This window comes from Nicotiana sylvestris, chromosome 2 (genome assembly GCF_000393655.2).
Source record: "Nicotiana sylvestris chromosome 2, ASM39365v2, whole genome shotgun sequence".
In the NCBI taxonomy this organism is placed as follows: domain Eukaryota; kingdom Viridiplantae; phylum Streptophyta; class Magnoliopsida; order Solanales; family Solanaceae; genus Nicotiana; species Nicotiana sylvestris.
This window is the reverse complement of record NC_091058.1, coordinates 46,355,665-46,427,753: the sequence shown is the minus strand read 5'-3', so window position 1 is coordinate 46,427,753 and position 72,089 is coordinate 46,355,665. Positions and strand designations below refer to the sequence as shown.

At 39.1% G+C, this 72,089-nt stretch overlaps 2 protein-coding genes across 5 annotated transcripts; one reads left to right on the top strand and one right to left on the bottom strand.

The window, feature by feature from the left end:
- Nucleotides 1–20,385: 20,385 nt before the first annotated feature.
- Nucleotides 20,386–25,730, top strand: LOC104246318 (uncharacterized). 3 transcript variants are annotated; one of them, XM_070167870.1, is made up of 5 exons: nucleotides 20,386–20,740; nucleotides 22,063–23,494; nucleotides 23,773–23,973; nucleotides 24,675–24,870; nucleotides 25,326–25,730. In XM_070167870.1, the coding sequence occupies exons 2-5, from the start codon at nucleotides 22,094–22,096 to the stop codon at nucleotides 25,502–25,504; spliced, it is 1,977 nt and encodes a 658-aa protein (XP_070023971.1). In that variant the 5' UTR covers nucleotides 20,386–20,740; nucleotides 22,063–22,093; the 3' UTR covers nucleotides 25,505–25,730. The 3 variants fall into 3 exon arrangements, with proteins under 3 accessions (XP_070023971.1, XP_009800421.1, XP_009800422.1); XM_009802119.2 differs by having other exon boundaries at nucleotides 22,055–23,494; XM_009802120.2 differs by lacking the exon at nucleotides 25,326–25,730 and having other exon boundaries at nucleotides 22,055–23,494; nucleotides 24,660–24,734.
- Nucleotides 25,731–26,773: 1,043 nt separating this feature from the next.
- On the bottom strand, nucleotides 26,774–31,454 carry LOC104246319 (BES1/BZR1 homolog protein 4-like). 2 transcript variants are annotated; one of them, XM_009802121.2, is made up of 3 exons: nucleotides 31,125–31,454; nucleotides 27,391–28,151; nucleotides 26,774–27,230 (listed from the first exon to the last, which is right to left on the bottom strand). In XM_009802121.2, exons 1-3 carry the CDS (start codon nucleotides 31,338–31,340, stop codon nucleotides 27,227–27,229), a joined length of 981 nt encoding a protein of 326 aa, XP_009800423.1. In that variant the 5' UTR covers nucleotides 31,341–31,454; the 3' UTR covers nucleotides 26,774–27,226. The 2 variants fall into 2 exon arrangements, with proteins under 2 accessions (XP_009800423.1, XP_009800424.1); XM_009802122.2 differs by lacking the exon at nucleotides 26,774–27,230 and having other exon boundaries at nucleotides 27,387–28,151; nucleotides 31,125–31,438.
- Nucleotides 31,455–72,089: the final 40,635 nt, after the last annotated feature.

Here is a 72,089-nt window from a genome sequence, read left to right as displayed (position 1 = left end):
CCTTTCATAATCCATTCCTTGGCAGTTTAAGTAACTTTGAGAGGTGTAGACCGCCAGGTCGTGGATTTGTGCCCTGAAATCTTGGAGACGTTGGTCTCGGTCCTGCAATTGCTGCTGGCGAGTGGTGGCTATATATCTGACACGGTTTTCACGATCTAGAGCTGATTCTAATAGAGCTCGGAGTCTGGCCTGCTCTAATCTTGCATGCGCTCTTTCCCTGTCGATGTCTGCTTGTTGATGTTCTCTGTTGCATCTTCTTGTCTCTTCTAGTTGTGCACGAAGCTGGTCTTCTGATCGTATCCAATGGTCTTTTTCCTTCTTGAATTGTGCCCTGTCTTTTTCGGATTGCCTATCTTGGCGTTCCTTATTAGATCTGGCTTCTTCGTTTAATTGTTGGATCCTTTCTTTTGCTTTGCTCAACGCCCTTTCGTTTTCCACAAGAATGAAATCATAATCTTGCATTCTTTCAAAAAGATTGGCGATGGTTTTTTTATCCTTCCAGCTCCTCTTTGGTGTTTCAGAAACTCTTTTCATTTTTTGGAATCGAGCATGAAGATTTTCATTCTCATAAGCTAGACTCTTCTTCTCGCCTTCGGCTTCTTGTGCTTGCAAATCTTTCTCCAAACTGAGGCTTCTCAGATTTTCTTTTAGGGCATGGATAGTTGTTTTGTACCCTTTTTCCTTTTCTCCCCAGATCAACCGCTCTTGGATTTTATCATCGAAGTTTTGAACATGGGGTCTTTTTGTTGGCCTTCTTAGCTCAGGCTCTGGTACATCATCCACGCGAGACCGTTTCTCAAACCACCTTGCATATCCAGGATTTATCTCACCCTTTGTAGTGTCTGGGACTTGAGTATCACTTTTCAAGTATCGACATCCATTCCACATCTGCTGAAGTAGAGCCTCAGGAATAGTGGCTTCTGGGTGTAATTCAATTACTTGCATACTCAAATCTTCATCATCAGGAACTACTTGATATCTCCCTAGTTGTCTTAGGACTCTTAGTGGCGCATACGGCTGGATGCTTCTCAATCCCAATAGTAGCAGATAACTATTTGAGGTTGACATGTGTATCACTTCCCTTATCGGGAGCCATCCCAAAGTCCATTCAATTTGATTTGCCGTTAAAGCCCTTAGATGAGATACCCATGCTTCTATCCCTTCTGGAGCCTGATAATTTTTTATTCTTTCCTCATAACTCTCGATGTAATTATCATTGTTTGGCCCATACTGTATGATCTTGGGTTGTTGTTGGAGATGTTCAATCACCCACATTTGCAACAAAATTTTGCATCCTTCGAAGACTTTTGCTCCTGATTTACATAAAGTCAAAGCCCGATAAATGTCTGATAGAATAATGGGGACAAGGGTGTGATTTTCTTTGGTGGTGAGGATTTGCACAACTTTCGCGGTGCGAATATCAATTGTTCGCTCTTTGTTTGGGAAGACCATGACTCCTAGAAAAGCCACCATGAAGGCAAAGCGACGGTGAATCTGCCAAGTGTCTTTGTTTTGCTTGTTAGTAAGGCCTTTCTCATGAATTTCGAACCCATCTGACTTTCCGAACCTTGAATACAAAAAGTTGAAGGAACAACATCCATTGATGACATTGCTTTTCCTGATTTGACTGCTGATGTTCAGAAGACCGAAGAATCGATGTACCGAGGGAGCCTTTGTGAATATCAGGCTTTGATTTCTTAGACTTCCGTCAAAACCAGCATATCCAGCTATCTCCTCTAATGTAGGAGTAAGCTCGAAGTCAGAGAAACGAAAGACATTGTGAACAGGGTCCCAAAAAGTTACTAACGCTGCAATCAGATCATCACGGGGTTTAACTTTCATAATATCCGTGAGATTTCCCAAATGTTTGACGACCCCTTTTTGACCATCTTCGCCTAAATCATACCACCACATTTGAAGCTGAAATAGAAACTCTTCTGTATTCGTGGATGGGGGGTTTTGCGTGGCGCTCATTTTGTATCTGAAATTTAATTTTAATAAAGTCAAAACTCATTTTGAAAATATACACTAAAAAAAATTCCAATTTGTTATTTATTAAATACCCTTATTTCAAGATTTAAAACTATTTTTTGGGAATTTTTTAAAATAACCCATTTTATTCCTCGGTTCTCACCTTGATTTCATTTAAGCTGGTCAACAAGCATGTTCGAGGCAAATGAATGCACAGGTAGCAAGTAGGATGCATCAGGATGGTCTTTTTGTTTCGGGTTCACCCGTCCTAGACAGACCCAACCCCTGTGTTGAGTCTCCAAGGCCAAATGTACATGATGCAAATAGACGTTCCTACTAGGGATCCGGTTCATGGCTGAGTTATTCTAGGTAAAAACCTGAGGTTGATTGTTCTAAACCTGGCTTACCCAAACGGACAGTTTGAGCCGAAGCGGGGGCAACGTACCGGGAGCACGAAAGTCTACCCGGCCTAGTTACTTGTCTCAACTTCGTCTTATTTGGTATGACTTTAACAGAAAGGTGGGCCACGCGCACGTGTGCACCATAAATTTAGAAGACTCAGAAAGAAGGAGGTTTCGTAGCAGCTGTATATATTCACAATTCAAATAATATTAAAGCGGTAAAAAGCAACATTTAGCATATAAACAGATGAAAATCATATAGTAAATAAAGCCAATTAACACATATATTTTAAGCTCGAATTCTTTAAACCCTGAACCAATGGTTCTGGGTTACAGTTTACACTGTACTTTTGTCCCCAGCAGAGTCGCCAGAGCTGTCGCACCTCCTTTTTAATACCCGAGAGGGTACAAGGGAGTTTTCTCCAATTAAAGGACAGTCGAAACGGGATTTGTTTGTTTGTTTCAGAGTCGCCACTTGGGAATTTTAAGGCGTTCCAAGTCACCAATTTTAATCCCTTAATCGAGGAGAATATGACTCTGTTTATTATTCTGCGAACCAGAAATCCTGGGTAAGGGAATTCTGTTAATCCAGAAGAAGGTGTTAGGCATTTCCGAATTCCGTGGTTCTAGCACGGTCGCTTAATTGTTTTTATTCTTGGCTTAATTATCTCGATTTTACATTTTTATTGCATGATTTTGTTACCGCTTCTGTTTAGATTGTTTATAATTAATGACCCTTCTTCGAATCGAATCACGCGTACGTGTATTCGTTTTATATATTATATATTTTTAACGTGAGAAATCGTGTCACGCGTACGTGTACACAATGATATTGATAATATATTTATTATAAAAATAATTATTTTTTCGAAATTGTGTTTAAAAATAAAATTAAGAACATTCGCCTTTCTTAAATAATGAACCGCACATCTCGGGTTTTATAAATTAATTTAATATCCCCCGACGAATCTCTTTTTAATAAAAATTTGCTCGAAATTGCGCGAACGCATAATCCGAATTGCCTTAGAAGTATAATCAAGCCACGCGAACGCATCCTTAATTATGCAAATATTCTTGACAGTAATATAAATTCTCTACAAATGTTTATTGCATCCATCTATTTTTAAATGTAAGAGTCATGGAAAATCACCGATTGGGATGACACCAAATTTCTTGACAAAGAATTCAAAATTTATTAGGCGTTGCTACAAGTCTTATTTTGCGCGTATGAATTATATACCTCAAAACTATTCAAATTTTAAAGAATTAATGATATGAAAAAGAAACAAACAACATGTAACTAAAAATACTACCATTTTTATCGTGGATATAACATTAATATATCCAAAATCGAATCGCATATAAAACTGGAAAAAGAATTAATTTGATAGACAAATTAATAATTTCTGAAGAATTTTCATTGTTATATTTGATACGAACTCTATTTCTACATATCCTTGACATAAAATGTTGCACTTCGTGCTTATAAATCCCATATCCTTCTCATATACTTGTTTTTAATCCAAAGTTATAATTATTTAGTTAATTTTTGATTACGAAGATTGAGTTTGAGATAAATAAACCAATTCTTATTCTCTGCCTACGCGAATATTTGCAAACACTAACTCTATATTTTGTAAAAAATCATCGACATTATTTCATACATTAAAAGAAATGAGTTGATCGCGTTCCTAAAATAACTATGCCATTTGTTATTAAGAAAGAGAACTAATCTACCAATTGATTTAATAAGACGACATCATCTAGCCTTAAACAAAATTGGATATTTGACAAAATAAGCTAGTAATGTAATTTTTGGGTATTTCCGTACTATTCTTTACTTAGCTAACAATATCACAAGATTTAATTAATGGCCAATTTTCTGCAATATTTCCTATCTCAATAATCCAAACAGTAAATGTCATCACTAGTCCTCAAAACATATAAGATTATCGTGGAATTTACTACTCCAGAATGTTAATTAGTTAACAGTTTATCATGTCAAGTATAATACTATATTAACCAATTAAAACAAAACTGAAACTTAAACTAATAAAATTTAAATGAGTAGAAGACATCCTTATAATTCCAAACTTCATTTACTTGCCATGTTGAAGCTTTTCATGACATGAATTTACAGATATGTACCTGATATTGGAAGCAAAAGAAAATGATGATGAGAATCAGCGACAGTAATAACAATACAGCAACAACAGTCCAGCAACAGTAACGATCCAGTAACAGACCGGTGGAGTAGTAATCCCAAAAACAAAAGCTTTAAGCTTTGAATGAAACAACAACCATTAATACTAATTTCAAACAAAGAAAGAAAGCAGAAGATTTTTTAGTTTTTATTTTTATTTTGAAAGCTTAAATATTTTTCGGAATTTTTCTTTCTCTTAAATGTTCAGCCCTTTTTTTTCTCTCTTCTATATGTGTATTTTTTCTCTCTGTCTCCCCTAAATCTGATTTCAAGACTTCATATATATAACCCATCCCATAAACCTTTCAATTAATTAAAATCAATACTTTTTCTCTACCCAACCCATTATCTTCCCACTCATCCCCATTACATTAAATAAACATATCACACCACCCCATTATATTTTGTCCTCCATGCTTCACTTAGAATAATACAAGATTCCCCCCACTAAATTTTGTCTTGTCCCCCCTTTATATTAAATAACTATATCACAACCCACCCCATTTCATTTTGTCCCCCATGCTTCATATAAACAATTACAAAATGTACAATTCCTAAACTACCCCTCCGACCCTATTACAAATTACTATTTTACCCCCGAAAGTACTATAAATTACCAAACTACCCATCAGCTATAACACATCAATTAATCAAACTTAACCAAAATATAGACAATATGATTAATTTCTAACAATGTTCAAACAACAAATTTCATGAACATGATTTCTTCAACATTTCAACAACAAATCACATGAACACAAATTGAACAACAAAGAACAACTAAAATTTGATTGAACAATATTTTAGCAACAAACAATCCTATTTTCGGATTCAACAACAACAACAAACAAGTATATTTAGATTTCTAACTTCAATCATATTGAACTTAAAATCAATTCTAACAACATTACAACCAACAATTCCTATATTAAACTTTATGAGACAAATTCAAGAAATAATCACAAATGGTAAACAAGAAATCAAGCTATACAAATTTCGGATTCAAGAACAATCAAACAAAGTATGAACATGAATTAAATCTATTTTAAACAACAAACATGATGGATTAAATGATTAAATCAACATACTTCCCTTATTACAACTAAATTCTTTTAGGCAAATGACAAAACAAAACCTAAGAAGAAACAATTATGAATTTAAACTTGAACTTAACAATATTAACAATTTCCGGAAAATACATAAAATACATTAAACAAATTGAAGAAACAATTAATTAAACTTCAATTTGTATCTAACTAATATTAAACTAACAAATATTCACTTAAACAATAATACAAACATGAAATGAATATGAAAACAACTAATTAAACTTCTATTTTGAAATCTGAAAATTAATTTAACAAACAACACATGAACATGAACTAAAAATTAATTCAAACGATAAACAAAACAAACATTTGTTGATTTTAGATTCGAAAATATCAAAACAAAATACGGACAAAATAAAACTCAAAAATTACTAACCGGAGATGAACAACGACGAATTCGATTGTATGGACTGTTTCGACAAACCTCGAATGGGAATAAATCTGTCCGGACTCAACGACGAACTCAACGACGAACTCAACGACGAACTCACCTTCCTTGTAAACTTGACGAACTCAAAACTACGCTCGACGACCTCGACTAAAACTCGACCAAATGAAATGGTTGAATCTTGTTTTGGGACTAAAGGCGACGAGAAGAAGATGAAGAAGGCGTTGGACGTAGCAACTGCTACAGTGACGACGGACTAGTGACAGCAGCCATGGCGGACTGCTTGTCGTCGTTCATGGTGAAGCAACTCGAGCTTGAAGTGGTAGGGGGGTCGACGTACAGTAGCAGCTGGGGACAGAGGTCGAAGCTAAGGTAGTAGCAACTGGCTAAAGAAACCATGGTTGTCGAGCTTGAAATCGAAGCAGCAGCAGCTGGAAGTTGACGACGCGATGGCAGCCATGGCCGCCCATGTAGACGAGGCAGAAGAAGCTGGACGAGGGAGCTGGAGCAACTACTCGTCAGTAGCGTCGAAGGAAAATGGCAGAAGGTTGACGGGCTGGACGCAGTTGGGTTTTCACAGTGGATCCTGACGACGCAAGCAACCATAGTGTGAAGCATCTTGGAGGCGCGCTTGGACGCGGGGGAGGCAGCCATAGTCGAGCAAGCTTTGAGCTTGACGAAAGAGATGAAACTATGGTAGCGACGGTGTTTGGGTGGTGTTCGACGAAGGGGGGGAGCTGGTGGTTCACGGGGCTGGGAATGGCAGCCATGGATGGAGCTTGTCTTTCTTGAGGAAGAAGAAGAAGAAAGATAGAAAAAAGGGGGGGGGGCGGTAGTTTAGTGTTTAGGTTAGGGTTTTCTTGATTTTGTTTTTTATTTTGTTTTTGTAAAATGTAAGACAAAGGGGTTTGGGTCTTTTGGGTTATGGACTGGGTCGACCCAGTTCGAAATGGACTGGGTCGTAGGGAAGACTGGGCCATTTTTTGGGCCTGTGGCTTGAAATTGAAGAAGAGGCCCAATTCCGACTTTCTTTATATTTTCGCTCTCTTTTCTTCTTTTATTTTTCTAAAACTAAATTATAAAAATACTTAAACTATTATTAAGAACTAAATTAAGTTATAAAAGCGCAAATTAACTCCCAATAACAATTAACGCACAATTAAGTATTAATTAAGCATAAAATTGTATATTTGGACATTAAATGCTAAAAATGCAAACGATGCCTATTTTTGTAATTTTTAATTTTTGTAAAACAAATTTAATTACTAACAATTGTAGAATTAAATCCTACATGCAAAATGCGACATATTTTTGTATTTTTTATTAATTTAGCAAATAAACATGCACAAACAAATACAAATAATTATTCAAAATATCACAAAATTGCACACTAAAGAAAAATCATTTTATTTTTGAATTTTTTGGGAGTAATTCTCATATAGGGCAAAAATCACGTGCTTACACTACCTTCTAACTTGATCTTGAAATGTATTCCTCTGTTGTATGGGCGGGCTCCCAACTTCAACACTTGAAAAGTAAAGACTGAAATGTATTCCTCTGTTCTTATGGGCGGGCTCCCAACTTTAACACTTGAAATGAAAAGACTGAAATGTATTCTTCTGTTATATGGGCGGGCTCCCAACTTCAACACTCGAAATGAAAATACTGAATGTATTCCTCTGTTATATGGGCGGACTCCCAACTTCAACATTTGAAATGAAAAGACTGAAATGTATTCCTCTGTTTTATGGGCGGGCTCCTGACTTCAACAAACAACTTTTAAAATAAACGTCATTCCTCTCTTCAGGCGGGCTCCTGACTTCAATAACAACTTTAAAATAAAAATGCCATTCCTTTCTTTAGGTTGGCGAAATTTCAACAACTTTTTTTTTTTAGAAAATAAAACGCCATTCCTCTCTTCAGGCGGGCTCCTGACCTCAACAATAATTTTGAAAAATAAAATGTCATTCCTCTCTTTAGGTTGACGAGATTTAAACAACTTTAAAAATAAAACGCCTTTACTCTCTTCAGGCGGGCTCCTGACTTCAACAACAACTTTGAAAATAAACGCCATTCCTCTCTTCAGGCGTGCTCCTGACTTCAACAACTTTGAAAATAAAGTGTCATTCCTTTCTTTAGGTTGGCGAGATTTGAATAACTTTAAAAATAAAACGTCTTTCCTCTATTCAGGAGGGCTCCTGACTTCAACAACAACTTTGAAAATAAACGCCACTCCTCTCTTCAGGCGGGCTCCTGACTTCAAACAAACAACTTTGAAAATAAAACACCATTCCTCTCTTCAGGCGGGCTCCTGACTTCAACAACAACTTTAAAAATAAAACGTCATTCCTTTCTTTAGGTTGGCGAGATTTCAACAACTTTTAAAAATAAAACGCCTTTCCTCTCTTCAGGCGGGCTCCTGACTTCAAACAAACAACTTTTAAAATAAACGCCATTCCTCTCTTCAGGCGGGCTCCTGACTTCAACAACAACTTTAAAAATAAAATGCCATTCCTTTCTTTAGGTTGGCGAGATTTCAACAACTTTTAAAAATAAAACGTCTTTCCTCTCTTCAGGCGGGCTCCTGACTTCAAACAAACAACTTTTAAAATAAACGCCATTCCTCTCTTCAGGCGGGCTCCAGATTTCAACAACAACTTAGGAGGAAATGCATCTCCTATGGGTAAAAAAAACTTAGGAGGAAATGCCTCTCCTATGGGTGAAACTAAACTTAGGAGGAAATGCCTCTCCTATGGGTAAAAACAAACTTAGGAGGAAATGTCTCTCCTATGGGTAAAAACAAACTTAGGAGGAAATGCATCTCCTATGGGTAAAAAAACAAACTTAGGAGGAAATGTCTCTCCTATGGGTAAAACTAAACTTTAGGAGGAAATGCCTCTCCTATGGGTGAAATTAAACTTAGGAGGAAATGCCTCTCCTATGGGTAAAAACAAACTTAGGAGGAAATGCCTCTCCTATGGGTAAAAACAAACTTAGGAGGAAATGCATCTCCTATGGGTAAAAAAACAAACTTAGGAGGAAATGCCTCTCCTATGGGTAAAATTAAACTTAGGAGGAAATGCCTCTCCTATGGGTAAAAACAAACTTAGGAGGAAATGCGTCTCCTATGGGTAAAACAAACTTAGGAGGTGTCTCTCTTATGGGTAAACCGTTTCCTTATTCCTGAATTATTTACTTACTTGTATTGTCTTCCCTCGAAACTGCTGGGGATTATTTTGCTGGGGATGAATTTTCCTTTTCTCCCTTACCCACTCTGGGTTGTCCGACCCTCTTGAAACTTGGTCGAAACTCTGTCGAGGATGCTTCTACATCTCGATGGTCCGCTGGGGATAACACTGCGAACTGCTGAGTAACCCTGCTGGGGATAACACTGCCGAGGATAACTCTACTGAGTAAATATGTTATCTTACTCCTTCCAAAATTACTTCCTTTTAAGTAGGATGTTTCATTCCTCTGCAAACTACTCCCTTTTTTTTTTTTTGCTTCTTTTTTCTCTTTTTTTTTCTCTTTTTTTTCTTTTTTTTTCTTTTTTTTTTTAGCATTTTTCTCCTTTTTTTTTGCATAGCTTCTTCCTTCGAAGACTACCTCCCTTAAGACTCATTTTGCCTTTCCCCGAAAGGAACCGCCGAGGATACCGATTTTCACCAAACTTGTGTTGGACTCCTCGAAACTGCTGGGGATAACCCTGTTGGGGAATTATTTACTTACCTGTTAGGGGATAAAATGTTATCAGCTGGGGATAACGCTGTCGAGGATAACACTGCTGGGGGATTCTGATTCCTTCAGAACTAGTGCTTCACTCTTTGGAAGGCTGTTGGGAATGATACTGGCCTTTTGCTTTTCTGAGCACAAGTGCCATCCCTTTGTTATGTCTGCTGGGGAACAACTTCCTCCATTGAAACTTATTATGTTGGGGCAACACTGGTTCAAAGACCATTTCCCTTGAGACTGGTGTTATCTTTATTCTTCCCCGAATGGGTACCTGACTTCCAGAAAATTTTCTAAATGAAAGGAAAATTTTCTGCCCCAGTTTGATAATCTTTTTTGTGGCATGCATTTTTGTCATCAATGCCATTTCCTTTACCTGCTCTACGTTCCAAAACTTGTTGGAGATGATATTATTTGTTGGGGATAATCCCTTTCTGCTGGGGATATCCCTCTTCTTTCGTGGCATAGCTCGGAAACTTGCATTTCACTGACCTTTTAGTCTAGTATGAATTTCCCAAATCAATGCTCACTGCTCTCCTTGCTTTGTCCACGGGCCTCAGCCTTGCGGTTTAATAACCTTTGATTTCGGCTGGATATCCCTCTTGACACTCGTTGATCCTTTTGTCAATCTTCTTTTGCTGGAGATATCTTTTTTGACACTGGCATCGCGCTTGTTCCTTGCTGAATATACCACTTGGATGTATTAGTCAGATCTCATCTTGTATAATTGGAAAGCTGATGGCAGATTTTGAAGTCATTTCTCACTTGTTCTGACCAAACAGACTCTACTGGGGAATTTTTCTATGAAAGGAGAAAGATAAACAAAAGGGGAACTGAATAAAAGACAAAGGAAAAAGATGATACTTTAACAAAAGAAACTATAAATAAAAACCTATCAAACGCAGATACCGACTCTAATGGTCATGACATGCACATGTGGCCTATCCTCCGCCGTCAATCGTCTTTCAAGACCTTCAATTGGAAATTCCCCATCCGATTCTCAATTTTATTCGACTTGTAGTGGCCGAAGGGTTTTCACTATCAAGCCTCTCTCATTTTGGTTTTTCTCTCAGCTTTCATCTCCTTACGGTGTCCGTAAAGATTTTCACCGATAAGACTTTCTCATTTATATCACTTTCCAGCTGGGGATTTGGAGTGTTGTCGGTATGACTCTCTCTGCTGGAGATTAGAGTCCTTTCTGCTGTGGAACAGAAGGTTATGTTCACCCGTAAGACTCTCATTTGTCTGACTTGGCATCTTTTGAAGACTGATCAGAAGGTCTTTCTTTGGACCGTAATGTGGGTTTTGGATAGGCTAGAAAGAAAGGGTATTAAAGGCTCAAAAAACAAAATAAATTTGGGGTTCAAAATTACAACCTTCGAAATCACATTTGTTTACAACAAGCGCAACCCTTGCCCCAGTTTCTTGCTTGGGGATTATTTATTTATTATTATTATTATTATTTTACTTTTTATTACACCATGCACACCATGCACACTATGCACCCTATGACCGAGCCGTGAAGCACCTACGTATCCTCTTTGAGGAATCAGGTCAAACGTAGTTCCCAATTCCTCTGTTTTCTTCTGACTTTCTTTTGTTTTTTTGTTATCATTTTTCTTTTCTCTTTTTCTTTTTCTTTACCTGCCATGCTTGTGTTTTCTAGTCGTTGCTAATGATTCCGAACGAGGGGTATGAAAGAAGAAAATACACAAGGCTCAAAAGGGGTAACGAAGGATAAAGTGTTTAGGTAGCAGAACGAAACGCCTTCGTCATTCCGGTCTTTAAAACATGCCAAGTGAAAACAACACAATTGAACATAGTTTTATAGTCTCTTCTGATGGTGCTGGACTTGACAATTATATTCAACATTTGCTTTTCATTTGTCATTTCTAAAGCACCGTTGGGCGACACTCTCACTCTTATTATCATGAACGGCCCTCATGCCAATTTGGCGAATCTTGCTTTTAAACAGTTTTCTTTGTGTTTAACTTGCCCTAGTTCCACATGACTCGAGCTCTGAATATTCTCAAACCGTCCTTATTTTTCAGGGTTTTATGATTAACTTTAAAGACTAGGCCCAAACTGTGTGCGCATGTCATGTCACTTGAATTGGCGCTGAAAAAATGATAAAAGGACTAAACAAAAAGATGACTAGAAATAATAAAAGACCGAATTTTGCATTAGACTACCGGTGAAATGGTTTGAATAACAAAACAAACAAAAACAAATCAGAATAAAATCCTAAAATAACCTGGACAAACTTAAACAAACCGCTATGACAAAATGGAAAGATAAGACAGTTTGACACAAGACAATATCCGAATTACAATCCTAATAACTTGACCAATAGAAATGACAACAAAATAAGCCACCATAAGCTTCTCTCTTGCTAACCAAGGAACGGAGCATCCTCCCACTTTATCAAAACTGGCATCTTAGCCACTGAGCTTCGCATCAATACTGCCAAGACCATTACCAACTTCAATATCATCAACCTTAGTCAACAAGTTCCCAATAGGACTCGAATGCTTCTGTCATCAGGCCTGATCCCCGCAAAGTGTGCTTTTGGATCTTGTATTTTCGGCTTACCTCAAACCAACCACCTAACTTTCTTTGTGATTCAAAGCAAAACAGGTTAGAATGGACTCAGTCGGTCCTCATTATTAACAACATCTTTTTTTTCTTTTTTCTTTTTTTTTTCTTTTTTGATTTTTTTTTTTGATTTTTTTTTCATTTTCTTTTGTTTTTCATTTTTTTCCATTTTTTTCCATTTTTTTTGTTGTGGTCGAATCTTATGGAGATTGCCTACGTATCATGACCCCACATGAATCAGACCTTGCGTAGTTCGGACCAATAAAAGATACACAATAGTAAATAATTTTTTTTTCAATTTTCATAATAAAACAAACTGAGTTTCAAAGGTTGAAATGTGACCTACAAACTTGAAAATCAAACAACCCACATATTCTAATCAAAAGATTTATAAACTTAAAAACAAAAGGCCAGCTCCCTTTCTCCGTTTGACAAATGCAATCAAACAGTTATTTTTGCAAATGTGGTCCCTTCCAAATTTCACATGAAATTTGAGGCCGGGGAGGATTATTTTATGACACTTTACAAACTTGTCCGTTCTTTTACGAAAATAGCCTTTCGACAACTGAAAGATACTCTAAGGCTATTTCGGCAAGAACGGTTTAAGACGCGGCCGAAGCTGGCTCGACTTATTTTTGACTAAAAATTCAAACGGTATTCACCTGACCGCTGACTCTTTGTTTTTTTTTCAAATCACAATGAAAACGTGGTGTTGCAAACACGGCCCTTCAGCGCCTCGGGGACGAAGATTTTTAAGGCTGTGTGGGTCAACTGGACCAAAATCCTAAACATGACCCAAAAGGTGGCTGTTTATGCAAAGTCAGCCTTCCGGCGTCCCTTTCGGGAACATTCGGCTATTTTTGACAAAAACAACATCACCCTGACTTATTTATGACTCTTTTTATCATTTTTCAAAAAAAGAAAACTCAACATTGCAAACACGGCCTTTCAACGCCTCGGGGACGAAGATTTTTAAGGTTGTGGGGGTCAACTGGACCAAATCTTAAACATGACCCAAAAAGCGGCTGTTTATGCAAAGTCAGCCTTCCGGCGTCCCTTTCGGGAACATTCGGCTATTTTTGACAAAACAGCATCACTCGACTTATTTATGACCCTTTTTAAAATTTTGACATGTTTTTTATTTATTATTTATTTGTTTTTGGTTATTTTAGCAAAAGGTGGGGTTGGACCCGATGAGGGTTTCCTACGTATCTCACATCCGGTGAGAATCAAACCCGCGTAGTTCGGGCAATTAAACAAACTATTTTAAAACACGACATTTTTTTTAATTTTAAGCAAAATAAATGAATAAAATAAAATAAAAACTATTTTAAATAATAACATATTTTCGCTTCCATTGGAAAATAAACTATTTTGAAACAAAAATCAAGATTTTTTTCTTTTCCCATAACAGAACAAACTATTTTCTTTCTTTTTTTCTATTTTTTGAAAACGAGACAGAACAACATTTTGTTTTCTATTTTTCCTTTGCTTTTAGTAAAACAAATTAATACAACATTTTTTATGATTATTTTCACAAAATTTCGGCAGAGTTCGATGCTATTTGGGCATTGGTTTTTCCAAAAATAAATAATTAACTCCCTAACCGCTATTTCCTTTTTTTTTCAATTTCACAATATTCTTGATATTCAAACACCGGTCAGCATGCGGGCGCGAGACAAATAAATGCACGGAAAACAAATAGGATGCATCAGGATGGTCTTTTCATATCAGGTTGCTAGTCCTAGACGGACCCAACCCCTGTGTTGAGTCCCCTAAGTCAAATGCAACGTGATGCAAATAAGCGTTCCTACTAGGGATCCGGCATGAAGTCACGTTATTCTATGTTCAAAACCTGGGTCGGTGTTCTAGACAGTGTACCCGAGCGGACAACTCGAGTTGAGGAAGGAGCTCCTTTCCGGGAACCAAAAGGCCAGCCGGCTTAGAAACTTTCCGAGCCTCTTTTATTTAGGGTATGACACTAACAGAATAGGGAGTCTCAACCAGTAAGCACATCCCCGGAGGTAAGAAGAGAAAGGTTTCGGCACAATTTATATACAGTTCAGATAATATCAAAGCGGTAAAAGCAGCATTTAGCACATTAGGCTCAAAACATGTAAAAATCAGATAAAGCCAAATATAACAATTTATCTAAGCTCGAATTTCTAACCCTGAACCAGTGGTTCTGGGTTACCAATTCCCCAGCAGAGTTGCCAGAGCTGTCACACCTCCTTTTTCCGCCCCCGCGAGAGTACAAGGGAGTTTTTTCCAATTAACGGAAAATCGAAACGGGATTTATTTATTTATTTCAGAGTCGCCACTTGGGAGATTTAGGGTGTCCCAAGTCACCAATTTTAATCCCGAATCGAGGAAAAGAATGACTCCATATTACAGTCTGCGTACCAGAAATCCGGATAAGGAATTCTGTTAACCCGGGAGAAGGTGTTAGGCATTCCCGAGTTCCGTGGTTCTAGCACGGTCGCTCAACTGTCATATTCGGCTTGATTATCTGATTTTATACAAATATGAACTTATGTGCAAATTTTAACTTTTTACCGCTTTCATAATTATTATTATTATTATTTTACAGGGAATTGCAACGTTGTGAAAATGTATCTCGAACCGCATCACAATCAATGTACCCGCGGTTCTCGACACACTTTGACTCCGTTGAGATTTGGATTTGGGTCACATAAATGTGCACCCGAGTTTAAGAAAATTAATTTAATTGAATCGCGTCTAAAGAGTCTAACGTGTTATTATCTTTGGGGAAGGCAGTGAAATTCACTAAACAGTCCATCCCAAATTCTAAATATTTAATTAAACATTTATTGAGGGGCCCACAATTAGTGCGTTTTATTGGGCGAGGCTCATCTCATTTATTTTTAAAAGACAATCCTAAATGCCTACATTTTTCTCTATTAAATTTGTCTCTACAAAATAAAAGAGAAAATGTCTTAATTTATTTACATGCTGAAATTAACCAATAATATTTAACTAAACAATATTCCTACCAAGTTCCTAAATGGCCTATTCGTTTGATTTTTTAACTAGACGGAGTTACTACACCATTTATTTATTTTTTAGGCAATATATATAGATAGTTCATCCGTTAAGCTATTGTCAGATGTTCTACTACATATATTAAATAGCTACATGATTCTGATTTTTGTAAGCTAAATAATTTATATATACAAATAAAATTCAGAATATAATTAAAATAAATTTAGAACTTCAACTCTTCATTTTCGTATTCATGCTTCCTGTTTCAGTTTACAGTAATCAGCGTGTCAGTTGTGTACCTGATATTGGAAGCAAAAGAAAAGGGAGATCAGCAGAAATTCAGTAGCATACAACAACAGCAACCCCAGACAACCAGTAACAACCAGCAACGAGAAACTTAGTGACAGATTTTAAAATCAAGACAAAAATCCAGAAACACCAACAACAATCAACGGACAGAAGCAAAGGGAATCTTTTCAGATTTTGAAAGACTAGTTAGTGTTTAACCCTTAATTTCTGAATCCGTATATCAGAATATTTGGATTGTATATCAGGTGTATACTATTCTTCTTTTGAATTTCCAGAATGTTTTTCTTTTTATTTTCTGAAGTCTTAGTATTTTTCGGAATTTTCTCTCTCTTAAAATTTTCTTCTGTATTCTGTCCTCTCTTTTTATTCTGTCTCTCTGTTTTCTGTATTCTCTCCTTTTCTTGTGTATTCTCCTCTTTTATTATTTGTGCTCTTTTTTTTTCTATCTGTGTCCCCCAAAAATCTGATCAAGTTCTTTTATTTATATCACATCCCAAAACCCTTTAATCAATTAATAAATCAACCACTTTCTACTATCAAACCCATTATCTTCCCACTCATCCCCTTTTAAATCCACTACCTAATGTTTTGTCCCACACTACATTAAATAAATATATCAAACCCCAACCCATTACCTCTTGTCCCCCATGCCTAACATAAACAATTATATCACCCACACCCCATTACATTTTGTCCCCCATGCTTAACATAAAGAATTACAAAATGTACAATTCCTAAACTACCCCTCCGACCTTATTGCAATTACCATTTTACCCCTGAACGTACTGCAATTTACCAAACTACCCCCATCAGCTATAACCAATCAATTAATCAAACTCAACCAAAATATAGCCAATATGACCAATTTCTACACAAATTCGAACAACAAATCACATGAACACCAATTTCTACACAAATTCAAACAACAAATCACATGAACACGATTTCTGAACCAATTCAACAACAAATCACATGAACACAAATTGAACAACATCAAATTAATGTGCATAAATTAACCATATTGGGAACCAATCCTGGTTAACTTAGACCAAAAATTGATGAGCAAGGAAACAACAATATTAACAAACTAAATCAACAAATCAAAAACCAAAACATAAACTCACATTAAATTACTGGATGAACTTCAAACAAAGAATAAACATGCATTAGATCCATATTAAATAACAAACATGACGGATTCAAATGATTTAAACTAAATCTAACAATATTAAAATTAAACTAACAATTTCTTCTACAAAAATACAAAATAAAGCACATGAAATAAACTGAAAAACTAATTAATCAAAGTTCCATTTGAATCTGAAAATTAAATCAACAAAACATATGAACAAACTAGAAAATTATTTCAACGATGAACAAACAAAACAAGAATTAAATCATTTATCGATTTTGGATCTGAAAAATATCAAACAAAAATATGGACAAAATTGAAACTTAAACCAACTAACCGGTCTAGAACAATGACGAAGAACGAAGAAGATGAAGCAGCATAAACTTTGGTGAGGCAGTAGCAGCTGGTCGTTTGGTCGACGCAGAGGCAGCAGGAAGCAGAAGCGTGAAGGCGACGAGGGAACTGAAGCATGGCGAGGCATTGAGCGACGACGAGGGTGGAAGAAACAGCAGCAACCATGGTAGAAAGAAGAGAAGCAGCAACACTGCTTGGAGCAGCCATGGCTGCTCGTCGTAGCTGGACGCGGGCAGCAGCAGCGACGAGGAAGCAACAGCGACGAGGAAATGAAGCTGAGTGGTGAAGCAGTTGGGTCTGTTTGGAGAAGGTCAAGGTCAACGAGCTGTTCGTCGTCGACGACTGGACGTAGCAACAACCATGGATGTCAAGCAAGCTTCGAGCTTGACGAAAGAGATGAAGCAATGGCAGCGGGGTCGCTTGGCGTGGCTATGGAAGTTCAACGACTTCCGGCGAGTTTTGGGTGTGTGTGTGTTTGTGTTGTGGTCGGATTTGTTGTTGTTTAACAATGGTGAAGGGAGTTCAAGATGAAGAATAAGAAGTGAGGTCGTTTGGACGTGAGAATGGAGGGTAAAGGGCAGCCATGGGAGGTGGGGTTTGGAGCTTTTTTTTGGAGAAGAAGATAGAGAGGGGGGCGGGTAGGTAGTGTTTTTAGGGTTTTCTTGGTTTTTTTTGTTTTGTTTTGTTTTATGAAAAATGAAAGAAAAAGGGGGTTTGGGTCTCTTTGGGCTATGGACTGGGTCGACCCAGTTCGAGATGGACTGGGTCATTTGGGAAGATTGGGTATTTTTTGGGCCTGTGGCTTGAATTTGAAGAAGAGGTCCAATTCCGATTTTCTTTATTTTTTGCTCTCTTTTCTTCTTTTATTTTTCTAAAACTAAATTCTAAAAATCCATAAACTATCATATAGAACTAAATTAATTTATAAAAGCGCAAATTAACTCTCAATAACAATTAACACATAATTAAGTAATAATTAAGCATAAAATTGTACAATTGGACATTAAATGCTAAAAATGTGAAAGATGTCTATTTTTGTAATTTTCATTTTTGTAAAACAAACTTAATTACTAACAACTGTAGAATTAAATCCTACATGAAAAATGCGATATATTTTTGTATTTTTTATTAATTTAACAAATAAATATGCGCAGACAAATATACAAATAATTACACAAAAATACCACAAAAATTCAAAAATTGCACACCAAGGAAAAAATCGTTTTATTTTGATTTTTTTGGGAGTAATTCTCATATAGGGCAAAAATCACATGCTTACAGTAGTTTTTGCTGAAACTAAACCCTAAGCAATGTAGAGAAGCCAAACCTAAGCAAAAGTTGCTTAAATAAAGATTTCTAAGGAAAGACTATCGTAGGTATCTGAAATCCTAGTTTTTAAAAAGGTATGTATAAATCAATGTGTAAGAGCGAGTGAGCTCAAGAAATGATACAAATCTTCTTTTTTAGCTTTGGGCTTTTTTGAATTTTCAACCTTCGTTTTTTTGTGTTAATTAAAATTTGTTAACCACCAAGCTTTAATTTTTCTTGTCTTTTTCCTTTGTTTTCTTGTTCATTTTTAATAATATTCCCTTCAATATAATATAGATGTAAGATACAAAATGTTTATTTAATTAATTCTTTCTTAAAAAAGAATACATATCATAACTGAATTATACACAAAATTTAATTAAAGATACTTATAGTAATGTATATTATTCACAAATAAGGTCAGATATAAAGTTTGCACTAAATAAAGAATTATTATTTCAACTTAAAATTAATGTGTAAGATACAAAACGAAATTTTAGTCAATTTCTTTCTCAAAAAAGGATATCTACCATAACTGAATTATACACAAAATTTAATTAAATATACTTGTAGTAATGTATATGATACTTATAATAATGTATATTGTTCACAAATAAGGTCAGATACAAAGTTTGTACTAAATAAAGAATTATTATTTCAACTTAAAATTAATGTGTAAGATACAAAACGAAATTTTAGTTGGTTCTTTCTCAAAAAAGAATACCTACCATAACTGAGTTATACACAAAATTTAATTAAAGATACCAATAGTTATAATATACTGGTTTGCTTAATGAAAATTGCATCTCTTTATTTGTACCTCCAAAAGATTCTATTTTGATCATTAAAAAGAGAACATTTTTTGTTTAAATCAATAACTAATTGCCTTCGATTAGTTAAAGAATGAAATCCAACTTACAGAAAATATTCTTCGATGATTTGCCTGCAGGAGGATCATCGAAGGTTGGAGAAAGAGATAGAAAGCTGACTAGAGTAGGGGGTAGAGGGGTTGTGTATATCTATTCCAATCGGGGTGATAGCTCGACTCGGCAAATGGGAGAAAACCTTTCAAACCAAGCTCTTGGTGTCTGTTTTAGCTTGCTGGAGGCCGTAACATAAATTGCTTTCTTGAGCTTGCATACCAAGTTAGGATTCCTAGGAGAAGAGAAGCCTTGAGTTGGAGGAGGATGAATAGAAACTTAGGAAATGACTTAAAGATAGATGTCGCCGCTGCGAGCCGAGGGAGCAACTTGTTTGGTCTTGCGGTGCACTCATTCCCGTTACGAGAATGAAATGACGCCCCAACTTGACTCGAGACCTAGACTCCTTACAACTCGTACCAATAGTGGCACTGAGCGGCCAACCTTCGAACCCTCGATTCGATTGTTTTGCAAGAATGTTGAGATGGGTATGTAAGCCATGTATTTGGGAGAGCCACCGACTCTAACTACCGTCCATGTACGATCCATACTAGATCTGACCAACTGTCCATCCTACTTTCTCTACGTTCTTGACAATCCATCTTTGTCTCAGTAGAGTCTTTCAGTGACACGTTTAGGTCCTCTTCCCCATTACTTAGAAAAAGGTTGGACTACTACTTTCATTAATTATGTTTCCATTTATAATTCAAATTTTTAATGTTGTCTTAAAAGTGTCAAGTGATATTTTCTCAACATGCCACTTGGCTTAACCTCATAATTCACTACCCTCCTTTTAATATAATATAGAAGATATAGATTATATTCAAGCTAAATTATTTTTAAATTTAATAATGAGTCATATTTTTGCACGGGACCATAAAGAAAATAAGTTCACGTACAACAGGGAGTAGTATTAAAATAATTTCCAAATAATAAAGCAACAAAATCGTGAAATTAGGGAGATCCTCAAGGATACGTCAGGAGGTTCACCGTTCATGGCAATCTCATCATAAGACGACTGTTCATTCATCTAATCAATCAGACCCCTTTTTCTGCTTCTCTCCCTATATATTCTCTCTTTGGTTGCTTCCTTTTAAATTTGATCTTCCTCCTCTAAATTCTGATATTTACTGGTCGGTAGGAAAGAAGATAATAATTAAAAAAAACGATATATATTGATTGTGCGGTACAGAAATTAAAAATCCCACCAAACGATGCTTAAATAATGGAGCCACATCACAATTCGGATTCTAATTCAAAGCTCTCATCTGCTACTGAAGGAGCTTATTCTAGGGTTTCAAAACCACTTCTTCAATCGGTAATTCTCTCTTCAAGTCTTCTCCTTTTTATATTCCCCCATATTAATTGATTGATTTTTTGATTGGCTGAATATGTTTTGCTGTTCTAATTCGTTGACTTTATCAGAAGTAACGAAATCTATTTGAGCAGCTTTTTAGTCAATTTTTCTGGTTTTTCGTTGGTGCCAAGTTTTGGGTTTTGCTTCAACTGCATTATGTTATTGTCTTTATTAGTAAAATTGTTGGTGTTTCGAAAATTTTATTCATGGTTAGTTGTTGAATTTGTTGTTGAGAATATCTGATGGAAATCCATCGGGGTATTTAGTGAAGTAATACCCATCTTAATGAGAAAAAAGGGGATTTTGTTATGCGATATCATTTGTATGGAGATTAGCCTATATAAAAAAAAAACAATACAGTAAAAAATAAAATAAGAGATAGAGAAAGATTTATCTGAGAAGTTATTGTTTTGAGGTTTTAATTTATTTGAAGGAAATAATTGAGGATTTAGGGGTGCGATCATCTGTGGAGAGTAAACTGGCAGCTAAAATGAGGTGTTAAGTAGTCATCATCTTAGTTACGTTGCTACTTTTTTTTGTGTGTGGGGGGGGGGGGGATTCGGGGGTGATTGAAATTTTTTGAATCAGAAGTATAGATGATAACTGACACTCATAAGAAGTAAAAGTAGTTGTTGATGATGAATACTTTGCTGCTAGAACTTATCTATCTCTTATTATGGTAAAAGAACTGACTTCTAGCATTTCTTTAATCACGAAAGTAAGTTTAAGTTGTGATCCCGGCTCATATATTAAATCTTGTTTACTGTATGTAAGTAAGCATCATCAAAAGTTTCTCAAATTGAATAACTAGATTCTTGTGGTCAAAATTAGAATTTATGTTCAGAATTTCAGCCTATATCTGCTGCTTTGGGTGTGATAACTTCCTCGCTGTAAGGAAAGAACTTGTTTGCTTTATTTACTGAACTTTCCAGCACTTGGAACTATCTCAAAGTATGCAGTTGAGAAATTTTTCTTCAGCAAAAAGCCTGCTAATAGTCATGCATAAGGAGTGTTAGTTATATGATGATAGTTGCTACTCACTTGTCTCCTCCATTGGTATATTCCATTTCAAATTGTCCTGATCTATTTCTTTTGCTATGTGAAGCAAATAGCACAGATATTTGCTGCTTGTTGGTAGTTACTCTGTTTTCTCTTCTAAAGTTATCCTGTTATTTATTTATTCACGTAGGTAAAGAGTTGCAGTAATTTCTAAGTGCAAGTAAAAAATTTAAGTTTGACATGAGAATACACACTTATCATGTTTTTTGGTGATAGGACTGTAGTAAGTTTGGAGATAACAGAGGCCTGGATGATATGGATCCAGTCATTGGTTCAAATGTTGTGAAAATGGGTAAGCATGAAGAATATGACAGACTAGCTGTACACCTAAAGGATGAAATTCCTGAGAACACAAATTTGACAAGCCGTCTAGATAATCGAGCAGAAGAACTTGTTGCCAACTTCTCTGTCCAAACCACACGTGAAGCAACACAGGAACTTTTCAGTAAACGGTCATTTCAAGACACTCGAGAAGCTAGTGAAAGGTATCATATGGACTGCTCGAAAGGGGAATTTGAAGAAGATTCTCTAACCCTGAGACAGAACAATATCTGGAAGTTTTCTGAGAAGATTATTAGCAGCAATTGGAATAAAATAGGAAAATGTGGTACTGAAACATCTGATCAAAATGCAGATCACATAAACAACAACAAGAGTTATATCACGGGCAAGCCAGTGGCTGGAAAGCAAGAGACTGATCATGATTCACCTTTGTGCACAGAAGAAAACTATGAGAAGGGGGCACACACTAGTAAGGATATGGTTAAAGCTAAAGTCTCTAATGTTGATTTAATTCAACAGACCAACGAAAGTGATGCAATAAGAAATTCTCTATACCCACAATTAACTGAAAATAGAGAATGTGAAACACAGTCATCTCAAATGGTAGAAGAAAGTACGTGCCACCAAAATCAAGGAAGATATTTCTGCTATGATTCACCACTGTTTGGTGAAACTGGAGCTTGGATTCCTGTATCAGTTCCTCCTATGTCAGAGAGTGAGCATGAAGAGTGGAATAGAGGGTTCTGCTCAAACGGGGGATACCTTCCTGATGGTGACACAGATTGGAATCAGTGCATGGGGGAAGACAAGGAGTTGACCATGTGGGATGTGGTGGTCGATATGTTGCTTGCAGCCCGAGGGAAAGTGCAATCTCTTGCATCTGGTGATATTGGTAACATGGCGTGGATATCAAGCCATCTCATTGAGCAGGCTTGGAAAGAGATGGCTCAAACCCTCACAGAAGCTAATTTTGGTAATGCCCAGGAAATTCTTGAGGCAGATCCTCCCAAATGGTTGCCTGACAGTGCATCTTCCTCTTGTATGTTATGTAGTGTGCGGTTCCACCCTATCATGTGCAGCAGGCATCATTGTCGATTTTGTGGCGGAATATTTTGCAATGAATGTACTAAAGGAAAGAGTTTGCTCCCTGAAAAATTTCGCACTGGGGAACCGCAACGAGTATGTGATGTATGTTGTGTGCGTCTTGAGTCCGTGCAGCCATACCTAATGGATCGAGTAAGCCGTGCTGCTCAGTTGCCAACCCATGACCTTACTGACCTGAGCACATTGCGATCTTGGGTAAACTTCCCGTGGGGACAGTCAATGGAACACGAAATTTACAAGGCCACTAATACTATTCGGGGCTATGAAAGGGTATGGAGTTCTGTTTCTTATATATTAAATGCTGCATCTTTTATATGTTTACTTATACTAAAATACTCCTGCTAAATATCTGATTATGAAGAAACCAATTGCTGTATTATTGTACTATTTAACCTTCTAGCCTCTAATCCACCATTTGGAGTTCTACTGGTATGCATCTTATATATAAAAAAAATTAAGGAGCAAGCATTGATATCTTTTTTATTTAGTTTCCTGATATCTTATGATGAATATTGGCTTCCTGAAATATTCCGAACAACAAATTTCAGATTGGTTTGTTGAGTTCTGAGAAGAAAATTCCAGAAGCTATTCTACAGAATGCAAGAGGTCTTGCCATACTTACAGTTGTGAAAGTTGGAGTGATGGTCACCTACAACATTGGAACCGGATTGATAATTGCCCGTAGAGAAGATGGTTCATGGTCTCCCCCCTCGGCCATTTCTTCCTTTGGTGTGGGATGGGGTGCTCAGGTGAATAAATTTACTATATTTCTGCTAAATGAAGTAAACTATAATTACCAACCATAAATTTACTATATTTCTACTGAATGAAGTAAAGGATAATTACTGACCATAAGTTTTCTATGTTTCTGCTAAATGAAGTAAAGGATAATTACGGACCTGAATAGCGTGGTCTGAATATAGAGGATTCATATAGCCGGCAACTAATTTCGGATTGAGGATAATTGCCACTTTGCTTGTCTATTTCGAGATGCATTCGTCATTTTAGGAAGAAATCATAGATATGAGCATTGCAGATGGCTGCCATGGACGGTGAGTGTATTAATTGCCACATGGGAAATTGTTACCCAGTGGCTTCTGGATCTTATCCATAATCAATAGGTAACTAAGAAAATTCAAATGTCATCTTGGGATGATTTGTATATACCCCCATTTGGGATGGCAAAGAGTCTTCCTTTCATGATAGTCTTGGTGCTTTGGCAGTTCATCACGGTACCTCGTATTAAGCCCTGGCCATTTCTGTTTAGCATTAAATGTCGGAGAAAGATGTCTGTTCTCTAGTTAGTAAAATTTTCTATTCTTCCTTTAACTTAGTTTCTTCAAGAAGGCAGTGTGTAAAATTTTATAAGGAGGTCAATCAAAATATCATTTTTATTTCAATAGGAACTTCTTATCATCAATAAATTGTAAAACAGATTTCTATTTTGTAGGCTGGTGGAGAACTCACTGACTTCATTATTGTTCTGAGAACTACTGATGCTGTCAAAACTTTTGGTGGTGATGCGCATCTTTCAGTTGGAGCTGGTGTGAGTGCTGCTGCTGGGATCATTGGACGAACTGCTGAAGCTGATCTTCGTGCTGGTACTGGAGGCTATGCTGCTTGTTATACATACAGCTGCAGTAAAGGTATCAAGTCCACCGTGTTTATGAGTTCACATGTGTTGTTCCATGTTATACTTTGATTTGTATGTTCTGTTATTGCATGATAGAGTTGGCATGTGATTATGCTTTTCTATATCACGCGATTGTTAATGGCCAGAAAAATTTAATCTCAGCTTTCCGCTCTCTTGCCTGTGGAGAAAAGTTTTGAATAGTCAAATTGCGGAAAATTTGCTCATCAGGAGAATAATTATGGGTTTTGAAGTCTACAATAATTCATAGAGTTATTGTTGATGTTGATTTAACTTGAAAACAGTTTAGGGAAGTTAGTGAACTTCAAACCAATTTTCTCACTGTCTTTACCATTTAGACTGTATCTGCTGTTTCTATCCCTGGAAGTTAAGTCGATGCTTGCTCTCGAGGCCTAGTTATATCTTTATTTCATGTTTCATGTTTGAAGTTCTACTTTTTTTGTGGTACAGGTGCCTTTGTTGGGTGTTCCCTACAAGGGAGTGTTGTGACTACCCGAACACGAGAAAACTCCAGATTTTATGGTAGCCAGTCACTAAAAGCTCCAGAAATTCTCCTTGGTTCGTTGCCGAGGCCCCCTGCTGCAGCCGCCCTATATCGTGCACTTGCTGATTTATACCAGAAACTTTGAAGGTCTCATTCGTCTTAAAGGGTTGTACATAATGTTACGGGTTGGAAATTTGGGGGCTTGATTATTGCTATTCTTTGTGAATTATGAGTGCATAGATATAGTTAATTGTACAGTATGGAAGAAGAATTGTAAATATAATCATTATCTTTGCTGGGAGAGTATCCTTGCTCACTGAATCTATTGGCAATTTGGCATTCAATTTGGGAAGGAAAAAAATGGATGAAAAGAGTTGTGTTGTGGCGTTTGTTCTGGTACTCGGAAAATTATCCAATAATCCCTGGTAACCCCAATTCTTGATTTGCAATGGTAGTTCTGCTGCCACATTTTCCACTGTAACATAAAGGCCAAGTTAAAGAAGATAGCTATCTCCTTGATAGGGGAGAGGTTCGTCTCTTTCTCGTGTTATGTTTTAGGTTGTTTGCTCGCTCCTGTGCGCTTTACACTTGGGTTATCTGTTATTCTGTTCTATAGTATTTTATTTCTGAATTTTCTTTAAAATACTATAACTTGGACAATAATAAATATTATCTTTTTAGATAATTAAATATTTGGTGATTTAGTATACTATATACACACGTTATTATGCTTAGATGGTTAAGTTGATATTTCTACATTTTTTATTTTGAACTTTATATGATTCTAATATTTTCTGTTTTTTTTTTTACTTTATTATCTTCTTAATGTATTTTTTTATTTTTAAGCTATTAAAATTAAAAAATTTGTGACTTACGATCTGTGAGCATAAGCCCCATCTCATGACAAGTAAGTTGACCTGCCTCTCTGTTATTTGTAAAATCACTTCAATATGAATGATAGCAAGATGCAGCATATTAAAATACTACATTTTGTAGTTCCTCCTATATTCGTCTTAATTTTTTTTTGGAGTCAGACAAACAGAAACTCTATGTTATTTTAATTACTGATAGTTGATGTACTCTTGATAGCTTTTCTGGATAAACATATACCATAAGAAATGTAAGCATTTTCGATATCTCTATGGTTCACAAGCTTAGGGACAAATAACATTACATGCATTGAATAACTCCGTTTATTTTAAATGCTTCGTTCTGTTAAGAATTTGATGGCAGCCTCAGCTGTCAACTCCAACCAACATTGTTCAACCCTTGGAGATGTCATTAGGATTCCCCCTTTATTGCTTTAATTGGAGACTCAGATTTCCAAATATTAAAGGCTATGCACGAAGGCATTTACCTTGAATTTTCTCGCTAGTCGCTATCGCAACTTAGACAAACCTGGTAGAGCCTACTCTACAACAAAATCACTCTGTTTATAAATGAAGACTGAGGAAAAAAAACAAATAAACATAAGGTACAGAAAGACAGTTTCTTGTTAGTCAACTCTAGCTACTTACTATATCGTGTGAACAATTACAACAGGGTAACTACAAACAAATTCAACACTGAAAGTGAAAAGAATCAGAAGAACAGGGGAGAATATTAGAGATAATACGATAACGTTCCCCCAATGGACAAAAGAAAAAAAGAAAAAAGAAAAAAAGACTTCACATGAGCTATCTCCTCTTGAAGAAAACAAGAGAAGGAAAATTAACTGCTGTTCCTACTCAGTATTTGTGACTTTCTGGTTTTCCCTGAACCAGAGTATCTTCCACATTCAGGAGGGATGACCAATACAAGAAGTTAAAAGCTTCCAAACTTTGCAATGATCATATAAGCATAGATTTTCACTTTCTACTCGCACTTGCTATCTGCAAAGCAAAGCAGCAAAAGAACACTAATCAGCTACTTTTAAGCAGAAGACTTACTTTTGAGAGAGAGAGAGAGAAAGAGAGGGATGGAGGGGGGAGGGGGGGGGGGCTAGAGTTGCTTAAGTGTGTTTGCTTCAAAGGTTCAAATAAGAAAGTTTACCTAGTGCTGGAGTTCCCAAGTGTAAGCTCAAGATCATCACTGACACACTCTTCGTGAATTCTTTCTCCTTCCCATGGCTTTACTACTCCCTTCACGTTGCTGCCAAATGCGAACTCTGCTGAGATAACATCCGACATTGGTATATCAGCTGTTTGGTCCATACCAGCTCCAACTGCAGGTGAACATGTCCCACTTTGCCCAGGTGTCCACATTCGAGACCCTCCATTTGATAGTGGCTCCTTAAATCCAAATGGATTTGAGACAAGGCTGAATGTGGGAGATGAAGGCCCATCCTGTGGAGTTTGAATGCCAGAAAGCCATCCTGAATCTGGTGGGGTTTGGCGACCACCAGGACTAGGAGGGGTTGAGAAGGGCAAGAAGGGATAATGATGTTGTATCCATGTTGAATTGGCCGTGGGATTTTCCCAATTATCATTCATCCTAGGAGTACGGGCAGTGGGAGAGCTCGAAGGTGGTGTCACAGGAGCACTTACAGAATCTCCAGGAATGCACAGATGGTGGGGAAAGTTAGATGAGGAAGGCGATGAGCCAGATGATAGGTTCTTAAGCCAAGGAATGAGCGAGTTGGGATCAGAATTATTTTGGACATTGGCAATATAATGGGATGAGACCGGGCTGGGGATAGATGATGAAGCAGGACTTGGGTTATACGAAGCACCAGGGCTCAGTTGGTAAGACGAACAAGGGCTTACTGATGCCGAACCACCAATAATATCCATGTGGTGTACTGGCTTGCAACCCTGCAGAAAAGAACAGATGATAAGCAGCAATAATGGGGCAAATCAAATAGTCAACAGTGAGCGCATCACCAGAATTAAGCTATTATAGCAGAAAGAGAGCTGACATTTGCAAATGCAGACTTGAAAGATTAGATGATTAAGGGCGTCCCGAGATATTTTTAAAGCGTAAAAGCGTCCCCTTCAACATGACTTCAATTGCTTAAGTTCCAGAAAGTGTAACTTAGTTATTACTTAGGCCAGATTCACCAATTAAGTGACTAATATATTATAGCTCATTCGCGCACATCTATCAGCAGCATGAAGATGCCCTAAATCAGAAGCTTCCGCTCTTTTAATGAACACATAAATTGCCATGGAATGAGGAGTACCTACATTTAGGTTGTGCACATCTTGCTATTTGTAAGTAGCCAACTTCCACAACACCATTGACCAACCAACTTAACTCTTCAAAAACAAAGTCAAAACATGCCATAGATTGAAAGAATCATCCTGCTTGGTACCCACTGGATGGTCAAATTATCTCATGATTTAGCAAAGAAGGTATACGAAAGTGATCTTTTAGGAGAACCAGTAGCATAGATGGGCTAAAAAAGCAGCAGCTACCAAATTAAAACAATAACTACGAGTAGCAATAAAAAATGACTATCAAATAACCCATCGACATTTACATGCAGGACCCGACATCTCGATTTGTGACCTCTTTAGGCTCATTTACACATATACACATTTTAAGAGATCTTCCAGTTTAGGTCAACCAAAAGTTTCAAACAGATGTAAATGTGGTTCAGCAATTTAAACCCTCCTTTTTGATCCTCCCAAATTGGTGTCCCTTTAAGCAATGTTTTAAAACATTCAGTTTAACATAACAGTTAAGGGGCCCCCAATTTTTGCTATTTCTATCACAATTCTCTTCTGTATTGTACTTCAAAAATGATAGAGTTAACATATGAACCTACATCTTTCCAACTAATAGAAAACAATTAAAATATTCAACTCTTCCCCTAAATCTAAAAGACACATCTGTCAAACTAGAATTATTACATTGGCATGTATCGAGCAGTGGCGGAGGAAGGATCTCCACGAAGGGGGTTCAAAATTTTTTTTTTGTATCTAGTGGGAATTGAACTCATGACCTTATGTAGATTTTGAACCCCCTTGACCACTAAATTACACTTTTGAATTGTGTTAAGGGGGTTCAAAACTTAATATATAGAGGTAAAAAACAGATTTTGCTTTATATATATAGTGTATTTTTTCGGCGAAGGGTGTTCGGGTGAACCCCCTTGCGCCCCCCTAAATCCGGCCCTGGTATCGAGTATTCAAATTGGTAAATTCTGATATTTTCAATGAGCACAGTTTTTTCCAAAGAAAAAATTCCTAGTAGCTTGAAATGGTAACAAAGTAGGGCAAATCCACATTATCTAAAGGGAAATAAAGAATACTCTGTTGGTCTAAAAAGAGCCAAGTCTATTTCCAGAAAGTGAGGACATTCTCTAATTGACTGAGACATTCTGAACTTATTTAATGTTTTGAAATTGCATATTGAGTAGCCATTAATAATTATTTATCAGTTCAATTATAGTTGTTCCCACATAAAAAAGCTCCCCATTAATCCTAATTATAAGCGTTCTCCATATATCAATAAAAGTTTTCAAAACTCATTTCCAAGCTCCAACCACATCTATGCTCGACCTCTAGTTTTCCTTATTTAGGCTACATTTGATACCCACTTGAAAAATTCAAAACCCTATTTTTCATCATCTTGGTTATTCTCAAATGGCACATTTTCAACTTTCAGCTACAACAATCATTTTATGTTGGTCCTCCCTCTCATTCTGTTGATCAAGACTCAGGCACCATGTCCACTAAAGCCCCACATGTTAATGATAAAAGTATCCAAACATACCCATAAGAATTGGACATAACCCAATTGCCAAAACAAGCCATAAAGGCATAAACAACATAGAATGACGGCACCATCAAAATATTACATAATTGTAACCCTACCATCCCAACAACTTTTGAGAAAGGGTGTCCATATCCAATTATAATGTCAACTCTATGATTAAACTGCAATCCCAGCAAACACGTTACCCCCTCACCTCCTAGTCCATCATCAGCCTTTCTCCACATCACATCCAAAATTGATTTCCCCACACGCTCTACAGCCTCAACTATAATTATAAAGAATAAATACATATAAAATAAAGATAAAGGAACCAACATCAATAACAAAACCCAAGGATTTGGCATCTTACAAATTTTTCTTCCATACAATGCTGTAACTCAGATAGTCCATAAGTAACCTACTCGCTCTGTTCTCTCTTATGTGGCACTATTTTTTTATTTCATTCCAAAACGAATGACAACTTCATAATTTAAAAACAATTTAACTTTAAACTATGCTTTATAGCCACATAAATCTCATGGCATACAAGTTTCAAAAGTTTTCTATGTCTTTCTTAAACTTCGTGCCGTACAAAGCACCACCACCTAAATTGAACTAAGTTAGTAACTTTTTTCATTTGTGAGATTTGAACTCTGATAGTGATACATCAAGGCCTTGGGGTTCTACTTCCGTGAATTAACGATTGGACCTTAATATTTAAAATTCCTAAACTACCCTTCATAAAGAAACTGCAGATTCAGTACTCCAGAACTCAGGACTGCAAGCAATCAAAGGACTGGTAAAAACCTGAAATCAGCTGAAATGTCCTTACAACCCATCAATTCCAAAAGGAAAAATGTGGGACCCTGGGAGTACATCAGGGGCTATATAGTCAAATGAGCATCTAGGTGAAATATTCAGACTTTCTGAAAACTCTCTGACTTTGGAGCAGAACAAATCTATGAAGAATTCGTCTTTTTGATTTTTTTTTTTCCTTTTCCTCTAAAAGAAGAATTAATTTACAAAATCCAAATGACTGAATCACCAATCTAAAAAAAATTATACTGTAGTACAAATGAGTTTACCTTTCGGTAAGTGGTTCCATCATCTTCAACGATCCAACCAGCTTCTTTACAAAGAGCTTTCAATACCTCGTTATTATCACAGTGCTTAGGGAGCTTATAGTTACCGTACATCCTTAATCCGGCGAAGATCTTGGCGGCGATCGCCCTCCGCCGCCGCTCTCTCCGCTTGTTGTTCTCCCTCTCCTTCCATGTCGGTAGCCGAGTGCCGGACGTCATTACCACGCCGCCGGTTCAGTAGAAGACTTAAAAACCGGAAAAAATTCTCTACCGGTTTAGTTTCTGAACCGGGCTCTGGAAGTAGAAATGAGGAAGCTAAGACGTGTTTGAGCTAAATATGGACATTGTGTTTGAGCTAAATATGAGCAGCTGAGTTAACAATTGCCACTGAATATTAACAAAATTACTGAATTGCCACTACAATTTTTGTTTATTGATTAAAAGTCCTGTAAATGTGGGCGGTGCACGTGTTGAGTCTTTTTACAGTAGTTTTTCGTGGGTAGTTGCGAGGAAAGGGAGTGTTTGAAGTTTAATATGGGGATCGAGTCAAACGAAAACGACAGCGTTCTGGGTTCTTTTGGTAGGGTCTATTATCTCTCTGAAATTTGTAAAGAGAGGGGTAGGGGTAAGAATGGAATTTTAATTGGATGACCAAGTCAAAATCCAAAAAAGGGACCAAAAACAATGATTGTGCTTCTGAATTTGGAGGTAGGAAATCTGCTCTTTTGATATTTTGGATTTTAAAGGTACAAATTCCACCCTCATTTATAAAAGCTGATGTCCTTTCTTGGTTTCTTTTTAAAATTCTTTTCTAATGTATAATCAATAAAACAGTAACTATTGCATACTTAGGAAAAGTTTATCCACACTGATGTTTTACAGATTTATATAAGACGTGTATTTTTATCTAATTATAATGTCTTCGCTATAAAATTTAAATTATTTGGTTTGGTACAAATACAGTGCGGATAAGCATGCACACTTGTCTTGCACGTAGAGGACCCAGGAAATAATTTACAACAAAAAATGGTGGATCATCAGGGGTTCAAAATTGTTGGTCCTGCTACCAAATTTTGCTACATCATCCGCAACTTTGTGCTGCTCTTAGCCTCTAGTGTAGGTTGTTCACTCGGTGAACTAAAGTTAGATCTACTCCAAACCCTATAGATATGTTACCATATATATTTGGTTATATTGGCCATCTTTTGATTTTTGTCTTTTTTATGATATAAAATAAGTTGATCATCAATATAAAAAATGCTTCTCAAGTGATTCAAACATTCACTCTTCAAGTCCACATCCTCTACTCCATTCTCTTTTACTTTTCTCACCTAAGTTCCCCATTCAATCAATATTACTCTTCTTGATTTGCTTCCTAATATTTTTATTTTGGAGTACCTCTATTTAAATCTAAAAAAATCTCATTTTCCGGATAGAGTGAAAAATCTCTAGATAATGAAATCTCAAAAAAATGGATACATGCAGGACTCCTGCGAAATATGCAAGTGGGAACCTATAGTTGCAATAAGATTTTTAAAATTTAAAGAGTTGCCTAAAAAAGGCTATATCGTACAATTTTCCTTAGAAACTTGGGGCTAGTGCTGAAACGGGAGAAATTAAAAAATATCCGGATTTACAAGTGGTCGTTTAAAAATAGTCCAGTTTCAAAAGTAATCGAAATTTAGCCACTTTTAAATGACCAGTCCGAAAATTAGCTAGACCGTGCTATTTTTACTGCTGAAACGGACCTTTCCCTTCAGGAAATTAAATGGGCTTTTTGTCTCAGGCCCAACATTCGAATGAAGGGCTTTTTTTTGTAAAAATAGCACGGTATAGCCAGTTTTCGGACTGGTCATTCAAAAATAGCCAGCGTTTACGAAGTCAATGAAAAATAGCCACTATTTTGCTGAACAGAGACCGGTCCAGCATAATATACTGGAGTTCGGCGCACCTGTGTATAAACTCCAGCATATTATGCTGGACCGGTATACTTTGTTGACTCCAGTATAATATACTGGAGACTGGAGCACCGGTGCTCCAAACTCCAGTATATTATACAGTACAATTATACTTGCTGGAACTCCAGTATATTATGCTGGAGTTCTAGTGTACTTATGCTGGAACTCCATCATATTATGTTGGAGTTCCAGCATACTTATCCTGAAACTCCAGTATAATATGCTGGAGTTCAAGCATACTTATGCTGGAACTCCAGTATAATATACTGGCGTATTTTTCGGGTTTTGAACAGTGTTTTCGCTCATATTTATCTTTATATGAAAAGTGGCTAAATTTCGATTACTTTTGAAACTGGGCTAGTTTTGAACGACCAATTGTAAATCTGGCTATTTTTTAAATTTCTCCCGCTTTTTTCATCTTCGGCCTGGCAACCTAAAATAATTACAGGCAGTAAAGTAGCCCAATAGACAAAACATATAGTACACTGATTATGTATATGATATGTTATATTATATGTATTTATTAGAGTTAATATACAAAATATATGCATTTTCTGACTATTATATTTTTGGGCGGCTCAAAAATATAATTATCCCATAACTGAAACGGATATTCGCACGATGTCTCAGACAGTCAAACAAGTATGCAAAAATATTCATTTAAAAAAATATTATACTTCATACTTATTTAGAGAAAATTGTTTACAAAATAGCCGAAAAATGTTTACGAATATCATTTTAATACTTACTTTTCATGGGTGCATACATATATGGTACGTGCATGGAAAATTGTCTATTATTTTTCATTAGGCCTTCTATTATCAAAATAAAGTGGATATATGGCTCTTCTGACAGTACTCCAAAACTTTTAGTAGGAAGAACTATTAAATTATAATATTCCCATGTGCATGCATGCAAAGAATAATTCATACTTTCTTTCTTCTGTTAAAAGTGTAAGTGTCAACATAACTACCTTCATTAAATAAGAGAATATTAAGAAGCTTAACATAAAAGAATCTCTTTTAGATGTCTTCCACCATCGTAATTTTTAATTTAATTCAGATAATTAATTACCTCACTGTTGACTTAAAAATCTTGATAAAGCAACATTTGCGCTTAAACAAGATTTAGTACTTAATGAAGAGACAAATACAGCTGAGACTAATGAAAACTCTAACTCAAGCCTCTTCGACGCAATTTAAATAATGGATTTTAAATTATATGCCACATATGGTGTTAATTTTATTGTTTACCATTAGAATTGGATAACAATTGAATTTATACGCGGTTTTTAAGGATACGTGATATAACTTGATACAAATTAAGAAGGCAGATTAATATTGAAATTAACGATAAGAAAATAAATGCAAACCACAAAATTGAATAGCCTTAGCCTCTGAATTTGATCACCCTCAAGCCAAGAAATGTGTCAACTAGTGTTAGAACTGAAGAACAAGATGATAAGAACAAGAAATGATCAGTATATTGCTTTCTTTGTGCGTGTTACGATATGTCCTACAAATGATCAGAACCCCCCTTTTATATAGTAGAGGAGTTCTACTCTTGGTATAATTCTATACAAGGTAAAAGTTGTGGCTCGGATGTCGGATGCAGTTCCTCAACTCAAAGAGTGGGTCGAGGACCTGGTGTCACAGAGATCATATTCCGAGTGCGCATGACGCGAATTGTCGAAGGGTCGGTGGGAGGCCTGTAATCATGGTAAGTTTTCTTTTCCGATTTAATAATGTTTGATTTTCTCTTTGCACTGTCGAATTCTTATCAGTTCTATTTTATTTTGTAGGTCTCCCTAAAGATGTTGCTATGAGGCCTCCATCCGGTGATGCAAATGTGCCTCTCGAGTCTCCTGCTCCGAGACAGGGTGACGAGAAGAAGAGGAAAAAGGCCCCGAGTTCTCCGAACTCAGAAAAGAAAAAACCAAAGACGAAGCCTGCATATAAACCCAAGGGAAACACTGACACTCTATCCTCGGACTCAGTCCACCGGCTAAGGGATGAGTCTGAAGAAGAAAGAAGAAGAAGATAAATCCAAGCTGGTAGCCCGCGTGCGGGCAGGCGTTTTGATACGAGGGGCCTCCGAACTGGCAGGTGTTGAGATTGAACTGCCTCGACTTGATGAGGCCGATGAGAGAATTTTAACTGAAGTTCCCGAACTAGAGGGGGGGTGAGGCCACTCCGCCTCGAGCTAGAGGAGTTGAAAAGGAAACCGGGGCTGATGCTTCTTGGGCAAAGAAAGGTGCCTCAAAAGTTGAGCCTGGGTGATTGACATTACCGGGTCTTCTAAGTTCTCAGATGCTATGATCTATGAAGCCGGTATGCTAGAAGGTCGTTCTTATAAGGGGCCTCAAGGGGTTGCAGATATCCACAACTTCCTAGATGAGTTAGAGTCTTCTGCCTCAAAGGACGTCATTGGGTTCGGAGACTTGCTGGTGCCAAAGAAGATACCGTCGTCGGGAGCCAGTCAGTCTTCCTCGAGCCCAAAGTTGGTGAACCGGATCCCGGTTCCGAGTGTCGACCCTCACCAAAAGCAGTCAATAGTTTTCTCTATCCCGGAGGATGCACAGGTTTTCTATGTCCCTGTGGGGGTCGCTAGCTACCTTCGGTGTTTGATGACCGAAGAGGATCAGGCAGTGATGGACAACGTGGAAATGTTTCCTATTCAATAAAGCTCATCAAGCGTTGAATCGGGTAACTTCAAGTGTCTTTTTTATTATGTATTTTAAACATAAAGTTGTAAATAATCATAACACCTTCTTTTATACTTGCAGGCTTCGATATTGCACCATGAGACTTTCCTCCGATATCGGGAGGAGTTAACACATCACGAGGCTGAGGTTAGGGATCTCACTAAGAAGAGGGACACCTACAAGCTTCTCAATAAGAAGTTTCAGGCCGAGTTAGAAGCGGCTCGGAGGGAGCATGCCGAGATGGCCGAGCAGGTAAATTGAGTACTTTACAATAGTGAAGAAGATTTGGACAAAGTGGCTAACGATCTTGTCCTACTGTTGATACCCAATTTTTCTCCGTGTATTTTTTATATGTAAAATACCTTTCAAATAACAACTATATGCATATATAAGTATACCCCAAGGCTACATTATTTTTTCTTATTTTTTTAAAAAAGTTTTTTAAATCAATTTACTGCCCTATTTTATCAAGAAAAACCCAATAATTATCCCCAAAATTATCATCTCGGTGATTCATTTATTGGATTCTCATAGTTTTACCAAAATATAGCTAAGATATTTTTTACAAATTTATTTGGTATTTTTAAGGATAAAATTGCATAATTGCAATATTAGCCTCTTTTATGATTTGATTGCATTTATACTCATAAAATTAAGTCCAATATTTTTAAATTGATAATTATATGTTATAAATCACTTTAGTACATTCAATTTATTTTTAGGATTTAATTTACTACTTTTATAAAAAATAAAAAAGGAAAATGGCTATTTAAAATCTAGCCAGATTTCATTTCGATTGTAGCCTAAATTTTACCCTAATTAAACCCAATTGAACCCAATCCCAATTCCTAAAATTACCCGACCCAAAGCCCGTTTGAATGACCTTCCCGACTCCTCTTTTAATCCAGGCCGTTGATCGAAAAGATCAACCCTTTTTTAATTCACCAACACCCCCAACCCTAATCATTTCCACCTACCAGCCGCCTCTGAAACCCCCCATTCTCTCAAACTCTCTTGAAGCTTCTCAAACCCTAGCCGCCTTCCACCGCTTCCGCCCTGGAAGCCACCGGAATCCATGGCTTCCAAGGCTGTGGAAGCCCTATACCCACCTCCTTTTGCTCCTGCATGCCTGGTTTTTGAAGGTTCAAGGCCTGAACACGACGAAGTTTGGCCCAGACTTCGTTCAATTCGAGTTCCACGGCCATCTCCGGCCTTATTCCGGCGTACCATGGTTGTTCGAGCCTGATTTTGACCTCTCCGACTTAGATCGGTGACTCTTCAAAGCCTTTCTCACTACTGGGTTCCTCTGAAACCCTAACCCTTCGAGGTTTTTTTCGATTTTCTTAGATCTGTTCCAGATCCATGCTTTCCTTAAGGTCTTAAACGATTTTCCTGACTTTTCTTTTAAAAAAAACTACTTTCAAAACCTTTCCGATCTAGGGTTTTTCGGAAAATATTTAAATGTCTCTCTGACTTCCTTTTTCCTTTTTTTGTGTATTTGCCTCTACTGTGTCCTTGTATTTTCTTCTATCATGTTCTTGTATGCTTCTTGTGCTGTATTTTTCTATACTGTGTTCTCGTATGCTTTTTCTACTATATTTCTTCTCTATTGTGTTCTGGTGTGTTTCTCATACTGTATTTTTCATTACTATGTTCTTAAGTTCCACCTACTTTTCAGCATGCTTCTTCTAATGTTCTTATCAGTTTTTTCCATTATGTTTCGTATTAGCTTCTTCTACTCTATTTTTTTGAATTCTTCTAGTATGATCTGCATATTACTTGCTATCATTATTTTCTCATGAGTTTCTGCTGCTGAAAGAAACATGCAAGAGGTTTCAGTTCTTCTCTGAGCCTGTTTCGATCACTTGCCTTCTCATCTCTGTACTTGATTAGTGGTGGAAACCCTAGAATTTGAGGGTTCTTCCAAGTTTGGTTATGTGATTTGCTTGAACTCGGGTTTCATTTCAAAATCCCTAATTCTTTCAGACCAACTTCGGGTCACTGAACTGAGTTTGGACATCTTTGTTTTCATATGATTCTGACCTTTTGCTAAACTCTTCTACACTGGATTTTTCTACCGATTTTACAACGACACGACAATCTTCTTTCATGCTTAACATGTTCGTATGCTCCTTATATATGATCAACTTCCCTCTAAAGTGGCTTTCAAATTTGTGATTAGTTCATACTTCCCTCTGAATATGGTCTGATTGATTTCTTTCCATTGTTTGCGGATTTTCTCTGAGACTCGACCTAAGTTAAGACCCTTCTCAGCTTTTGCGACTTGGTTCATTCATGGGTCAGTAATTACAAGATCCCTGACCTTTGATTTACTGGCTGTTAATTGATTTTTTACCTTATTTTTACAATCGTGTACTTCAAAACCCTGTCCTTAAATAGCTTTTTATGTATTCGCCCCTAATTGCCTACTTTGCACAAAAGTGTTTGTTTAATTACTTTCCTTAAATAGTTTTACCCGTTTGAATCTGAATTCCTTAATTAAAGGAAGTCTTATGTGATTGATTCTTGATTGATATTCAGTTCCTTAATTGTTTTCTTACCTTATTTCTGCCGGATTTTTACACTTTAAAAGGCACGACCCTCTTCACAAAAAAAAAAAAAAATCCTTCTGAACTCACACTCTTTCAACTTACAATATTCTCTTCTTGTCTGCATTGTGGCCTGTTTACAAGACCTACTGCATTTCCTTTATTTGTTTCTTTGAATTGGTATGTCCTAATTTAAGCTTCAGCATCACAACAATGTGTTTTTCATGTTTATTTACTGTTTCTGTAGAGTTCAATGTTTAAACTAACATGCTGATTTCTTTCTATCTGTTTCTGCTATGAATCCCTGCTCCCTACCCCCTTATGCATTTTGAGTTATGGTTTAAAACATGGCAATATATAAGTTATTATCCATGAATTGAACTTGGTCCCTTAGGGGATCCTAACCTCTAAACAGTGTGTTCTAACAGGCTTATGGGTGTGCTAACACTTCCCATTGCTGGGTATGCCCATCAGCCTGTCTTTGCCTATTTACCACCTCCCCATTCCCTATACCCCTATGTGTATTGATGTGAGTTGTTTTCCCTTTCCCTTTACCCTCTCAGAATTCTATTCCTGCACTTGCACTCTCTCTTAGTCCCTAAGTTCTGTCCCCCTCTTGTGAGCCTTGCCTTCAGACCTTGAGTTCCCTCTGAACTTGGACACCTGAGGGCTGACCCTTCTACACTACACTATGTCCTAATCTGGTGATACATTTGGGTGTAAGCACTGCCCAGAGTTCATATGAGACTCTTAGGGAAATTTAACACACCCCAAATGGGAGAAAGGCTTTGAAATATGACCTCTTGGAGTTGGTTTACTTCATACTTCAGACAGGAAGTCTGAATCAGGCTCTCCTTGGTTGTACTTTTTAATTTCCGAGGTATTTTTTTTAACTTTAATTTTCTAGGCTGTAATAACTTTGTAATAAACTCTCGGGGATGGCTAGTGAAAAAGGGAGGGGTAACCATGTATGCAAAAGGGGTAGATATCCTGCCTATAGGAGTTTCTGGATTTCTGCACTCTCATATATAGATACCATGTCTATAGGAATCCTGCATTCTCTCATATAGATACCATGTCTATAGGAATCCTGCATTCTCTCATATAGATACCATGTCTATAATTACCTAAAAATCTGAATTTTACATATGCACATAGAGAATATGCCTATAGGTCTTTCTGAACCTTGCATATCCATTCTTCATTAGGCAATCATGTTTGTAGGTCTTAAAAATCAACCGCAATTAGATATCATGTTCATAGGTCATGACGAAATTCAGCACCTAGATATCATGCTTATAGGGTTTCTGCATTTTACTATGTCTATGAAAGTGTTTAAAATCAACAACGCGTAGAAAGCATGCCTATAGGAGCTATTAATCAAGTCTGAACTGTTTCACTCGCTCATAAGTCTAAAACCGACAATAGTGATGCATTACCAGTTACAAAACTTATGATCTTTTACTATAACTCGCCCTTCTTTAATAACTGACAACTTCTGTTAAATCAGTATGTAATCATCTCATATGCTTGTTCCTGAAGTCTGTAGATATCATGCCTGTAGGGTTTTTGTCCTAAACTTAGGCAAGCCATAGTGTAAAAGTTTATAAATTGAATCTATTGTTATTAACTACAACCAGCAGGCAGGCCTGATTCGGGTTTCTTATATGAATTATGTGATAAATCGGTCTGCCTCAACCTTTAAGTTTAATCAGGCCCTAAACAGTATGTGTAAGTCATGATACTTACTTGCTTTCTTTGTTTAAAGGAGGTGTATCTGAGCCTTTTTACTTGTTGTATGTTTTCCCCAATTTGCTATACATGTTTTTGTATGTCGCCTTAGTATTTTACCCTTTTGAAACCACAAATAAGTCCAATATCTCCTCCCTTTTAGGATTACCAGTCCCAAATACTTCCGGGACTGATAGGATCGGGACGGGTAATAGCATGCAATAAGTAAACGAGACCATTCCGCGCTTTAATACCTTAAACAAGGCGGGAAGGGTAGATATGGATATGATGACCACGCGGTAACATCACGTGTAGCCCCTCACTGAGGAGTGATTACCGGATGTTATGTGGGGTGATCCATATTATTAATAACCTAGGAACCCCCACCCCCTTTTCCTTTGTTTCTTCCTTTTAAACCTTTTAAATTATTTCTTCAAAATCAACTCTTTTAGTTTTCTTACTTGTAACCATCATGTGCAAAATCCCCTCTTATTTGAAGTCTTATTCGCCTACGTGTTGTTTGCGCTTAAAGTCACAATAATTGTCTGACCAGGAACCACACTAGTGGATCCTGAGGGGTGCCTAACACCTTCCTCTTGGGATAATTTCAAGCCCTTACCCAATCTCTGGTTACTCAAAACAAACCCTTTTTAGTGTCCTAATGCACTTTAATCATTAGGTGGCGACTGTTCTATTCACACCCACCCAAAAGGGAACGAGTTGTCCTCCTAAATGTCATAAACCCAATTTTGCGAGAAAAAGGGGGGGCGACAGCGTGACGACTCTGCTGGGGATTTTTAGGCTTTTACCATTTCAGACTATTATTGTGAATTTATGCTTCTTTATGTGCAATTATTTGTTTATTTCTTTTAAGCATTCAATTTCCTTTTCGATTGCAAAACTGACTTGTCTTTTTGTTTCTTTCCTTTATTACTTTCCTTTACTGCTTTCCTTTACTACCGCTTTAAGTTATGAAAAACTATTGTATTTACTGCTTTCTTAACGTGCAAATACGTGACAATCTGCTTTAATTATTGCATAATCATGCTCAACATCATATTCCACTCGTGCCAAACAAAATACCATAGCAACACTTATAATGAGTGGTTGCGCTCTTCCGATATTATCACCCCCTAAATCCGAAAAAAGTGTAATTGCGGTAAAACCAGTCGATCAACAGTGTAGTCGACGGTTCCGTGCCTTTCCCCCTTGAGTTGTCCGCTCAAAGGTACCAGTCTAAAATCCCATAGAAACCTTGCTCTGTTTAACTGTGCATGAATCATGGTCAAACCTAGCCGAGTCAGTTGTGTTGTCCGCATAATGACTCTTTAAGATAACCTTGTCCAAAGTCCACCAGGTTTTCCTGAACCCAAACGGACATCACCACGTTCTGTGTATTTATTTGGAGAACTAAATGCTTCATGCTAATTGTTGATGTTAAATAGTCGAGTCCGGTAGGGGTATGGTCTTAATCCTTTTGTTTTGCAGAAAATGAAGGACGAGGTCCCCAGTTTCAGAATGGTTAGCACGCCCCCACTCTTGCTAGACTGGTGGAGGAGTCTTCCATCAGATGACTAAATCAATGAGTGGAAAGAGAGGGCCGCTAGAGCTAACGAAAAGTTGGAATATCTGGAATGCAGTCTGCTGGAATTGGAAGGAAAAGTGAGGAAGAGAGTCACCGACTGCCAGAACGCTGAGGAAAATGAAGGAGAACACCTGACCAAGGAATTTTTACTGGTGAACCTACGCGAACTGGAGGATTTGATCAACGAGAGCATTCAACTTGAGGAAGGTCCTTCTGGGACCAAATAGATAGGAGTTTATCTTTTTCGTTTTATGAATGTAATAAGGCCGATGACCACTAGTGATATTTTATTTCCTATTATTTAGTGTCGATATGGGATTCGTCTACTTTTTATCAATAAAATGAGGAATTTAGCATTCTAAGTTCTCCAAATCAACTTTTCGCTAGGCCTACCTCGGGCACAAAGAGGTTCCTAAATTAGGACACGATTTACATTCTTGCACTATGTGTTTAAATATCGCAATAATTTTTCTTATAATTCGCACCGACTTGTTACTTTTTTTGTTTTTACTTTTGTTTTATTTATTCCCCTCCCTAAAGGTTAGTTCGTGCACTCTGGCATCATCATCATATTCTACAAGATCCAAGGGCCCTCCACCCACTCCTCCTCCTAGCCCCGTCAGAAACAGGAACAAAGCAAAGATGGAAGATTTGAACAACACCAGAAAGGAAAACTCAATTGAAAGGGTAGAGGTCACTCATGGAAAAAGGTCTCCAAAGAAAGTGCGTCCCAACTCGAGCAAAAGTTGTTAAAATTTCAAGAGGAACTTGACCAAGTTCGGAACTTGGCAAATCTGTCATTTTCCCTCACTACCCCAGATATCAACCCCACACCTCCACAAAATATCCCAAAACCACAAAATCATCCCGCTCCTCACCACCACTGCAATACTTTCCACGCTCCCAACAGTACTCCACTACTCATCCCGGAACCTTTGAACTCCACAAATGACCACTTCCACACTCATCATAACACCCTATCTACGTGGAAACCATGCCACACTCCACCCAACCCATTTCAAGCACACCCGAGTCTGATGATAAAGACTCACTCATCAGGAGTCTGGATGAAGAGCTTAAGAAGTTAAATAGCCGAATTCAGGGCGTCGAAGAAAGTAAGGGGATTGAAGGGTTGAACTACGAAGATCTTTGCATACAACCCGATGTCAAACTACCTGAGGGGTACAAACCTCCTAAGTTCGAGATGTTTGATGGTACAGGGGATCCAAGAGTTCATTTGAGAACGTACTAGGACAAACTGGTCAGAGTGGGGAGAGATGAGAGGATCCGCATGAAACTTTTCATGAGGAGTCTAAAAAGAGATACTCTATCTTGGTACATCGGCCAAGACCCGAAAAATGGTCAAACTGGGTGACTATGGCATCCAACTTTATGGACAGATTCAGGTTCAATACAGAAAATGCACCAGATGTGTTCTACATTCAGAACCTAAAGAAGAAGCCCGCGGAAACATTCCGCGAGTATGCCACTCGTTAGAGATCAGAAGCCGCTAAGGTCAGACCTGCTCTAGAGGAAGAACAAATGAACAAGTTTTTTGTCTGGGCTCAGGATTCGCAATATTATGAGAGCCTAATGTTGATTGAGAACCATAAATTTTCTGACATCATCAATCTGGGATAAAGGATCGAGGAAGGCATCAAGAGTGGTATGGTTACAAATTTTGAAGCCTTGCAAGCTACCAATAAGGCTTTACAATCTGGTGGTACGTCCAAGAAAAGGGACGTAGGTGCTGTAATGGTTGCACAAAGGACCAAATCCCCTATCAAATACCAAGCCTATCCAATGCCTCCACTCACATATCAACCTACTCCGAACTACCAAGCACCCTCACCCTCTCACCAAACTCCACCACCCACTTATCAATCATCTCCACCTCACACATATCAGCCTATTTCGCCCAAATACTCCCAACCTGCACATGTTTACCAAACCTACAATACTCAACCATCCCACTATCAATCGCCTCCCACACATCAAAACTTTCCTAAACCTCGACCAAATTTTGATCGCAGACCTCCCAAACAGTATACCGCCATTGCTAAACTCATTGACCAGCTATACAAAAGGCTCAATGCTGTTGGTTATGTCACCCCTATCCCTGCTATAACCCCTGAGAACCCTTCTCAATGGGGTAACCCAAACAAATTTTGTGCATACCATTCTGGCATGAAAGGACATACCATTGATGAATGCCTTTCTCTGAACGATAAGATACAGACTTTGATTGATAACAAAATTATCGTGGCGAAAGAGCCTGCTCTGAATATCCGCAATAACCCTCTGCCAGACCACAAGGGTGGAGGTGTTCACATGATTGAAATAGAGGATGATTGGGACCCCAAGGGATCGATCAGTTTGATCACAGAAGGCGATGATCCAAAGAAGCCAATAGTCACCCTTAATCTGATTGTAGTCCAGATTCAGCCTTCTGAGGATGCCAAGGTAAATATGTCTATACCACTTGAGTTTGAAGCACCACCCTCGTCAAAGACGCCAGCACCAATTGAGGTCAAGTTTGGGTCTCCGACAAACACACCTGTACCATTTGAAGTTGCGGTTTTACCTTCCAAAATACAAGCTCCGTTTGGAGTAAAGGTGCCCATTCTAGTAGCAATGTCGGTCGTAACACCATTCCATACAAATTCCATACCTTGGGACTACATAGCCGAGGCAAGAAGAAAAGGGAAGGCCAAGTTTGGGGAAACCGTTGCGGCATAGGGTATGACAAGAACCGGTAGAGTTTATACTCCGGAGCATTTAGCTGAGTCAAGCGAGCGGGCCTCTGGTCGGCCAACCATCACTGAAACCGGGCTTGATGATCTCTGGAGAAAGATACAAGCCAAGGAATACTCGGTCATTGATTAGCTGAACAAAACGCCAGCACAAATTTCTATCCTAGCTTTGCTACAAAATTCTGATGCACACAAGAATGCCTTGCTAAAGGTGCTGAGTGAGGCATATGTACCAGGCAACATCACCGGAGGAGAAATAGCAAACATGGTAGGGCAGGTATTGGAAAGTCACAAGATCACTTTTCATGAAGATGAGCTGCTACCAGAAGGGTTGAGTCACAACAAGGCGTTGCACATCACCGTACAATGCGAAGATTATTTTATCACCAGAATCCTGATTGATGGAGGGTCCAGCCTCAACATTTGTCTGTTGGTAACACTCAGGACATTGAGAAAGGGGCTGCAAGAGATAAAGGATGGAGACATCAACGTGAAAGCTTTCGACGGTTCCCAAAGGTCCACCACCGGGGAGATTAGTCTGTGTTTGCAAATGGGGCCAACTTAGTTCGATGTTGATTTGCAAGTGATAGACGTGCCTGTCACACTCTTTTTTGTACCTATACCCCGTAAAGGGCTATAGTATAAGGGAGTTTTTCCAATTAAAGGACAATCGAAACAGGATTTATTGTTAAAAGATTCAAAGTTGCCACTTGGGAGATTTATGGTGTCCCAAGTCACCGGTTGAATCCCAAATCGAGGAAAATATGACTCTGTTTAACAGTCCGCGAACCAGAAATCCGGGTAAGGAATTCTGTTAATCTGGGAGAAGGTGTTAGGTATTCCCGAGTTTCGTGGTTCTTGCATGGTCGTTCAACTGTTATAATCGGCTTAATTATCTGATTTTAATCAATTATGAACCTATATGCTGATTTTAATTTTTTAACCGCTTTTAATCATTTAAGGAATATTGAACGTCGTTTAAAACATGTCTTTGGATCGCGCCACATGAAATGCATCCACAATCCGGAACACATTTTATTCAACATTTTAGGATTTGGATTTGGGTCACATGAAATACGCACCCGAGTTTAAGAAGGTAATATTATTAAAAATAACGCGCCTAAAGCAACTAACGCGTTGTTAACTTTGCGAGGGCCATTACTCAATCAATCAATTACTACGGCTCTTTCTAGTTACTAATAAATTCTAGTGAATGACATATTATAGATTGGGCTTGTGCCCTTACTTCCAGTATTCAAACAAGCCCTACATAAGAGCACCCACATTGAATAGGAAAGCCAATTTGGTTATTCACAGAAAAGGGCTCAAGCCCTGTTCAAGATCAAGCCCAAGGCAATAATAGGCAGGCCCAGTAAAAAAAACCTGCGCCTCAGCTTTGCCGCCTCATGGCCCAAGCTATTCGAGGGCTAAGAAGAGAATGAAGACCGGACCCAAGGGATCTCTAGATTTGCATTTGACATCGGAATTTTTTTTGATTGACAACAGATTCTTATTAATAATAAGCTCAACATCAAAGCAACTTATTACCAACATGGGTTCAAAAGGATATAAATGCTAAACGTGGAGTCAATCGTCAGGAGTGTAAACATGAGGCTTAACATTGAACCTAGTCCATCGCCCACATATTTTAAAAGGGATATAATTGCTAACAGGGCTCAACTCTAACCAATTCCAAACATCTGATCTAAAGCAATCAATAGACCATTTCCAGGAAATCCTTTAACATTAGGCTTGCAGAATTTCTTTTACTAGCATGCATACACCTATGTGCATATATTAATACATAACTCCCAGATACTAGTAAGGATCAAGCTACAATCAACAATAAAACTTAGGGATCAAAAACAGAGAAAACAAAAGACAATCACTGATAGTCGAATCCACAATTAACCTGAAGTTAGGAGATGTTGTTTCCAAGCTTATTGTTAACTAACCACCTGAACACATGTGAGTCTCTTTTCAGATCCACACACAATAGACTTGATATGTTTTGAACAACACCATTTTAAAACTTAAAAACAGTCCATTCATACACTAGAGTTCGAACAATGTTAAAGCACTCAATACCCTAAAAGTATACAATAAATCTGAGCAATGAAATCACCCTAAGCTATTAGCATGTACTAGCATTCAATACAAACCAGAAGCAGAACTCCACAAAAACTGAGGCATCTAGTCATGCATAGTGAAAGAATTTAACAACAACTACATCAAAACTTTGAAACATTTAGTCGAATGTCAACTTGGATTTCCAAAGCTTCATACAAGCCAATCAATGTTCAATTCCATGTCGGGTTTGAGTGGTGTACCTGGAAATTATAGAAGGAAAAAAATGATTATAATAAGCAAGCTGTAGCAGCAGTAGACCAAGACAACAGAACTTGACAGCAACAAGCAATGTCCCAGATTCAACCAAATAACCAAGGAGCTCCACTCAAATACCAATGCAGCAGTGACCTCAAACCAACACACAAATTCCAGACTTCAACCAAGAATTAATTCAAGCCATTTCTCACGTTTACTGAACTTAAGATTTTCTTTGACAAATTGGAATAAAAAATGAGAAAAAAGAACTGGAAAGCCAATATAACAGTGTTTTCTGCAATTGTTTAACCTTCTAGACTTTCTCAACTTTCCAACCCCTGTTCAAAGGCAAGAATGATATGCCTTTATAGGCCAGGCCATAGGGCAAACTTCAGAATCACATATTTCCTTTCTACCCCCTTTAAAATTCTTGTTTTAGCTTAGGGATCCCTAAATTTATGACTTGTTACCCAAGTTAAAACCCATCAAAAGGTCTGAAATATCCCTGAACCCCTTCCTAGAAGCTTCTATTTCTGTTATCAAAAGATTCCTCCAGTAAACTACCTAAAAGCCCTCCTCACCCCTGAAAATTACCTTGAACCCCAACTGAGACATGGGTCAAATTAACCCACGGCTGAATTTACCCCAAGAACTCAAACCAATTTGGATGGGCTGCTCTTTGCCAAATGGACCAAAGACAAACCAAAACCCAAACGAACACTTATCTATTTGAAAAGAAAAATCTGCAAGCCATGATAACATGTAATGATTTCAAAGGAAATCTACTAACTTACTGATCAATTAACGATGACTAGGCAAGGATTTAACTCAGTTGAAATAACTTAATTTTAAAATAACTTGGATGGCTAAACAGAAAACAAGATCAGAGAGTTATCCATGCTATTTGTGAGCACGTGATTTTTGCTTCACACGACAATCGCTCCAAAAAGAAATAAAAACAAATATAATTGGCCCTGCTGTACAATTTCGGATTTCTGTGCGGCACTTTGTTGATTTATTTATGACTTTGGCCCATTTTTATTTATTTACTTTATTAAAATAAAATTCAAAAAATATATGTGTCCTGCATAATTCAAACCGTAACCCGGTCGTTAAATAGAAAATCGTGATTAGGCATTTTCGTCCGTGATTTTATTTGGTTTGACCTTACCTGTTTTGAAATATTTTAGTATGTGTGCAAATAATTGTATTTGAGTGTGTATTTAATTTTAATTTGATTTTTTGGCTTAGTTTTGTTTTAAAATAAATAAGAAAAAGAAATAAAAAAAAAGAAAAGGAAAGACCCCTTCCGGACTTGGGCCAATTTGTTAAAATTGGCCCAACAAACTCAGCCCAAACGGACAGCCCAAGCCACCAGTCCAAACAGCCCACCCCCAGGCCATGAAACGACGTAGCTTAACACCAAAACTACGTCGTTTCGATGCCAACCCATCACAACCGTTTAAACCAAGCCGATCCAACGGTCCAAGATCAATCCCCATAACCCATCAACAAACCCGACCCGTTTACACCCGGACCAAACCCAAACCCTCAACACTTGAAACGACACCGTTTCACTTAAGACCATCAGATCCAAACCGTAGATCTAGATTGATCTAACGGTTGAGATCAACCCACCCACTAACTATATAAGCCCAAATCCTTACCCTACCCCCCCTATCCAATACCCCAGCTTCGTCGTCTTCACCCAAACCCACGAACCCTAGAGCCGCCCCTGCACACCTTCACCAAAAACCCGGCGGCCTGAACGCCGATGACCTCCACTTGAACACCATGGAACCTCCTCACCACCCTGAACATAGACCTGTTAGCCGTTTGGTTCGAATCACCCCCCAGGTCCTCGAATCTTCATTTGAAGATTCGAGTCAAACTCGATCTACACGGTTTTACCCCAGCTTCACACCAGATACTCCCCAGACCCCCCTCGTGACCGAACCATACTTGGTTTGGTCCGAATCTGACCAGGGAAGCATGAATCCCAGATCTGAGTTCTGAGAACTTTGTAGTTCTTCATCGCTGGCCCATGCCAGTCCGAGCCAAAGAGATTAAGGTCTAATGGACCTTAATCGAAGTGTTTCTCATCTGAGAAACACTTCGATTAAAGTTCGTTCAGCCTTAAGAAAGGTCTGTCCAAATCCGGGTTCAAACTTTTTAACTTTTCAAGTTTAAGGTGAGTCTGCTTTCTTTCCTTTATTTGTTTTAGTCCGTGTGATTTGTTTTAAAAGACTGTTCATATTTGTTTTAATTTTATCAACTTTTGTTTGTCCACTTTGTTTGAACCTCTGTGTTTGTCTGAATCCCTCCCCTCCTATTCTGATAAGGCATGTGTATTGGGGGTATTCCGAATTTGTACTGACTAACTGATTCCTCAAAGTACAATTCTGTTTTAATCAGTATAAGTTGAGTCATGTGTCCCATACTTCTGAATGTCTGATTTTTGGCTACGATTGTGTATGTTAATGCTAATATAGTCGAGTCGACATGAGTCGTCAATTAGTTTTCAACTGTCTGAGCATAGTAAATCGATTTGCTTCTGTTAAACATTTTTGAATCAATTAAGAACCAATTTTGTTCATTTATAGCTGTTGAATTGATCAGTAATGTAAAAAAGGGATTGTTTATGTTTAAATCCTGAATTGGAAGGCATGTGCACTCGTGCACAGCATGTGCATTGGTGCACCTCATGTGCCTTGTGCACAGCCTGTTTTTCTGCATTGCGAAGCTTTTAAGTTTTAAACAATCTGACAGTATATGCTGTCAGATATATTTTACTGCCCATACTTGCTTTTAGATAATAAAGTAAAAAGTTAAAGCCTGCTAAGGGAATGTCATGGGATTAATACTTAAATAGTTGAGTGGAAACTGAAAAGTAATGGGCACATGGGAGGGGTGTCTGATTAATCTAACAGGCTGTAAAAGGTTTGAGGTTGGGGCTTATAAAGGGAGGACCATCTGATATTAGGACGGACAGAGATAGAGAGGGACAGAATTAGGATAAGAAAAAAGATAGAGAGAATCAGAACTGAAAAAAAGAAAAATACACACACTGTGAGAAGTTTTGAAAAAGAGAGCTGTAAAAGAAAATACACAGAAGGTGAGGAGTTTTGAAAGAGAGAGCTGAAATATACACTGAGAAGTATACACACACAGGCATACACAGAGAGACACAGGGGAGCCTAAACTGAAATCTTGAGAATTGAAGTTCTGGGGAAAAATAGTAAAAAAAACTGGAAAAGGTCTCTTTTTTCTGATAATATAAGTATAAGTTCAAAACAGCAGTCTGATATTGGATGCTTGAAAAGAAAGAAAATAGGGAAAGGTATAAACAGAAAATCAGCAATCATTTTCTGTCTTTGTTGGTCTGATTCTCAGTCTTGTTCCACCTTTTCAATCAACTCTGTTTTCTTCCAAGTATCAGCTGAGTTCATTGGTCGATTCATATTGTTCGTTTCCCCTGGATTGGTCTGTCTTGGAGTTTTGTTCCTACTGCATTTTTGCTGCTACCTGTCTACCATTTCTTGCCGGTTCTAACTGTATCTTGCACTGGGAGTTGTCCTATTTGTTCCTGCTGTTACTGCTGTTGTTTGGTGTTGCTTCTGTTGTCCTGCTGACCCCTCGCTTTCTTCTGTTGTATCCGACATCCAGGTACATACTAAGATTTTGCATCTGATGTAACAATGAAAGCATGAAATCAAAGATGTGCAGGAGTTTAATCATTCGTTTGCTGCAGTTACAGTTTTACAAACGTTATTAAGATATGTGCAATTTGTTTAGCTTGTAATTCGATAAAGAAACACTTTAGATAGCTTTGTACTTAACCATAGTTTAGTTCGTCCTAAACTGTGATTTCATTTGTTTAAGGGGTTGTCTAATGAGGAATGCATGAGTTTTCTTTAACACATAGATAATTAGGTAACTTTTAGCTGACATTCCGCATGTATAGAAAAGATTGCTTTAAGTTTTGCCAAATATGATGTTTAGTTTTATTGAACCTTTGTAGATAGCTCACAGGTTCACATTCAAATTCTATTAGTAATAGGTTCCGAAAGTTTAATTCTGCTGATTTGTTTAAATAGGCAAGTTTCAAACTTAGATCTGAAGAACGTTTATCATAAGCTTCCTTTTTTTAAACAGTTATATTAATCTTGTATGGTGATTTCCTCTGACAATTTAACAACGTGCTCATCTATGAAATAAGGCACTGAATAATTCACGCCTCATAAAAATCGGATAATCAAGTAAGGATCCAAAGCGGGTCAAGCATGTAATCAACACGTAATCCTTTCTTTTATTTTTAGAAACAAGCGTAGTAGAAATGTAGTCACTGTAGGATACCCTTCTAAAAATGAGATGAGCCTCGACAAACAAAAAATGCACAAGCTTCGGGGACCTCTAAGTGTATATATTAAAATATTTAGAATTCGGGACATGCCGTTCAGCGAATTTTACGGCCTTCCCAAAATAACAATACATTAGTTGCTTTAGGCGCACCTTTAATAATTTAACCTTCTTAAATACGGGTGCACATTGATGTGACCCAAATCCACCTCAACGGAGTCAAAATATGTCGACGACCACGGGTGCATTGATTGTGACGTGGTTCGAGATGCATTTTTTACGACGTGGCGATTCTATAAAAATAAATGATAATAATAAAAGCGGTTTAAAACTTAATAAAAGCACGTAAATCATAACATGTATTTAAATCAGATATTTAGCCATTATAACAATTTAAGCGACCGTGCTAGAACCACGGGATTCGAGGGTGCCTAACACCTTCCCTCGGGTCAACAGAATTCCTTACTTAGAATTTCTGGTTTGCAGACTTCATTTGGAAAAGTCGAAAATTTCCTCGATTTGGGATTCAAGATAAACCGGTGACTTGGGACACCAAAAACCAAACCTTTCTCAAGTGGCGACTCTGAATTAAATAAATAATCCCATTTCGAATATTGTCACTTAAATTGGAAAAACTCCACCCGCGCATCTTACCCCTCGGGGCGGGGCGCGCAAAAAGGAGGTGTGACAGCTCTGGCGACTCTGCTGGGGATTGTCAAACCCAGAACCACTGGTTCAGGGTTCAAGAATTCGAGCTTAGAGTAATTGTTATATCTGGCTTATTATCTGATCTTTATTACATGTTTTGCATAAAAGTGCTAAATGTTGTCTTTTACCGCTTTTGATATTATCTGAACTGTATATAAACTGTGCCGAAACCCTTCTTTTCTTACCTCCGGGGAGAAGCTCGCTGGTCGAGACTCCCTATTCTGTTAGTGTCAATACTTGAAATAAGAAAGAGGTCGGACAAGTTACAAAGCCGGACGATCTCGCGGGTCCCCGGTACGTAGCCCCCTCCTCGACTCGAGTTGTCCGCTCGGGTACACAGTCTAGAACAAATACCAAGGTTTAAACCTAGTATAACGAAACTTCATGCCGGATCCCTAGTAGGAACGTTTATTTGCATCATGTTGCATTTGACTTAGGGGGCTCAACACAGGGGTTGGGTCCGTCTAGGACAGGCAACCTGAATTGAAAAGACCACCCTGCTGCATCCTATTTGTTTTGTGCATTTATTTGCTTCGGTTCCGCATGCTGACCGGTTTCTAAAAAAAGAGGAAAATAGCAACGTGGGGAGATAATTACTTATTTTGGAAAAATAAAACCAATGTTCAAGTATTGTCAAAACCTCACCGGAATTGTTCTAAAGAAAAAAGAAAAAGAATAAAAACAAAATTTGTCTTCTTAGTTTGAATTATTAAAAAAAAAGGGGTATATATAAAAAAAAAATTCTTTCACTTTCAAAATCAAAAAAAGAAATGGTATTTATTTTAAAAGTAAAAAAAATGGAAAACTCATAATTCAAAAAAAAAATTTTTCTTTTGTAATACCCTTTTTATAAATTCAGACTGATAGTCCAAATATTGCAAAAATAATTTTTTCTTTAGTCTTTATCTTTCTTCAAAAATAATAAAAAATACTTATTTCTGATTTTTAGGTTTATTTAATTTTCTCTATTCACGGTATGCCCGAACTACGCCGGTTTGATTCTCACCGGATGTGAGATACGTAGGCAACCCTCGTCGGGTTCAACCCCCATTTTGCTAAAATAGCCAAAATCAAAAAAATATGTTTCAAATTTTTAAAGAGTCATAAATAAGTCAGGTGATGCTGTTTTGACATGAATAGCCGAATGTTCCCGAAAGGGACGCCGGAAGGTTGACTTTGCATAAATAGCCACTTTTTGGGTTTTCCTTAGCATTTTTAGACCCACACAGCCTTAAAATCTTCTTCCCCGAAGTGCTTAAAGGCCGTGTTCAAAGCTTGGTCCCCTCTGTAAAATATTTTGAGTCAGTCATTTTTGTTAAAATCACCTTAATAAATGTGCAGGATGAGCACGATGCAAAATGAACATTTTTCAATAATGACCAAAATCCCTATCAAGTTACGGCTATGGTGGAATGATCTAGGTGTTGAAGGGCAAAATGAGGTTAAGAAAAATCTGAAAGGTCTTGTGGGTCTGTTGGAAATCCAGCCTCGGGGAGATATCATAAGAGCTTTGGTTACCTATTGGGACCCGGCGCACAATGTTTTCCATTTCTCTGATTTTGAGCTCACCCCAACTTTAGAAGAAATGGCCGGATACATCGGGAATACTGAACTTCCGCTGAGGGAAAAATACTTGGTCGCCCCAAGAGTCGTCACAGTACATCGGTTCCTGGATTCATTGAAAATACCTAGAACAGTCCACAACCCGGATCTAGCAGCCGGATTCTGTACTCCATGCTTCATATATGATAGATACGGTCACGAGGGGGGATTCAATAATCCAATCAACAAACTGTGCAGCAAAGGAGTTCGTCAGAAGTGGGACGAGCACAGACGGGTGGCGTTCATGATAACGTTTCTGGGACTTCTGGTATTTCCCAGGAAAGATGGAAACATTGATTTGAAGATATCGGGGGTCGTCAGCACTTTACTCACGCAAAGTGACAGTACTCTCGCGCCTATGGTGGTATCCGACATCTTTCGAGCTCTCACAGCTTGTAAAGCTGGGGGAAATTTCTTCGAAGGTTGTAACTTGCTCCTTGCAGATATGGATGACCGAGCACCTTTGCCATCATTCCGAGATTTTGAGCCGTGGTTCCCCGGATAAGACCCGCATAGAAGAATCTTACGCAAGAGCCAAAGAGATCAGTTTGCCCGAAGGAGTCCTGGCTTGGACCTCGTTCTTTCAAGCTCTTACTGCCAGCCAAATACAATGGAAGTTGGGATGGTTGCCCGTTGATGAGGTCTTATATATGTCAGCGACTAAAACTCATTTCTTGCTGATGGGGCTTAAGAGCATTCAACCTTACGCACCCGGCCGAGTTTTAAGACAGTTCGGAAAATGCCAGACAGTACCTCATGAGGAAGATCTAAGCACTCAAGCAATCGAGATAAGTCCTAACGGACAGTTCCCAGAAGCAAAGATTCGCCAAATCTGGAATGAGGGTCAATATTTGAAATCAGATACTTGCGTGCGGGATCAAGCCAAAGGAGAAACGGCGCCAGGTTACCTTGCATGGTACAGAAGGGAACTCGAGCATGAAAGGCCAGCTAAGAGACCCCACATCCGGAATTTTACCGAATCATCACAAAAGCAGTGGGATTGGTTAGCAAAAGAAAGAGGCTATTGCACCGAAATCAGCGGGTTAAAGCAACAAGTGGAAAAATTGAAATATGAACACAACGTGCAAGTTGCTACCGATCTGGGAGAACGGAACAGGTTGATTCAAGAAAATGAAATGCTCAGAGCCCAGATCAAACAGATAAGGTTGGATGCAGATAGACAACCAAGGCGTCGATCGGACGAGCAGCTGATAAAAGGGCTAAAAGGTGAAATCAGGGAATGGCGAGATGGTTTGGAGAAATCTGAAAACATCATAGCAGAGCTCAAAGCACAGTGGGATACAAGAACGGATAAGCATCGCAGGTACCTGAATCGATTGGAAAGCGACCATGAGAAGACTGTTGCTAAGATAAAGAGAGAGATGGCTGCACTTGAGATCAAAACAGCTAATCAGGCCAAGGATTTCCAAATTGAGAGCAGATACTGGTATGACTCAATAGCCCAGATGAAGTTGGAAGTACGACGACTGAAGCATCAGCATGTACAAGATGCTCAAGTTTTCAAGATATGCAGCGATCAGACAAAACGCCTGCTCGTAGAGAAGAAGCAAACCAGAGATAGGATCAAGGCCATTGCCCATGCCATCACCAGACGATGCCTACGATGTGAGAACATGTCCAGCGCTACCGTCCTCTCGGCAGTAATGGGTTATGTCAAGCAGACTATGCACGAGCTAGAGCAACTTGAGAGGGATCTCACGCCTAGGACCGCGGCGAGGCCGAACGACGCCCCGCGGAAACCAATTTTTAAAACCATAATGCATTCATAGGTCAAATCTGTATCTTAGCATCTTCTGCCTGTTTTTTTTCATCAGGGTGATTTTTAGTCTATTTTTGAGTCTAGGTTTATTTCCAAAGTTTGCTTTTTCTTTTGCAAAATGTAGTTTGTAATAGACTGCTTCAATAATAAAGAGTTTGCTTCTTTCACGCTCATTCGTGTTTTCGAACTACGTAATGATCTGATTCACGTGAGTATCGTGATACGTAGGCAATCCTCATCGGATCCGATCGCATTTTATTTTGCTACAAAAAAAATATAAAAGAAAAATAAATGAAAATAAAATAAAAAAAAAAAAAAAACAAAAGAAAAAATAAGAGGAAAATACCGGAATGACGCGTGCTCTCGTAGCAGACATATAGTAATCCACTTAACTGTATAGGTGCATCATGCCCAACGTGAGATTAACTATCTGTTATTTGCTGCAAATTAACCGTGCGCTTGTCATTGAGCATGTTTCCAGGGTTTTTGAAAAGACGGTTGGTTTGGTGAAAGTCTGGCCTCGCACTCATACTTCACGAGGTCAAGGAGAGGTGTTCAACTACCTATTGTTAGGACCAGAAACAGTACTCACACCTACTTCACCAGGTCAAAAGGAAGTGTGGAAATGTCTTCGGAAATTCCATTGCAAACAGTCCCCGTCTCTGAGGAGAGCTCAATCTCAGCCGTCCTCACGCCTGAATCCGCAACTGCAGAAGAAAATAGAATCCTGCGGCTCCGCATGTTGGAAATGCTGGATGATTGGAACAATGGGAAAGAGCCGCCAAGTGTCGTCCCCGGATTCCCTGAATTATTCTCCAGGTCAGGTGGGACTTCTAATGTCCCCATAAATTACCCTGCTACCCCATTCGGGTACCCAGCCAACTCCGTTTTCTCCGCCGGATCACCTTCTGAGCCTCATCCCCGAATGTCGGCCACCGATGCAAGCATGAATATCTTTACTGCATCGCCTTGCCCAGCTACGGCACAGCCTGCCACATACAAGCCAAGCTTTGACTCATCCTCTTTTACATTCCAAGCACCATCGTTCTCAATGGAACCAACCAGGTTCGCTACCAACAATAATCCTCTACCGCCTCAGTGCGAACTCGCACCGGGACAGGATCAGAACCCCAGGATTGCAGAACAAAATGAGATTGCTAAGAGAATGAGAAGCCTTGAACAAAGTTTGAAGAATATGCAAGGTTTGAGCGGGCAAAAGAGCGTCTCTTACACCGACCTGTGCATGTTCCCTCACGTGCACCTGCCGACGGGTTTCAAGACCCCCAAGTTCGAGAAATACGATGGGCACGGTGACCCCATTGCACATCTTAAGAAATACTGCAACCAATTGCGGGGAGCCGGCGGAAAGGAAGAACTGCTAATGGCGTATTTTGGGGAAAGCTTAGTAGGGATAGCTTCAGAATGGTATATGGATCAGGAAATGTCCCGATGGCATATATGGGATGATCTCGCCAGAGATTTTGTAAAGCAATTCCAGTATAACATCGACATTGCGCCAGACCGAAACTCTCTGTCGAATCTGAAGAAGAAGCCTTCGGAAAGCTTTAGAGAGTATGCTATTAAGTGGCGTGAACAGGCGTCGAGAGTGAAGCCTCCCATGGATGAAGTGGAAATGGTCACTACCTTTCTCCAGGCTCAAGAGTCTGACTATTTCCAAAACATGATGTCAGCCATGGGTAAGCCATTCGCGGAAGCAATCAAGATAGGAGAGATGGTAGAGAATGGGCTGAAAACGGGTCGGATATTGAGTCAAGCAGCCATAAGGGCAACCTCCCAGGCCGTCCAAAGCGGGTCTGGAGGGACGACAAGGGGGAAGAAGAAGGAAGAAACGGCTATGGCAGCCTCTGAAGCAAGGGAGTATCGTCATCCCAGGCCCCATTTTTCGGAAAGGGCCCCACAACACTACTACCCCCACTCAAATGTGGCATATGCTCATCAACCTTATATGGTCATGAATGCCCAGCCTTATAACCATTCACCACAACAAGCCAACCGAGGCCCAGTTCCACCTCCCAGAAATCAGCTTCCTTACCGCAACCACTATAACCCACAACCCCCGCAGAATAACTACCGCCCCCAGGAGCCACCTCGACGGCGGACTTTTACGCCCATCGGTGAACAATACTCCACATTGTTCCCTAAGCTAGTCCAGTTGGGTTTCTTGCAACCAATTCCCCAAACGAGGCAAAACCCGACATCTCCTTCTTACAAAGCCGGAGTCAGATGCGCCTATCATTCAGGGGCCGAAGGACATGATACAAACGACTGCTGGTCATTGAAAAGAGTGGTCGAAAACTTGATAGAGCAGGGGAAGATAGTGCTAAGGGACGAAGAGATCCCAAATGTAACTAACAATCCATTGCCCGCTCACAATAATGGGCCGCTGATCGGCATGATTTGTGAAGACAAAGAGTTCGACCCTGCTTTGAAAGCCATAATTGCCATTGTCGACACAGCGAGGAGGCCTGAAACAGACCAGAAATCAGAAAGGGGGGAGGAGGCCAAGGCTGCAGAAAGCAAGCCCGAAAAGAAGGTGGAGAAGAAAGTAGTACCAGCAAAGGGTGGAGTTCTTTACATACCACGAGGTCAAGCCAAGAAGACGCAGAACTTCGGGATCAAAAAGGCAAAACCTATGTACGTGCCAAAAGGGGCCTATGTGGTCCGGGGGACGATTCAACCACCTCGGCTGAATGAGCCAGTGGTTATCGGACGCGTGCCACAAAAGCCAATGACCAACCCGTCCACAGTGCCGTGGAATTATCAAAAGACTTTGGTAACGTATAAAGGTAAGGAGGTCAGGGAAGAACTTCCAGAAAATACTTTCGTTGGAGGGTACTCAAATACCCAAGAACTGAACAACGCCACACAAAGGCGCTTCCCTCCAAAGGAGCCTGTGAGTGTTGAAGAAGCGGAAGTGTTCTTCAAGCAGATGAAGATGCCGGATTACGAAGTGATAGACCAGCTGCGCAAGCACCCTGAGCAAGTGTCCATGCTGTCACTATTAATGAGGTCAACCGAGCATCAAAAGATCCTGCTGAAAACCCTGAATGAAGCATACGTACCGGTCGAAACCTCGGTGGAGCAACTAGAGCGGATGACAGAACGATTCTTCGCCGTCAACCAAATCTCCTTCAGCAAGAACGATCTACCCCCGGAAGGAGCAGCACACAACAAGGCATTGCATTTGACAGTCAAATGTGAGGACTACTATGTCAAGCGGGTGATGCTGGATGGGGGATCAGGTGTCGACATCTGCCCGCTCTCCACGCTGCAAAGAATGGAAATTGAGACCGGAAGAATCCGACCCAACAACGTCTGCGTGAGAGCTTTCGATGGTATCAAGAGAGACACCATGGGAGAAATAGACCTGTTGCTGGTCATAGGACCAGTCGAATCTCGAGTCACTTTCCAAGTGATCGACATGGACACATCTTACAATTTCCTCCTTGGCAGGCCTTGGATCCATGCGGCAGGAGCCGTGCCTTCTACTCTTCACCAGATGGTGAAGTTCGAGTATGAAGACCAAGAGATCGTGGTCCATGGAGAAGATGAACATGCCATTTATCGGGACCCATCTATCCCGTATCTTGAACCAAGAGAAGGGAGTGAGCATACGGTCTATCAAGCTTTCGAGGTGGTATTGGCAGAGCAGCACGAAGAGGGAGTACCTTGCCCCCAGCCTTTCTTGTCTAACGCTTCGGTTATGGTGGCCAAAGAGATGATCCGACACGGATTTAGGCCGGGGAAGGGGCTTGGACGAAATCTTCAGGGAACGACGGAACCCATTACTTTACCAGTCATCAAGAAACCTTTTGGACTAGGTTTCAAACCTACTCCAGCAGACGAAAAATGGGCAAAGAAAAGGAGAAATGAGGGCTGGAAGTTGCCTCAACCACTGCCGGATTTACATGCGACTTTTGTCAGGCCAGGGTACACTGAAGAAGAAGAAGATGAGGTCTTCACAGTTGAGGAAATCGAGGAAATATGTGGGGCAATGAGGGAAATGCTCTACGAGGTCCACATGGTTCAACCAGGCGAAGGCACGAGCACTGCTGAGATGATATACATGGGGCCAAACGCCAAGCTCCAAAACTGGGAGATCACGCCATTCCCAACTAGACGGAAGTCCGGGTAGACCTGTCCTGCCACCTTTCCTGTATCACAAGTTATCTCCGGGACATAACTTGAACGTTTTCTTCTTTTCATTTGTTATTCCGAATTCCTAGTTGTAAACGTTGTTGTCTTCCAATTTTCAAAAGAAAATAATAAAAAAAAATCATCATTGCTTTCCTATTCTTTCTTTCGTCCTGATTTTATTACTTTTCCTCTTATCTTCCTTTTCAGTCCTAATAATGCGGCTTTAAATATGACATGCTTGCGGACTTCACGCCCAGGTCACAATGAGCTATTTAACTGCGAATTAATGAATCCAGAACCAGAATATGATGCGGAAGAGGCTTTTAGGGAGATAAACCGAGAGTTGGAATATTTCGAGAATAAACCTAAGCCGAATCTGAATGACACTGAACCGGTAAATTTAGGAACCCCGGAAGAAATCCGGGAGACCAAGATAAGCATTCACACGGACAAGAAAACGCGAGAGGCGATAATTCAACTTCTTCTTGAATTTAAAGACGTGTTTGCTTGGTCATATGATGACATGCCGGGACTAGGTGTCGATCTAGTGGTTCACAAATTGCCGATTCATCCTGATTGTCCTCCGGTTCAACAAAAGCAACGAAAGTTCAAAACCGAGGTCAGTGACAAAATTAAAGAGGAGATCACCAAGCAACTGAAAACAGGAGTGATCCGGGTAGTCCAATATACAACATGGTTGGCGAATGTGGTTCCAGTACCGAAAAAGGACGGGAAAACTCGAGTATGTGTAGATTACCGAGATCTGAACAGAGCAAGTCCTAAAGATAATTTCCCGCTGCCCAACATCCACATCCTCGTTGATAATTGCGCCAAGCACGAGATACAGTCTTTCGTAGATTGTTACGCTGGGTATCATCAGGTATTGATGGATGAAGAGGATGCCGAGAAAACTGCCTTCACCACGCCTTGGGGCACCTACTGTTATCGGGTCATGCCGTTTGGTTTAAAGAATGCTGGGGCTACTTACATGAGGGCCATGACCGCCATTTTCCATGACATGATGCATCAGGAAATAGAGGTGTACGTGGACGATGTTATAGTCAAGTCCAGGACGCAGGATAACCACATCCAAGACTTGAGGAAATTCTTCGAGAGGCTAAGGAAGTATGACTTGAAGCTAAATCCAGCCAAATGCGCTTTCGGAGTTCCGTCAGGTAAACTTTTGGGTTTCATCGTAAGCAGGAGAGGTATCGAGCTAGATCCGACTAAGATAAAATCTATCAAAGATCTACCTCCCCCAAGAACGAAGAAAGACGTGATGAGTCTTTTGGGCAGGCTGAACTACATCAGTCGGTTTATTGCCCAGCTGACAAGCACGTGTGAGCCCATATTCAAGTTGTTAAGAAAAGATGCGGCGATTAAGTGGACAACGGAGTGTCAAGAAGCCTTTGATAAAGTCAAAGAGTACCTTTCGAATCCCCCAGTCTTGGTCCCTCCCGAACCAGGGAGGCCACTTTTCTTGTATCTGACAGTCTTGGAGAACTCCTTTGGCTGCGTCCTGGGACAACACGATGTGACCGGGAAAAGGGAACAGGCGATCTACTACCTGAGCAAGAAATTCACCAGCTACGAGGCCAAATACACTCTGTTGGAGAAGACATGCTGCGCTCTCACATGGGTTGCTCAAAAGCTGAGGCATTATCTCCAAGCCCACACTACATTCCTCATAAGCAGGTTGGATCCCTTGAAATATATATTTCAGAAACCAATGCCTACTGGGAGACTGGCTAAATGGCAAATCTTGCTTACGGAGTTCGACATAGTTTATGTCACTCGCACGGCAATGAAAGCCCAGGCGTTAGCAGATCATTTGGCCGAAAACCCGGTCGATGAGGAATACCAGCCATTGGATACCTATTTTCCAGATGAAGAGGTAAACACCGTAGAAGCGATCTCGGAGGAAGCTCATGTTTGGAAGATGTTCTTTGACGGAGCCGTGAATGCCAAGGGTATAGGGATCGGGGCAATTTTGATCTCACCTGCCGGTCAGCATTATCCCGCCACAGCTAGACTTCGTTTCTTCTGCACAAATAATACAGCTGAATATGAAGCCTGCATTATGGGCATACATATGGCAATCGATCAGGATGTCAAAGACTTACTGATTATGGGAGACTCTGACCTGATCATCCGGCAAGTTCAAGGCGAATGGGAAACTCGGGATGTCAAACTTATCCCATACCGACAACATGTGGAGGACCTCAGCAAGCGCTTTAACTCAATAGAATTCAGGTATATTCCGAGGTTTCACAATGAACTGGCAGATGCACTTGCTACTCTGGCTTCTATGCTACCCTACCCGGGCAACGCCCACGTCGATCCTTTGGAAATCCAAATCAAGGAAAGACACGGTTACTGCAGTGTAATCGAGGCGGGATCAAATACGCAGCCTTGGTACCATGACATCAAGAAATTCTTGAAGACACAAGAATACCCCGAGCATGCAACTGGAGATCAAAAGAGGACCATTAGGCGACATGCAAGTGGTTTCTTTTTGAGCAGTGAATTGTTATATAAGAGGACTCCGGACCTCAATCTCTTAAGATGTGTCGATATCGAGGAAGCGAGAAAGATCATGCACGAAGTACACGCAGGTGTGTGTGGACCTCACATGAACGGGTATGTCTTAGCGAAGAAGATCCTTAGAGCAGGTTATTACTGGATGACCATGGAAAAGGATTGCTTTAGCTTTGTCCGGAAGTGTCATCAGTGTCAGGTGCACGGTAATTTGATTCATGCACCTCCCACAGAACTGCATCCCATGTCCGCACCTTGGCCATTTGTCGCTTGGGGCATGGACGTCATTGGACCAATTGAACCAAAGGCTTCGAATGGACACAGGTTTATACTGGTTGCCATCGATTACTTCACAAAGTGGGTAGAGGCTGTCACTCTCAAGTCGGTCACCAAGAAAGCTGTAGTGGATTTTGTACACTCAAATCTTATCTGTCGCTTCGGTATTCCTGCGACTATCATTACAGATAATGCAGCAAACTTGAACAGTCACTTGATGGGAGATGTGTGCGAGCAATTCAAGATAACACACAGGAATTCCACTCCTTATCGGCCAAAAGCCAATGGTGCTGTAGAAGCTGCAAATAAAAACATCAAGAAGATTTTGAGGAAAACAATACAAAGTTCCCGACAGTGGCATGAGCAGTTACCTTTTGCGTTATTGGGGTATCGCACTACGGTGCGCACATCGGTGGGAGCGACTCCTTATCTTTTGGTTTACGGAACCGAGGCCGTAATACCGGCAGAGGTAGAGATTCCTTCACTTCGAATCATTGTCGAAGCAGAAATCGAGGACAGCGAGTGGGTTAAGACTCGACTGGAGCAATTGACGTTGATTGATGAAAAGCGGATGGCTGCAGTTTGTCATGGACAGTTATACCAGCGAAGGATGGCCCGCGCCTACAACAAGAAAGTCCGCCCCCGGAATTTCGAAGTAGGACAATTGGTACTGAGGCGTATTCTGCCGCATCATGAAGAAGCAAAAGGAAAGTTTGCCCCAAATTGGAAAGGCCCATACATCGTAAGGAAAATATTGCCAAGAGGAGCATTGTATTTAGGTGATATCGAAGGAAATGACCCTGACACAGCGGTGAATGCAGATGCAGTCAAGAGGTACTACGTCTAGATCATACTCCAAGTGGTCCTGACACGTTGAAAAGGGCGAAGGTGTTTATTCCCCACTACTCCCCAAACACTACCCAATTCTCGCTACCACCTTTTGAGCCATTAAAAAAAAAAAAAAAAAAAAAAAAAAACATTGATTGAGGCCTGAACTACGTTTGACTTGATTCCGAAAGGATACGTAGGCAGCCTCTCCCTGAGGTTCAGTCACACCAACAACAAAATCCCATCCACCCTGAAATTGAAAACCGGGGCATGTCGGACACTTGAGAAGTTTAGTATCAGCTACCTCTCTTTACCAAGTACAAGCCTTCAAATCAATTACCAAAGATAGTGGGAAACCAATAAGCATCACAAATGGAAACCGGCACACCCTGAGTTGAGAGAAATAAAATGAGAGAGTCTCGGCGGTGAAAACCTTCGGGCACCACGAGGCGACGGGAGAAGAGAAACCAAAATGAGAGAGCTTGTTTAGTGAAGAACTCGCAAAGAGTGCTATCAAGCGATGACAGGAAGAGAAATGAGAGAGGTCAGCCAGTGAAAACCCGCAAAGGGCGCTGTCGGCCGAAAAGGAATGACGCCACTCCAAGAAGGTCTCGGCGAAGTTCCACCGGTTTTGGAATCACAGATCTGTTCTGGTTCAGGAAAACGCAAGTTCATGGAAGGTCGGATGTCCAGTCCAAAGAGCATGTCATGTCATTTAAAGCCAGCGTTATCTTCCTCAGATAAGTCTTTCTCGCCCCGAAAAGGGTATTCCTTTTCTGATTTGTTTTCCCCTGCTTTGTTTCTTTTCGAATCCCTTTTGCATTTTTACCCCGAGTTCAGAACACACCGGAAAGAGTAGGTGGCATGGTTTGTTTTCACGGAATCCCGTCTCATGATGGAAAGCACCTCATCTCGTTGATATGATTACCCAAGCATGACGTTTGATGGTATTCCGGAGTAAAGGAAAAAGAGAGAAATCTTGAAATCTTCCCCAGCAAGTCCACCTTCGGACAAATCCCCACAGAGTCTCCCCCTGTACAAATCTCAACAGAGTCTCGTACAATCTCCCACAGAATCTCCCCAATACAAAAAAAAAAAAAAAAAAAAAATGGAATCTCCCCAGCACATCCCAGCGAGTCCTTCTGTAGACATCCCCAACAAGCTTACCCCAACAAATCCTAGAAATCCCACTTTGAAATAAATCCCCAGCATGCCCATTGTACAAAATTCCCCGCAAAGAATCCACTTTGTAAATATTCCCCACAAAGCTTCCCTTTTGTACAAATCCCCACAAAATACCTCCAATAAAATCCCCGTTGAGAACCTCCAAGCAAAACGGGACACAAAAAAAAAGAGAAAAGAAAAAGAGCCTTACGAGGCAAATCATCACAGAATCTGGAAATACAAGCCTGAGCGGTCTAAAGGGTTTCGGCATGTGAATCAAATCAATGACGGGATTTCACAACAGGAATAAAGACGCAACAAAGCAACCGGGAACGATCAAGGTCACCAAACCGACCGTCATTTCCGAACTAACAATTGTCCTTTGTCTGAAAAGTTGAAACAGGTGTAATCCAAGACAACCGTGCAAGGAGCAGGTGTCGCCCAAAGAAGAAGGTACATGGGTACAAGAAATATTTTGGCAATAAGGAATTCACTCGAAAGGTAAGTTTCCACGAAACTCCCTTGTATCTTCTACTAAAACAAGAAAATTCAAAAGGTCGCTTAGTATTCTTGAACTTTTTTTCATGCAATCAGCATTAGGGTTTTAAACCCTAAACTGAATTTTCCTTTTAGTCAGCATTAGGGTTTTAAACCCTAGACTGAACTTTTTCCTTTCAGCCAGCATTAGAGTTTTAAACTCTAAACTGAGCTTTTTCATGCAATCAGCATTAGGGTTTTAAACCCTAAACTGAATTTTCCTTTTAGTCAGCATTAGGGTTTTAAACCCTAGACTGAACTTTTTCCTTTCAGCCAGCATTAGAGTTTTAAACTCTAAACTGAGCTTTTTCATGCAATCAGCATTAGGGTTTTAAACCCTAAACTGAATTTTCCTTTTAGTCAGCATTAGGGTTTTAAACCCTAGACTGAACTTTTTCCTTTCAGCCAGCATTAGAGTTTTAAACTTTAAACTGAGCTTTTTCATGCAATCAGCATTAGGGTTTTAAACCCTAAACTGAATTTTCCTTTTAGTCAGCATTAGGGTTTTAAACCCTAGACTGAACTTTTTCCTTTCAGCCAGCATTAGAGTTTTAAACTCTAAACTGAGCTTTTTCATGCAATCAGCATTAGGGTTTTAAACCCTAAACTGAATTTTCCTTTTAGTCAGCATTAGGGTTTTAAACCCTAGACTGAACTTTTTCCTTTCAGCCAGCATTAGAGTTTTAAACTTTAAACTGAGCTTTTTCATGCAATCAGCATTAGGGTTTTAAACCCTAAACTGAATTTTCCTTTTAGTCAGCATTAGGGTTTTAAACCCTAGACTGAACTTTTTCCTTTCAGCCAGCATTAGAGTTTTAAACTTTAAATTGAGCTTTTTCATGCAATCAGCATTAGGGTTTTAAACCCTAAACTGAATTTTCCTTTTAGTCAGCATTAGGGTTTTAAACCCTAGACTGAACTTTTTCCTTTCAGCCAGCATTAGAGTTTTAAACTCTAAACTGAGCTTTTTCATGCAATCAGCATTAGGGTTTTAAACCCTAAACTGAATTTTCCTTTTAGTCAGCATTAGGGTTTTAAACCCTAAACTGAACTTTTTCCTTTCAGCCAGCATTAGAGTTTTAAACTCTAAACTGAGCTTTGCCATGCAATCAGCATTAGGGTTTTAAACCCTAAACTGAATTTTCCTTTAGTCAGCATTAGGGTTTTAAACCCTAAACTGAACTTCTCCCTTTCAGCCAGCATTAGAGTTTTAAACTCTAAACTGAGCTCTTTCATGCAATCAGCATTAGGGTTTTAAACCCTAAACTGAATTTTCCTTTTAGTCAGCATTAGGGTTTTAAACCCTAAACTGAACTTTTTTCCTTTCAGCCAGCATTAGAGTTTTAAACTCTAAACTGAGCTCTTTCATGCAATCAGCATTAGGGTTTTAAACCCTAAACTGAATTTTCCTTTTAGTCAGCATTAGGGTTTTAAACCCTAAACTGAACTTTTTTCCTTTCAGCCAGCATTAGAGTTTTAAACTCTAAACTGAGCTTTGCCATGCAATCAGCATTAGGGTTTTAAACCCTAAACTGAATTTTCCTTTAGTCAGCATTAGGGTTTTAAACCCTAAACTGAACTTCTCCCTTTCAGCCAGCATTAGAGTTTTAAACTCTAAACTGAGCTTTTCCAGCCAATCAGCATTAGGGTTTTAAAACCCTAAACTGAATTTTCCTTTTAGTCAGCATTAGGGTTTTAAACCCCTAAACTGAACTTTTTTCCTTTTAGTCAGCATTAGGGTTTTAAACCCTAAACTGAATTCTTCCTTTGTTCGGCGTTAGGGTTTTAAACCCTACACTGAACCTTTCCCCAGCTAGTCGATATTAGGGCTCCAACCCTGAACTGAGCACGCATATCCTCTTTCATCAATCTTATGAACTTCCTGGTGAATAATTAACGAAATTTTCCTAAGTGAAACTGGGGCAAAAAATTTCGTTTGTTTGTTTCTTTTCTCCCGCAGGTCCGACCTCGAGCCACATGGATCGAAATGACCCACGAGATAAACCCCAGTTCGGAATCAAAGAAGAAAAAAAAAAGAGATATCCCGAGATATCAGAGTAAAGGGAAAGCAAATCGACTCCAACATTTGACTAAAGTCCTGACCTCTGCCGGTCACATTTTATTCGGTATCCCGGAGATTAAACAAGTCGCCGCAACTCGCAAGCATCAAGATTCAGATCAAAGTCTACAAGTAGAATCAGCTAAGACCCAAGATCAAGTCGTAAAAGAATCATAGATAGGAATCTTGTAACTAGCAGTTGACATGCATAAAAGTAGTTAGTTCAGTTTCCAATTTTCGCTTGGTTGTAATAAGGCGGTCAGTGACGTAGCAGTGACAACAGCAGCAGCAGTAGCGGCAAGCATTGCAGTCCCATGGTAGCCCCAGCTACCAAAACTTCTCGAACTACATTGACCTGATTCCTGTTTAGCCCAGGATATGTAGGAAATCTTTGAAGCAAGATTCGGTCAGATCTTTCAAAAAAATGCTTCATACGGAGTGGTCTATAGGCAAAAATCGCTCATACACGCTCACTTGATCTTTGCACGAAAACCCTTCGTGTTTCCGAACAAAGAGGGGCAGCTGTGAGCACGTGATTTTTGCTTCACACGACAATCGCTCCAAAAAGAAATAAAAACAAATATAATTGGCCCTGCTGTACAATTTCGGATTTCTGTGCGGCACTTTGTTGATTTATTTATGACTTTGGCCCATTTTTATTTATTTACTTTATTAAAATAAAATTCAAAAAATATATGTGTCCTGCATAATTCAAACCGTAACCCGGTCGTTAAATAGAAAATCGTGATTAGGCATTTTCGTCCGTGATTTTATTTGGTTTGACCTTACCTGTTTTGAAATATTTTAGTATGTGTGCAAATAATTGTATTTGAGTGTGTATTTAATTTTAATTTGATTTTTTGGCTTAGTTTTGTTTTAAAATAAATAAGAAAAAGAAATAAAAAAAAAGAAAAGGAAAGACCCCTTCCGGACTTGGGCCAATTTGTTAAAATTGGCCCAACAAACTCAGCCCAAACGGACAGCCCAAGCCACCAGTCCAAACAGCCCACCCCCAGGCCATGAAACGACGTAGCTTAACACCAAAACTACGTCGTTTCGATGCCAACCCATCACAACCGTTTAAACCAAGCCGATCCAACGGTCCAAGATCAATCCCCATAACCCATCAACAAACCCGACCCGTTTACACCCGGACCAAACCCAAACCCTCAACACTTGAAACGACACCGTTTCACTTAAGACCATCAGATCCAAACCGTAGATCTAGATTGATCTAACGGTTGAGATCAACCCACCCACTAACTATATAAGCCCAAATCCTTACCCTACCCCCCCTATCCAATACCCCAGCTTCGTCGTCTTCACCCAAACCCACGAACCCTAGAGCCGCCCCTGCACACCTTCACCAAAAACCCGGCGGCCTGAACGCCGATGACCTCCACTTGAACACCATGGAACCTCCTCACCACCCTGAACATAGACCTGTTAGCCGTTTGGTTCGAATCACCCCCCAGGTCCTCGAATCTTCATTTGAAGATTCGAGTCAAACTCGATCTACACGGTTTTACCCCAGCTTCACACCAGATACTCCCCAGACCCCCCTCGTGACCGAACCATACTTGGTTTGGTCCGAATCTGACCAGGGAAGCATGAATCCCAGATCTGAGTTCTGAGAACTTTGTAGTTCTTCATCGCTGGCCCATGCCAGTCCGAGCCAAAGAGATTAAGGTCTAATGGACCTTAATCGAAGTGTTTCTCATCTGAGAAACACTTCGATTAAAGTTCGTTCAGCCTTAAGAAAGGTCTGTCCAAATCCGGGTTCAAACTTTTTAACTTTTCAAGTTTAAGGTGAGTCTGCTTTCTTTCCTTTATTTGTTTTAGTCCGTGTGATTTGTTTTAAAAGACTGTTCATATTTGTTTTAATTTTATCAACTTTTGTTTGTCCACTTTGTTTGAACCTCTGTGTTTGTCTGAATCCCTCCCCTCCTATTCTGATAAGGCATGTGTATTGGGGGTATTCCGAATTTGTACTGACTAACTGATTCCTCAAAGTACAATTCTGTTTTAATCAGTATAAGTTGAGTCATGTGTCCCATACTTCTGAATGTCTGATTTTTGGCTACGATTGTGTATGTTAATGCTAATATAGTCGAGTCGACATGAGTCGTCAATTAGTTTTCAACTGTCTGAGCATAGTAAATCGATTTGCTTCTGTTAAACATTTTTGAATCAATTAAGAACCAATTTTGTTCATTTATAGCTGTTGAATTGATCAGTAATGTAAAAAAGGGATTGTTTATGTTTAAATCCTGAATTGGAAGGCATGTGCACTCGTGCACAGCATGTGCATTGGTGCACCTCATGTGCCTTGTGCACAGCCTGTTTTTCTGCATTGCGAAGCTTTTAAGTTTTAAACAATCTGACAGTATATGCTGTCAGATATATTTTACTGCCCATACTTGCTTTTAGATAATAAAGTAAAAAGTTAAAGCCTGCTAAGGGAATGTCATGGGATTAATACTTAAATAGTTGAGTGGAAACTGAAAAGTAATGGGCACATGGGAGGGGTGTCTGATTAATCTAACAGGCTGTAAAAGGTTTGAGGTTGGGGCTTATAAAGGGAGGACCATCTGATATTAGGACGGACAGAGATAGAGAGGGACAGAATTAGGATAAGAAAAAAGATAGAGAGAATCAGAACTGAAAAAAAGAAAAATACACACACTGTGAGAAGTTTTGAAAAAGAGAGCTGTAAAAGAAAATACACAGAAGGTGAGGAGTTTTGAAAGAGAGAGCTGAAATATACACTGAGAAGTATACACACACAGGCATACACAGAGAGACACAGGGGAGCCTAAACTGAAATCTTGAGAATTGAAGTTCTGGGGAAAAATAGTAAAAAAAACTGGAAAAGGTCTCTTTTTTCTGATAATATAAGTATAAGTTCAAAACAGCAGTCTGATATTGGATGCTTGAAAAGAAAGAAAATAGGGAAAGGTATAAACAGAAAATCAGCAATCATTTTCTGTCTTTGTTGGTCTGATTCTCAGTCTTGTTCCACCTTTTCAATCAACTCTGTTTTCTTCCAAGTATCAGCTGAGTTCATTGGTCGATTCATATTGTTCGTTTCCCCTGGATTGGTCTGTCTTGGAGTTTTGTTCCTACTGCATTTTTGCTGCTACCTGTCTACCATTTCTTGCCGGTTCTAACTGTATCTTGCACTGGGAGTTGTCCTATTTGTTCCTGCTGTTACTGCTGTTGTTTGGTGTTGCTTCTGTTGTCCTGCTGACCCCTCGCTTTCTTCTGTTGTATCCGACATCCAGGTACATACTAAGATTTTGCATCTGATGTAACAATGAAAGCATGAAATCAAAGATGTGCAGGAGTTTAATCATTCGTTTGCTGCAGTTACAGTTTTACAAACGTTATTAAGATATGTGCAATTTGTTTAGCTTGTAATTCGATAAAGAAACACTTTAGATAGCTTTGTACTTAACCATAGTTTAGTTCGTCCTAAACTGTGATTTCATTTGTTTAAGGGGTTGTCTAATGAGGAATGCATGAGTTTTCTTTAACACATAGATAATTAGGTAACTTTTAGCTGACATTCCGCATGTATAGAAAAGATTGCTTTAAGTTTTGCCAAATATGATGTTTAGTTTTATTGAACCTTTGTAGATAGCTCACAGGTTCACATTCAAATTCTATTAGTAATAGGTTCCGAAAGTTTAATTCTGCTGATTTGTTTAAATAGGCAAGTTTCAAACTTAGATCTGAAGAACGTTTATCATAAGCTTCCTTTTTTTAAACAGTTATATTAATCTTGTATGGTGATTTCCTCTGACAATTTAACAACGTGCTCATCTATGAAATAAGGCACTGAATAATTCACGCCTCATAAAAATCGGATAATCAAGTAAGGATCCAAAGCGGGTCAAGCATGTAATCAACACGTAATCCTTTCTTTTATTTTTAGAAACAAGCGTAGTAGAAATGTAGTCACTGTAGGATACCCTTCTAAAAATGAGATGAGCCTCGACAAACAAAAAATGCACAAGCTTCGGGGCCCTCTAAGTGTATATATTAAAATATTTAGAATTCGGGACATGCCGTTCAGCGAATTTTACGGCCTTCCCAAAATAACAATACATTAGTTGCTTTAGGCGCACCTTTAATAATTTAACCTTCTTAAATACGGGTGCACATTGATGTGACCCAAATCCACCTCAACGGAGTCAAAATATGTCGACGACCACGGGTGCATTGATTGTGACGTGGTTCGAGATGCATTTTTTACGACGTGGCGATTCTATAAAAATAAATGATAATAATAAAAGCGGTTTAAAACTTAATAAAAGCACGTAAATCATAACATGTATTTAAATCAGATATTTAGCCATTATAACAATTTAAGCGACCGTGCTAGAACCACGGGATTCGAGGGTGCCTAACACCTTCCCTCGGGTCAACAGAATTCCTTACTTAGAATTTCTGGTTTGCAGACTTCATTTGGAAAAGTCGAAAATTTCCTCGATTTGGGATTCAAGATAAACCGGTGACTTGGGACACCAAAAACCAAACCTTTCTCAAGTGGCGACTCTGAATTAAATAAATAATCCCATTTCGAATATTGTCACTTAAATTGGAAAAACTCCACCCGCGCATCTTACCCCTCGGGGCGGGGCGCGCAAAAAGGAGGTGTGACACTATTAACACAACGGACTAAAGAAATCAGAAAACAAACTTTCACAAAGAAGAGAAGGACAATGATCGGAAGACCAATCTAAACTCGAGAGATTAGTCGAGTTTCATCCAGACTGGTATAAGAAGATTAAGCTAAAGAAAAGGGGAGGAAGAAGAGAATAAGACAATCAAAAAGGAAGAGAAGACAAGAGAAGAAAAGAGCTTACCGATTTAGACTCAAAATCCATCGGAGACAAAAGCCCTAACAAAGCTAAGGTCGATCGTTTGAATCAGAGCTTCAAAATTCGAAGAACGGTGCCTTCTGACCATGCATGTACCAGGATTGATGAAAAGGTGGTTTTGAACTTTTGGGGTTGACCTCATATTCAAGATTCGCGGAGCTCCGGGTAGATTCGAAGGAGAGTAGTTGTGGATTTGGTATGAGGGGATCCTGGGGGTTGTGGGGTGTTAGTTTGGGGTTGAACGGAGGCGTCGCCGCCACCGGACGGTGGTGGAAAAGGGGGCGGCTCCGTTAAGGTTAGGCTTGGGTTCTCTGATAGGGGTGTTGGAACGATGAAATGAAGGGGGGTAGGGGCGTTAGGACATATATATATCAAGTAAGGGCTCAGTTCCTAGCCGTCTGATCATATGGGATCAACGGCTGAGATTGGACTCCAAAAAACGTCGTCGTATGGTACTGAGGGGTTTGG

Excerpts from the sequence above, each read along its gene's own strand:
- LOC104246318 (XM_009802119.2), top strand. The coding sequence starts at position 20,648 with ATGGAGCCACATCACAATTCGGATTCTAATTCAAAGCTCTCATCTGCT. Across the intron at positions 20,741-22,054 it reads CAAAACCACTTCTTCAATCG|GACTGTAGTAAGTTTGGAGA; the intron begins GTAATTCTCTCT and ends TTTTGGTGATAG. Across the intron at positions 24,871-25,325 it reads TACATACAGCTGCAGTAAAG|GTGCCTTTGTTGGGTGTTCC; the intron begins GTATCAAGTCCA and ends TTTGTGGTACAG.
- LOC104246319 (XM_009802121.2), bottom strand. The coding sequence starts at position 31,340 with ATGACGTCCGGCACTCGGCTACCGACATGGAAGGAGAGGGAGAACAAC. Across the intron at positions 28,152-31,124 it reads ATGGAACCACTTACCGAAAG|GGTTGCAAGCCAGTACACCA; the intron begins GTAAACTCATTT and ends TCTTTTCTGCAG.